At 35.9% G+C, this 72089-nt stretch overlaps 1 long non-coding RNA gene across 2 annotated transcripts; it reads right to left on the minus strand.

The window, feature by feature from the left end:
* Positions 1-15604: 15604 nt before the first annotated feature.
* On the minus strand, positions 15605-35722 carry LOC148655209 (uncharacterized). Of its 2 annotated transcripts, none has more exons than XR_015941216.1 (4): positions 35483-35722; positions 34483-34530; positions 30992-31073; positions 15605-16717 (listed from the first exon to the last, which is right to left on the minus strand). It is a non-coding gene; the product is annotated as an uncharacterized LOC148655209 (long non-coding RNA). The 2 variants fall into 2 exon arrangements; XR_015941217.1 differs by having other exon boundaries at positions 15605-16747.
* Positions 35723-72089: the final 36367 nt, after the last annotated feature.

Consider the following 72089-nt stretch of genomic DNA (forward strand, 5'->3'; position numbering starts at 1 on the left):
TTGCAGAGACCTGTGGTTTTATGTAATTCATGCAAACAGGGTTGCTGATACTCTATTGGAACATATTATCCAAGTCAAAATGTATACTATTTGGGAAAAAAGGAAACAAAAAGAGAAGAAGTCAAACATCTGTGAGGTAATGATAAAAATTTCTTGTTGACGACAGATCTGGCAAGTATTCTAACTATAAAATCGTGACTGTAAGTGGTCCACCAGCCCAGTCTTTATATACTGTTGATCTTTTCTGGACTCATTCCAGAGCGCAGTGTGTACAGTAAAGGACTTATCATTTATTTTCCTAATTTGGAGAGGCAATTTGAATTACTTATAGTTTTCCTCTTAGATGTATTAGCGCATTAAATCACTGAACAAACAGAATGAAAAAACAAATTTTAACGTTCTTTTGTTTCTTACTGATCAGTCCTTGGGGGCAAATATTTTTTTCTCCAAACCAAATTATAGGTTTTTTGTAGATTTTTATTAAGTCGTAAATAATGTATTCTATGTTCTAAGACTTGTTCTACATAGCAAAGATTTTAGTTACCTCTTTGATAGAAATAACATTTAGTAGTGATGGTTAATAATTTTATTGGTGGCTACTGTATCTTCATACTGTATAGTGTTGAGAACTAATATTTTACATGGATGTTCTAATTGTGTATTTGGTGTTTATTAATTAATTTTAACTCACTAAATGATTGTTTAATCATCTAATTGGGTAATTATTTAATTAGTATTTCTGTCATGTTGTATGTTTCTAGCTAATTATTCTTGGGTGATACTGTATGTCATCTTTGTTAAGCCAAATTTATATCTTCTGATGAAGTTTTTGTGTGGAAACATTGAAAAATTTTTATTTCTTTTTTGAACTGTGTAATTAATGACAATAATAATAATAATAATAATAATTACTTACACTTATATAGCGCTTTTCTGGACACTCCACTCAAAGCGCTTTACAGGTAATGGGGACTCCCCTCCGCCACCACCAATGTGCAACATCCACCTGGATGATGCGACGGCAGCCATAGTGCGCCAGAACGCTCACCACACATCAGCTATCAGTGGGGAGGAGAGCAGAGTAATGAAGCCAATTCACAGAGGGGGATTGTTAGGAGGCCATGATTGATAACAGCCGATGGGGAAATTTGGCCAGGATGCCGGGGTTACACCCCTACTCTTTTCGAGAAACACCCTGGGATTTTTAATCCAGTTAATCCATTATTCTTTATTATCCATTATTCTTTACAATCCATTATTCTTTAATTTGATGGTATTAGTACTTCTATTCATTTGTGTACCACACTACAAAAAGCAGAGGAGTAAAAGAATGGATTCATTCCTGGTTTTAATATTTGTAATACACAAGCATATTAAAAGAACTTAATCTCTTCAGTGTAATGCAGAAATGAAGATGGGATTTATAAAACAAGGTTAAACTAGCTGATTACTTCTGGATCTAGAAAGAAACAAAGGCCAAGGGGCACAAAAAAGATTATAATTACGACGTAATGCATCTACATTCAATAGGAGGGCATTTTTTACACAAATAGGGGGGCATCCAGAAGCATTGTTGTTGAAGTTGATTCCACTGGATCTTTCAATCACTGGCTGCATGATGCCCTTGGATTGAGCCCAAATATGCAAAAAAGCAGGATGTGCCAAAACACCAACTTTTGTCTGTAACCCTTCTTATGTTCATCTTCAATATGAAAGGATTAGGAACCTATAACTAAATAATACTGTAACGAATATGCTTCTGCGCATAACAGGAACCTTGGCGGCCCGGGCTGAAGAACGTCTTCTTTCTCTCACCTGGCAAGACCCCTGTTGAGCGATGCCGGAGACCTGGGTTCGCTCCCATAGGGTGAGGGATGAACTGGGGTGGGGAACGGCGAGGGGCACAAGCCCCAGAACCTGAATCCGCTACGATACCTTGTGGTACAGAAGTAAATGGTATATAAAAAACATCTCTGGGAGTTCAAGGTAGCATAATATTTACATATTTACCTTGACCCTGTGAGGATTTAACGGTGACCACTGTCCACCTTTAGACATGATGACTACTCTTTTCATGTTGGATGACTGAGATGCAGCACACCTGTGAATCGAGAAATTTAAGTGTGATGAGTGCAGCTCTCCTTTCCCCTGCTGCGCTCCTGTCCTTGAGAGCCTCTTGGGCTCTGAACTTGGACAGTTCCACTCCTTTGACTATGGGTTTCTGCCACTGCAGAGTTTTATATTATCTACATTTAGAAGGGCACAGAGCTCTGTTAGTCAAGCATGTCAAATCCTTTCACACTGTGTATTTCTGATGAGGTTGGTAAACACAGAGGCTACCTGGGCATGATGCTTTGGTGTTGAGCACTGGCAACTGTTTATTCTTTCTGAAACCTTTAATGAACATCATCAACATGCCCACTTCTAATCCAGTTTGACTCAAATTGTTAAAGATGTGTTACATATTTCAACATTTGATTAAAGTGGGTGATTTCTGGTGTATATATTCACAATATGAACATTTTTCTAGGTTACAGAAGAGAAATGAGTTATTAACTTTCCACATAAATTCTTTGGAAGAATATTTTGATTCTGTATATATCTTATTAGCATAACTATTTTAGTAAATCTTAAGAGTTTAATACGCTTGGCTAGTTATAGCATCTAAAAGTAATACTAGCCAAATCTGAAACAAAAAGAAACCTTAAATATTTCTCAGATAAGTCTTGCTGCACTGTAATGGATTTACAAATTAATTATTTGTATTTAAATCATGTACAGTACATACACACGTACTGTGTGAAAAGTAGATTGATAAAGTGTGTTTGATAAATTTAACAATTTAAGTTCTAAAAGCTGACGTGACTAAAGAACATCTAATTTAGTTACATATTTAATCAAGAGGTTTTTCACTTTACAGCTTAAACATTCATCCTTTCTTGTGGTCAATTAGCTGGCTATTGCTACCAGACCTTCCATATCACTTCCTTGCCAAACTATTTATGAGCTAGCCTCTGTTGAGAACACAAGCATTGTATCCGTTTGTGGTAAGTTTATGCTTTTCTCTGGCTCCTACTAAGTTACCAGCTAATGAAAGATTTTCCTCAGCACTTGTGTAAAATCTGACACAACCCTTTGTGTGAAATCTTTGGTAGCACCAGCACCCTGCGACCAGATGGATCTCATAAAATTTGCAAGGTATAGGGAATACAGTTACATTATTGGAAACCATCAGTGAAACACAATACATTGACATGGAAAGGAAACACTAACATTAAACATTCTCCCATATTTTGTGGATAAGAGTATATCATGTTTTATCCATATTTTCAATCATGCATTACAAAAAAACTTACAGTTGGTGTATCAGATTCACTTCAGAATGATGAAAAAGAAAACCCAAAACAACTACTTTTCTAACACATCCTTTCAAAGGATAAATGGAATGGCATTTTAACACATTTTACAGCTTACAAAAGTTAAAACGCAAAGGAAAAAAGCAAGCTGAGTCTGTAAGTAAAGATTTCTTTAAACATTGTGTGCCACATTCAATGTACAGTAAATGAATTATGCTCTCATAACAAATTTGATTGACGATTAATTTGGTACCAGGACGAAACAAAACACTTTTTTAGGGGATATCTGTTAAAAGAAAATACACATGTAGATGAAGAAAATAGTTGCTGGCTTGAAAATATTGAAAATGAATCTTGAACTCCTGGAGTAGACTTGAGAGAAACATCTACTTTTTACTTCTGCTCTCAGTGCAATTCCCATCATTTACATTACCGAAATACATAAGGTTGCCAGCTGTGGTGTGGTATTTTAGTAGCTGAGGCTTCAGCTGAAAAGCCTTTATGCTGTCATACTGCTGGTTGGTGAGCTACCTCTTCCTTACATTTGCTCATTCAGAGTGCTAGTGGAGAATGATAATAGTGGTAATTTTTTGCTTGAAAAAAAAGTTGAACATTTATCTGCTTGGAAATATTTGAATTCCATGTGATGATCATAATTGTGTTAGCTCATTGACTAATCACCTAATTTTTTGTGATAAATCACATTTCCATATTCTGTATTCACCTCTTCCAACAGGAACTGCGAGCAATTCAAGGCTTTTGCATCTGCGTTCTAGAACACAGAGAAAGGTCTTTAATGTGTTGCACATCTGCACAGAAAAGTCATGGTACATGTCTTCAGGTTAAAGTGTCATTGCTGGTTTTTGAGAATGATGAATGCTGCATAACAGCTATGTCTTTGTAGGATATAAACTTTCAGCTTCCAGTGTCAGACATTCTTTTAATGAATTTGCAATCTGAACTCGCTTTTCTGTTCTTGGAGACTGGCTCAGCCATACTTACTGTTGTAATACATTAACGAACCATGGAGCCTCTTGTCTGGGGTCCCTTACTGGGCACAAAGCCTCATTGTGAGTTCTTTGGCCTTTTTTGCACTACCTGTGAATTGGAACATGACGTTGCCTGTTCTGTTTTAAAATTTCAAAACATTGTACTTCATTATCCCCAATAGATTATTTGCTGAGAAGACCTTACCTTCTCTTTCACATCTGAAGAAAAAAATCATAGAGTACCATTTGAATTAACACTTTTTGTCTAACATGCTCTTTCAGGTTTGTTGTCAATATACCCTTTTCACTATATTTTCATTTTTGCTATATTAAACTATATGCATTTAATTTTTGAAGGTGATAAGATTTTTCTACAATATTTTTTCAATATCTTTTGAGAAATTCTAAAGACATGGGAACATTTACAAAGAGACCAATTATCCCATCTAGTCTGCTTACAAATATTGGTAATCATAAATAAAAAAAAACATCGCAATAGGTAGACAGTAAATAAAGAAATGTTCATTTCATTTATAGAGTTATTCTCTACAGATTTATATTTACAGTATATCTCTATAAATTGGAGTGCAGCAGACCAAGCTAAATGTTGCTGTGATGCTGATTTAAGACTGACCAACAAGAACTGGCAAAAATGGGGAGGTTGGACTATATAAAAACCTCATTGAAAAATTATGTATAGTATGGTGCAGCTTAAGGGAGGAAATAAGACATGTACAAGTACAGTTCTGTGTTTCTATAGCAACAGAAACTAGAGCACAGCTGACCATGATAAAAGAGCCCCTAATGCCCTTGTGTTTATTTTTGCTTCAGTGTTTTAGGAAAGAAATTAGTTGTTACTTTACAGGTATCACTCATGGCAATAGATGACATAGTAACAAACAAACAAACCAATTTAAATATATACAGTAATTTATAATATTGTGAAAACCGTACCAAAACATAAAATAATTGGAGAATAAACTCCAGCACTTTATTTCATTCTTGTAAATGTAAAACTATATACACTGAATGCATGAAGGTGATAAAATGCTTGTAACTTTAACTGTAACTTTAAACACTTTAAACATATAAACTACATTATTACAAGTATCCCACTCTGAAACCCAAATGAGAGAACATAAAGTGATATTTTGGTTGTAATTTTCTAATTTTATCCTAATTTTCCTCCTGCATGCACAGTATAATCCACAAAAGGTTACGTCTTAATATTAGGTAGAGAATTGTTTTAATTCTGCTATTAGTTATTTTACTGAAATTTGAAAAAAGCCTCATTTTAAACTTCTAACACAACTAGAAGTATCGAACACCATTTCAAATATCTGCCAGATAAGAAACTTGAAAGAATTATTAATGTGTTACAGTACCGCTCAGTTTCTCAGTCAGTGTGAAATAAGTCAGAGCATTAGATTTTCGAATCTTGCAATACATCTTCAACAGTTCTTAAAACTTAATTTTTAAAATACTAAATAATACCAAGAGGGTTCAGCTATTGTATGGCTTTAAGAATGCAATAATAGGAATATAGTTATGAGGAAGTGAATCTATGAGGGCAGGGTATGAATTACACTTTCATCTCTTGTAAGCTTGAAGCTTAATCAGTTGTCAACAGCTTTATGAATGCTCCTTTTATAAAGTGCAGAAATAACTGGTTTAAACTGGGTTTAACTGGTTTACCAACATATGACTAATAACCCTTTGTAATTTTAAAATAAAAATGTGAACTTTGGCACAGATTGTAACAGTGATTAGAACTGGCAAAGTGTGAAGGGATACTGTCTGAGGTGCCATCATGTATAAATTCACTCCACAATGATGTTCAGTTATGTGTAAAAGAAAATCTGAATCAGTGAATAATTGTGGGATGTCTGCCTTCCGTATGAAACATCTACATTGTATTTCAGAGGAAAGGGTATGGTAATCCTAACATTAGCCAGAGAGTTCATCGTTTTACGTCATTTACCGTAGAATCCGCTAAATCAATTTCCAGTAAAACCCTAATGGTCAAAATCCTCTTTCTGTTTTTCTTTTCAGGGGGGATGAATATGTTTGCTTTCGTTATCCACATTCTTTTCCATTACTTTTAAAATAATATCAAATATATTTTAATTGGAATGATTTGTGTACTGAATATTTCAGTCTTTAACTGTTAAATTCCCCCAAATAGTCTCTATTTTGTCAATTGTTAAGGATTTAGACTTTTACAAGTTAAAAATAACTTTTCATTTCTGATTTAAAAAATCAAAAGATTGATGTGATCATTTTCATCAATTTCGTAAGAAATATTCACACAGGGAAAATACTTATTTTCCAGCTGATCAAAGATTCCACAGTTCTTTATATTGAAGCAGAACTGTAATTTAAGCAGTGCAATATTCAGTTCTAGCCAATTTAATAAAACATTAGGTGTAAAAGGTCTCACTAACACCTCCAAGTGTTTTCTGTGCCCTGGGGGAACGATTATCTTTTTCTGCATGATGTGGAAGTATTTGGGTGTGACTGGGTATTAGGGGTGAGCCTCAGCAACGATTATTTTGTGAAAAATATTCCTCTGGGTTTTCTTTTGCTGAGCGAAGACTCATCACTCTTTTCATTAATTTCCCTACGGGATTAATAAAGTATTATCTATCTATCACTAGTTTTGCCTGTTCAACAGAGGCGGCTTTGGCTGACTGGTATTCCTACTGCTAAAAGTGTTTGCTCAGCGCTGGCATCCTCTGCATTCCATTCCAAATGTTGAACATATGGAACTCTACATTGTGTGGAGCCAATGGCCTGGGGTGTGAAGGATGGTGGAAACCTTTTAAGGTTGGGGAGTTGTGCTGGATGACATGAGAGCACTGACTTCTCCCTAAATATTGCAATCTGACTATTTTTTGTTGCTCCGCAGAAATGGACTACTACAATTTTCTGCTTAGGTAGGCCATAGGGTACCCCTGTCCGTTGAAATTTGAAATACGGGGACTCAGTTTAGCAAAAACACATTCACAGCACTTAATTTCTTACTTGATTCTTAGTTTGTGTTAGTTCTGTAAGTGGGAAAGCTATGTTAGACTTTAATAAGATTAGGATTTAGGATTCAGAGTGTATCCTAGATCCGATCAGCCATACATGCTTGGCTCCTTTAACGATAAGATGTACTTCACTGATCCTTGTCAGGATCTTCAGATGTGGATCTGAAGATGAGCAAGAAGTTTGGACTAGCTGGAACTATTGGTTTGCACTAATAGCCAACAGTAACCTGTAGTAACAGATGCATTTTGCCAACAATGTATGCCTTGTGTACAGATCAAGTAAGATCACCTTAAGTTTACTTTCCCAAAATGGACATTTCATCTTTTAATATCACATGGTGTTAGTAGTCTGGAATCTTGCATGACCTTCTACTACAAAAGAAAAAACAAGGCATAGTGAAGTTTAACCCGCCTTTCAACTTTTTCTTTGAAAAGCTGACAAAATGGTTAGATTGGAAGCAGAGCTTTGTGAGATTCAAGACTTCTACCAAACTTGACAAGGACAATGAAGATGTGCAGGTCAGTTGCCCAATTTATGCAACTTATGAGTGAGGCAGAGAATATTTTCAGATCTTTCACATTTACTGAGGGTAGTGAGAAAGAGGACTTTAGCGTAGTGCTACAGAACTTTCATGAGTACTTTTGTGCAAAATGAAATGTAATCAACGGATGCTCCTCATTTCATCAAAGAGTGCAATGCCTTGGTGAGACGGCAGAGGGTTTATTAGAGCCCTTTATGAACTGTCAAAGCACTGTGACTTTTGCACAAGCTTAGATGAAAATATCCGTGGTCACTTTGTAGTAGGCATTTTGGATAAAGAGCTCCTTCACGGATTACAGTTAATGGCCGATCTCACATTGGCTCAAATGATACAGACAGTTTGGCAGTAAGAGGAGGTCACATATCAAGTTAGCCTGCAAGAAGACCTTGCATGATATCACACAAAAACAGCAAAATGGTTTGGGGAGTCAAAGGATAATAGAATTACAATGGGAACCAAACGAAACGAAAGGTAATGTGACAAATGTGGAAAAATGCAACACAGGAAGGAGGAAAGGCTTCCTGCAATGAGGCTACTTGCAACAAATATCGTAAAATTGGGCTTTGTGCTAGAGTGTGTCACAGCAAAATGGTGAGTGAAGTCACAGAGCATGCTACATACTTCCTAGGGTCAGTGAGCAACTCGGACTTGAGTGAAGAGCGATGGACATTGCACATTCTCGTTGGTGCCACTCCAGTAAGAGTTAAGATTTTCACAGGGCCTGATGCAAACATGTGTGAAGAGACTTTCAACATTCTCATTCCAAAGAGAATCTGCAGCAGTCTGGCATCTCACTATGCAGCCCTAGGGGTCAACTAGATTGCTTAGGGAAGTTGCAGGTCAGCATGGAGTACAAAAATAATCATTACCCCTTCCCAGTTTATGTTATTCAGGGACGCAACATGAAAAACATATTTGGCAGATCTGCAGGATCTGAAATGGGCCTTGTGAAAAGGATTGAAAATGTCCACAATGCATTTGGAGTACTCGAAAAACAGAACCCCTGAAAATTCAGTTAAAAGAGAAGAGAGAAGGCAGAGCACTATGCAGTACACAAAGTGTGTTGGGTTCCCTGACCGCTGATGTAAAAGGTTAAGGAGGAGCTCCTTAGGATGGAGGAAGATGGCTTTATTGAGTGAGTGACTCAGCCAATGGATTGGTGTGTGCCCTTTCTAAAGAAAATGGGAATGTGCAAATTTGCAAAGACTTAAAATAAATAACAATAAATGTAACTGTCAAGAGAGAAAGATTTATTCTTCCCACCCCAGAGGGGTTCCTATATCCCTGCACCCTGAGATTAGTAAGCTGACCACATTTATTACCTCATTTGTGAGATATTATTTCTGGAGGCTACCGTTTGGAATAACGAGTGCCCCAGAGATCTTCGAAAGAAAAAGGATAGAGACACTGCAAGGTCTGGATGAATTTGTCGTATTCACGGATGACATCCTTGTGTACAGGAATATCTTGGAGGAGCAAAATGTAAGTCTCAAAAAGGCCCTTAAAAGATAAGGTCACTTTATTAGCCATTAGGAATTTGTCTTTTCACATACCCCAGCTTGCTCTCCATGAGACACCCAGACAAGGAGAGAAGCTTGGGGTCAGAGCACCATTTATATGGTGCTTCTGGAGCAGTTGGGGTTAAGGGTCTTGCTCAGGGACCCAATGTCACGATCGTAAGCCCCTCCTCTTAAGGACACTCCAGCCCTTTCTTGTTTGTCTTTGATTTTTTGCACCTGCCTCCAGTTCCAGCCCCCTTCCTACAAAAGCCAGAGGCTTCTACCAATCTGGGCTCAGCTTTGGAAGCCCTGAAGCCCACCTACCAGCGAGTCCAGGAGAGGCTGGATGGCATAGGTTTTGCAACGGTGTCCTGACCATCTGGGTCTGGGGCTTGGAGCGCCTGGCCCCGTTACCCCTTTTTATTCCCCCGACCCTTCGCCGGATCCCGCTACGGCTTTTAACTCCTGTCTTGTTTGTCATGGATGGATTACCCAGCTCTGGACTTTTGCTCACCCATGGATTTTCTTACGGACCCCCTTTGGACTTGTTTGTCTTGGTCATGCCCCCCCCCCGAGCACCAGCGCACTGTCGACATGCCCCCCTGTTCTTCTACCAGCCCTGCTCCTAGTCTTTCCCGTGTTTGTTTAACTCCCCTCCGGATTCTGCTGTCTGCATAGGGTCCTGAAAAATGCTTCATGAAACGCAACGGAGTACGATTCCTCTGCTAGCCACAGGATTTGAACCAGCAACTTTCCAGCCATGGGCACAGATCCTTAGCCACAGTGCCACCGCTCCGCTAGCTAGTCGTATCAGATTATTACTTAAGGTTAATTGAAATATTATTCTTACCCTCAACCACAAACACACAAGTTGCCCTGAAGTTGAAAGGAATTGGCGAGACAGTGGGACTTTAAGCATATTACCTGTATATCAAGCCCTCAGAACCCTTACGCAGAGTGGGCAGTGCAGACTGCAAAGAGGATCCTTAAACAGGATGAACCTCTGCTTGCCCTCCTGTATTATAGGTCAATACCATGTGCCACTACAGGGGCTGAGCTCCTAATGGGGAGAACAATTAGAATAACTCTCCCCACCCTAGAGAAAATTTAACACTGACCTTTGGAGATGGTATAAGATGCTATTTTGTGTAGACTCCTTTTGCAGCAATTACAGTCTTTTTGGTAAAGGCTCTGCCAACGTTGCAAATTGGCTTGGTGCAATTTTTACCCATTCTTCTTGGCAGATTTGCTTAAGCTTTCTTAAATTGCTTGGGGGCAGTGGTTTTCGTGTCTTTTCACAAATCTCAAAAAGATTCAAGGCCACTCAGAGACATTAACTTTCTAATTCTTATGCCACTACAGTACAGTTTTGGCATGGTGTTTTGGATCATTGTTCGGTTTTAAGCAGAATTTATTTTATGATTTGCCAGTATTATGGTCCATCTATGTTTCCATCACTGTTGACAAGCTTCCCAGTCCCTCCTAATGAGAAGCAACATTATAACATAATGCTGCCACCACCATCCTTAAATGTAGGGATAGTGTTGAGTTATGCACTATATTGGGTTTGTATCAGATGTAAAGTTCCATATTTAGACAAAAAAATCTGTTTTTCTAGTCTAGCCAAAAACCCTTTGGTGCTTTGTTGCAAACCCAATGTGGGATTTGAGATCCCAATAATTTGTTTCAGTTCTATACATTTCCTCTTCCTGGAATGACTCATGGAGTCCTTCTCTCATCTAAGACACAGAACTCTGTAACACTTTCAAAGTTGGCCTCACAGAGGCATCCCTATTAAGCTATTAATTGTTACTTCAAAGTGTCATGACAGGAAGTTATTTCTATAAAGCAACAGAACGGGAAAACTGTGCCAGGGTCTGAATACCTTTGCAAGGCACTGCACACCCAATAATACAAGCCTTATAGTAAATAAAGTCAATGGGGTGACAAACATTTTGCAATGAAAGTTTTTTGGTGTCTATCTTGAGGCCGTGCATTCAAAAGGAAGGAAGGAAATGCTCCTCTTGAACATTCAAAGGGAAGAATTGGATTACATTAACTGTGGCTGACCCTGGCTGCCCTGACAGACAGCTTCAGGGATGGATGTTCTGACTCTGTCTGGGTTGGAAAAGTAATGGGCAGTTGTATATCCAGTTTAACATTTTTTATGTTGCTCCTTTCACACAATGTGACCGTTTTTGGGTACTGTAATGAGTATTTAAAAGTATATGCTTTAGGTTTTACAATATTTTTTCTAGAAGAATGATAATTCAAGTCTGCTTTTTGATTACAAAATGCTCACTTCTTTAAGTTCTCTAGTTTATTAAAATGCAATGAAATATATTTCAGTGCAAATAATTTAAAATTGTGATGGTTTTTACTAGTTCAAAATGTGCTGTTTTAAAGAATGGTTTTAAACTACATTGATAGTACAAAAAAGTTCTGTACAAGCCGCTTTTAACAGTTTCTCATTCTATTCTGTCGCCCTTGCCTCAGTAAAGGTAAAGACCTTATAAACTATGTAAAAAAAGACTACGAAATAGACTTCATACTAAGTTGCAAAGATAATATCAATTATCATAAATAAAAATAATACACAGTAAAAATGTTCCAACCCTTAATAAAATATGTAACTTGCAGGTCAGTAAACAACCTGCTAGTTATTGGCTTATGTAACTATAACATAAAAGGTGGCATTGAAAGCAAAAATTCAATAGACAGTTTTTTTAAAGGAAACCTTGTATTTATATTTTGAGTTGTCATTCTTTGAACAAAGAATTACAGATAAGCACTTTCACAAGCTTTGCAGGTCACATCATGCAGACACTTAGAAAGCAGTTTGAATCATACCTAATTTGTTCTCAATGCCTTCTAGGGGGTTTTAGCTGCAAATGAATCGTTTCAAGTACAACAAACTCACATGTGGCACACTAAGAAACTATAAAATTGATGTTAAAAGTAATAAACTGGACAGCTTGACTCATACATGTTTAAAAGGAAATTGGGACATCCTCACAAGTAGCATCACGTAAATACAGTATATGAGGATTCGGAATACATTAACTATGACATCACAATTTTAATATTATTCTTGTTTGTGATTATTCTACTCATGTGAATTTCTTCTTTGCGTCTGTGGTGTGCTTAACCAGTCAAAGATATGTAAGGAATGTTCACTAATATCCTTGACGGTGACTACTCAAAAGATCTGGAACTAGAATACTCCGGGTTACAGTTTCTCAATGTGTTGTTCATCCTGCCGTTTCTGATGGACAGGACATTTTAATGACTCACAAGCTACTCATAAAAGCACAAGAAGGATGGAATTACACCTGAGCTAAAATACTTTTTTGTGAATCAGCTTTATTTCCATGAGTAATTTGAATGAGTGAAATAGAAGCAGAAATTGATAAATAAATTACGGGAATTAAGTTCTGGTCTGTTGAACTTTTAGTTCTTTCCATTCACATTGTCTTTATGTTATTTGCAAACATTTTTTAAATGCTTTCGATAGACTGCAAATGCCTCACAGGGGTGTTTTTTTAAAATCAAATTCATTAAGGACAAGTCACATAACTCCAAGAACAGCAGAAAGCCATTATTTTTAGCTGACCTCTACATTCTGTGTTTCATTAATCAACTTGTGAAATTCAATGCTTTTGTCTTCTTAATATGCTGATTGTTTGTGCCTACGGTCAAACATGTCTTTAAATCATCGAAAAGTAAATGGTCTATGAAGCATGTTAAATATTTCCAAACAAGCTATTAATTAGATACATTAAGTAGAGTACCTGAAGCCTTTAGCTGGAATAACAATAAAGGACTCTGCACCAGCATCGGTGTTATGAAACATTCACAAAAAGAGAATCCAGCAAGCGATCCACTTTTCACTTTTGAATGAAATTCTCCATGAAGCCATATGATGCGTGTACAGGAGAATTCATTTCATTCTGCTTGGTTTGCTGATTACTTTGATTTTAACTATGCATTCTTGTGAAGATGCTACACATAAAACATCAGTGGTTCCACATAAAAGAACTTCTCACCTCTCAGTCATTGCATCATTATTAGAACTTTTTCTTCTTTGAAATTCGAGTAATGAGGGAGGTGAGTCACATTCAAACCTCGGGGTGATACCTGACAAAAAATGTTCTTATATAGCATTAGTTCCTTCTCTGTTTAGTTTCATCCCAGTATATCAATGTGGAATTATACACTTAATCTTTGAAAGGGTTCTCAAAAAGCAGTGCTCTCTATTTTCATGACATTGTGCTTTGTCCTGCTCCATTTCCCAAGGCTATACGATGAAATAAAAATGTGTATTGGCCATTACACATCAGTAAAACCATTTGAAGGTCTTTGCTATGTTCTTACAATAAAGCAGACACTGGAAGAATATAGTACAGCATAATATGCTAATTACTTGTCTTTATATAATTAGTTAAGATTAAAAAAATAAATTCCAGGATTACATTTTTCAGATTAATTCCAAGGGATATTGGGGTTGTGGGATTTTATTTGTATTAATTTCAGTTATGAACTCTTTAATTTATTTTAAACGGCAGTTAGATACCTCTGATGTAACATCAAAAAAATCGATATATTCATTGTTGATAGTTATAAACGGTTGATGATGTGTTTATTTCAAAAGATATATATGTACAGTATATAATGGCATTGTAATGCAATCTTTGCACTTGTGTGTCATCAGCTACAAGAATTGATCATAAACAGGGATGCTGATTCTTGGAATGTGGCTAGTTATAATTGCATGGTGAAAACAAATTTGTAGCAGAATAAAGCAGTGTTTTTGGAAAAAAAAAACACCAGATATGTTTTGTAGATTTTTCTTTCTGTCACTTAATACACTTAGGGGATATTTCTTTGCAGCTTTTGGGCTTCTGACACACAAATTGCCTAACTGTAGTCTGACATCTGGAAAATTGGACATAATTACATGCTTACGTCAAACTGAAGTTCCTGCAGACAGTGGAAATGTACTTTCTCATTCCTGCAGACACTCAAAGGACTGCAAGAAACTGTGTTGTTAAGGTTTGTTGTCAGATACTTTCTGAGCCGGTCTTCGTTTTCAGTTTTAAAACAACTATGAATCAACAAAGTTTGAAAATCTCTGAAAATATATATATATATTTAAAAAAAACAAAGCAAAAACCTAGTTATTCTCCAATTCCAAAGTTACAAAAAAATAAAGTTTAGAAATATTTACAGTACATAAGGGCAACATCTCCTCCAAAAACTGTTTGGATCTAATGAAGTACAGTATGATTTCATTTTAATGCTAAGGATCTTTGGCATTTAGCTAAACAACAAATAAATAATAAAACATCTTCACATCTACTATATAAACGTGTTTGACTTCTCAAATCAAATAAATGTGTCTAGTAATTTTGCTGATGTGCAGTTCTTGTCAGTTTCGCATGAGAATACATACATGTAAAATATTTAAATTACAATGCACCTATTTTCTAACGAAAAAATGACTAGTTCTGTCAACACACTGGAAGGAAGTGGATAAGCAGTCTATGCCAGATGACTTTCCTTTATTTAGTGATCTTAATTTTCCTTGTACAGCTATTTTGACCCCCCAGATTCACAGACTCCATAGTTGGCTGCACATCTGAGTACAACTGTAAGTTAAGATGTGGGATTGCTGCGAATTGCTCTGAGACACTTGTGGTGGAAAAAAATGTGCACACTCAATTCTGCATGTAGGCAAGGAAACCGAGTCATTGGTAGCTTTTCCTTCTTTTTGTGTCATTGTTAACCACAGTAAAGCTACAATATGTCATAACCACACAATAATGAGGACCTACTTACCCTCTGGCTCTTCTAGTCGACTTGATTGCAGAAGTTTGCTCGACCCATTGTCTTAATCAATTAATTGATCATTCTCAGATTCATGATCACAGTTAAGATGCTGGTTTCGTTACAGAAATTCCCTTTAATGTTGTTGTATCAAATAAAAAATATTCTGTTTTTATTGACTGTTGTGAAAGTGTTTTATATATTCTAATTAGAAGTATTTTGATACTCTTAATGAATCTATCTGCTGATAGTTTGTAATTGGGTATGTAGGTATTTGCGTTGCAGGTATATTATTGTAAAGCATTGAACTTCTGTAGCCAAGGGATAATCCTGGAAGAATAAGCAGACCTCAGACTGGAGTATCAAGGAATATCACAGCTTTTATCAGGAGTAGGTTGGACATGCACAGCAAAGAAAGAAATGTATTGCAGCAAAAAAGCATGATCAATAAATCACTTGCATATTAATTTCAAACACGCCACATTCAAGAAAACAGTGATAAAATAAATACATACAGTAGATCATATTAAGGACATCTTTTCTACGTGGAGTTTTGATATAAGAATGCTCAGTTACAGTATACATACCTCTTATTCAGTTCCTTCATTTCAGTGCATGGATTTTTTCTTAAAAAAACAGGTAATTACTGCCACCTGCAGGATTGCAATACTTACCACTAAGCATCATTGCAATGTATCCCACACTAAAACTCAAATTAGCAGGAATATTAAATGTGAAATCATTTTTTTAATCTGCATCCACTTTTTCCCAGTTTCCAACATTCCACTAATTACCAAATTCCCAAGCTTACAAGCTCCGAACAGTGAAATTCACGTTTTACTACTGTATGTTCTTTCTCTTATTGTGAAATTAATGTACTGGTCATCAACTGCAGAGTGAGTCACACACTATATCAAGATGATAAGTTGTGTCAGTACTATAGCAGTACTAACTGCACTGAAAATATATGAGAAACAAGGGAGAGGACTAAAACTGATCCTTAGTTTTAATACAATATGAAGGATCATTTTACTGTTAGTGTTGAGCTACCAAACAGGGACTTAAGAGAGGGCAGTGAGCTGATCATACATTAAGAGGTTAGAGCAGGAAGGTGTGTGAGCATGAAGTCTGCAAAAGAAACAAGAAGAGGATAATTTTTCCTCAAAAGAAAAAAAAGAAGCTGAGTGAAGGGCAGCATACTGTAGTGACGTGGCAGTTATCACTGCTGACTCAGCTTAGGTTGTTAGCTTCTGCATTGGTTTTCCTACAGTATAAGCTTCCAATAACATCTTGAGTAGCTGGGTTTGATTTGGGTGATCTCTGACTGTCCCTTTTTCCTGTTGCAATATGGTGGACTGGTGTCCCATCTTGGCTGAAGTCACCCACGTGCTCTTCATCCTGCCTTCTGTCCTATGTTCCTGGGGCAGGCTCTAGGTTGGTGAAACCGTCACTGGGATGAACGGATTTCTGATTCTAGATGGAAAAAGGAAAAAAACATACAGCCTACCCAGATGTTATTGTACACTGTTGTTTCCTTTTCAACGTCTACTTGCACATGAAAGCTTGTTATTTTTCTCTACAAAATTGGACATGATACATTCTTTTTTAATTATTATTTTTTAATTCAAAGGTATTAAACCTACGTAAATTGTGAAGGAAACTGTATGACACACACAAAAAAACAATCACTAAGGCTGAATTGCACATTTATATAATTTATTTGTTCTTAAACTAAACTCACATATATAGTACAGGTTATACAGTTGTACTGTATGCAAACGTTTGAGCATCCCTGGTCAAATAGCATGTTTCACTGAATCTCTAAGTATAAAGGAAGTTAATACAACCAAACTTAAATATGGAACAAACTTAAACATGGCATATTTCTGCATATTTTAGTGACAATTACTTTTTATTTGCTGAATTGAACAGACTGGATACCCTTCAAGTTGATTCATTAATACTTTTTTTAATGTCTCAAAACATGATGGACTCATTAGGCCTTAAATTAAGCCAGGTGAAGACTTGGTTCTCTGACCCTTCTAACCTCTCAGGATGTTTTACCACTCTCAACAACCATGGGCTCCCCTAAGCAGCTGACTGAGGGCTTAAAAATAAAGATAATTGATTCTTACAAAGCAAGGGAAGGCTATAAAAATCTAAAAATAGATATCTAAACACTTCCAGCATGGAATTTCCACTGTCAGAAACATCATTAAAAACGGAAGTTACGGGAAACTGTTGAAGTCAAGGCAAGATCTGGAATACCCAGAAAAACGTCTGATAGAGTTGCTTGTAAACTGGTCAGATATGCAAAGCAGAACCCACATATCACTGCAAAGGACCCGCAGAAAGGTTTAGCTGACACCAGAGCCGTGGTTCACAGGAACACAGTACAATGTTGCTTACATAAAAATGATTTGCATGGATGAGCTGTCAGAAGGAACTTCCTTTCTTACGATCTCATCACAGAAGGTTAAATCTGAAGTACAGTATGCATAACAATACTTAGATAAGACAGAAACATTTTAGAATAAAGTGCTGTGGACAGATGAAACAAAAATTGAACGTTTAGGCCAGAACTACAAAATATAAGCATTTGAAGAAAAGAACACCTTGCCAACCGTTAAGCATGGGGGTGGATCTGTTATGCTTTGGGGTTGTGTGGCAGCCAGTGGCACAGGAGATATTGTGCAGGTGGAAGGAAGAATGGATTCAACTAAATATCAACAAATCCTAGAAGGTAATGTCCCATAGTCAGTAAAGAAGCGTTATGAGCACAGCCAGCACCTTCACCATTTAAACTCTCTGCTCACTCCAAACCTACGCTCTGTATTAGAAATCTTTCCGCCTCCTGAACTCTTGGTACTTACGACCCTCTACACCTTGCTCTCTTGGACCTCGCCTATTGCACCCCTATCCAACTGGTACCTTTCTACCATTCTTTCGTCTCGCCCTTCTCAGATTGTTAGCCTAGAATTCCTCTCTGGACTCGACTACTCTTGTGCCTCGCCCTTCTTGGACTTGTTCACCTCAGACTCTGTCAGAGACCTGCACAGGGTTTGTAAAACTCATCGTAACAAGAAGTCGAAGTTGAAAAGAGGTTGTATATTTCAGCAAGACAATGATCCAACACATACCTCACAATTAACCTTGAAGTACTTACAGGAATGAAAGATTAAGGTTTTGGAATGGCCTTGACCGTCCCCATTCCTGAATATTATTGAAAATCTTTGGGGAGATTCATGAAGTGCCGGCAGGAAGACCTAAGAATATGATAGAAGAGTTCTGCAAGGAAGAGTGGGAAAAAATTCCTGAAGCAAGAACAGAAAGACTTTTAGTTGGCTACAAGAAATGTTTGGAAGCTGTGATTTCTGTCAAAGGAGGTGCTAGAAAGTACTGACTCACTGGGTGCCCAAATGTCTGCAAATGACACATTCACTGTTTTATTTTTTTCAGTCTCTTAAATGCAGCAGATAAATAGTAATTCTGAAATTCTTCAAATAGCAAATGTACAGAAATATGTCATGTTTAAATTTGTATCTCATGAAGAGATTGTGTTAATTTCTTTTAAGAGATTCTATGAAACTTGCAATTTGACCTGGGGTGTCCAAACCTTTGCATACAACTGTATGTACAATTAGATTACATATCGATTATTCATGTTTTTATGATTACAATCATCTATGCAACAGCACATTGGATACAAAAGCTGTACCACAAAAAATAGTTTCATAGAGAAATAAGCAGCTGCCATAAATTAAGGGAAATAAGAATATGTTTAGAATGGATAACTGAACTCCATAAAAAATGAGAATCATTCGTTGTAAATAAACTCCAATGGAAACACATGTCCAAAAACATTCAGCTCTTTGGAAGTGAAATAGAACCCTTCTGAACTATACATGTGACTCACACACATCAACTATCAGTGGGGAAGTCACATCATAGATGAGGATTATTGCTAGGCTATGCTTGGTGAAGTCCAAATGGGAAATTTGGCCAGGATGCTGGGGTAACACTCCTACTCTCTTCGAGAACCAACCTGGAATTTGTATGATCACAGAGAGCAGGGACCTCAGTTTTAGGATGGCATCTTTTTACAGTATAATGTCCCCCATCACTATACTGGTGAGCACCCCCTACTGGCCCCTCTAATACCTCTTCCACCGGCAACCTTAGTTTTTTCCAGGAGGTCTCCCATCCAGGTGCTGACCAGGCTCACACCTGCTTAGCCATTATCCATTATCATGATTAAGATTAGATAAGTCTTCAAATAATGCAGGCAAATACTCATTGATCTCAACAAAGTAGGAACTAGCCATAAAAACCCAGACAAAGCTGAATCTACCACTTTCCACTATAGTATCATATTTCCACCTGGTTCCTCTGTCAAGAATCTGAAACGTTGTCGTAAAATGGACATTTCAGCACTACAATGATCCAAAGAGTACATCAAAATTGACAAAGATGTCAAGACAAAGACAAAATGCACACAAAATGTTCTCATTTGGCTATGTCCAGACCACAATCCAGTCAAACATTTTTGGTTCGAACACTAAAGATCACAAACTGAAATCAAAGAGTGTGGAGCACTAGGACAATTCTGCCTGGGTGAATGATCAAAGATCTTCACAAAGAAGTATCAGAACCTTATTGCACACTATAGGTGGTGACTTTTCAGTATGATGCATGCCAGAAAAGGGTTTACAAAATACTGACTACAGGGGTGTTAATAAATAACATTAATTTTTATTTATAATCAATAAGACTTTTCTCTGAGTAATACCATTAAGATAAAATTTTTTTTTTAACAAGGCACATTATCCAGTGCCAGTGTGCCAGTGCTGGCATAAAACTTCACCCTTTCTTGCTGGATGAGCTTTTCTCATTCTCCCTGTGTCTCTCTCCTTTACTACTCTATCTCTCCATTAAAGTATCTTTCCATTCACTTCCAAGTATGATGAGAAAAGGTCAGTTCAAGTGCTGTTAGTGCTCTATATACAGTATTTTCTTACTGCCATCTTTGTTAGCTTATACATTTTCTTGAGCATCGTATGGGTAAACTCCTTATGTTGATTAACAAATTCATAATGCAAGAAATTGTATAGGGCTAATAAAGAAACATTATTATTATTATTATTATTAACAATTTTTGTCATTAACAAAACTTGCCAATAGAGGGTTTACCATGAAGCCTAGAGGCTATAAATGTTTTGTGACCCAAATTGAAGGAAATCTAGATACTGTATGTATATCTGCTATCTATGTTTTGCAGCAGATTACAGATGCTATCGCGTAGGATTCTGTTCCACACCTCTCATAGACCACAGCCAAGCATATGTCTGTTCTCTGGTCTCTGAACCCTTGATGCCACATATCATCCCAGGTCATCACAACAGATGTCAAATGGGGCTAGATGTAGGGACTCCACAGTATAACTGTAATGTTCTCATTTCTCAAGACAGCTCTGATTAGCAGTATGAAGCTGTGCATTGTGAAGTTTTGTTTTTCCAAATCGCATGGTGTTGTTGATGGATTGTGTTTGGCTGCAACATCTTACCAGTTTATAAATTGCTGGTTATGAAAACTTAGATTTAGTTCAATGTGCACGATATTGATGGCATAAAGGCATTGCTTCGTAGATACGCAGGACAAATTGGTAATTTTATGTATTTGTCTCTTGAGATTTTCATCAGGCTTGACATTCAAAAGGTTAAATCACCTTATCATCTGTGCCAATTCCACCCTCTCACAAATAAGGGGTTGATGTATAGATTTATACAGTACAACAATGTTACTAGAGTTTATCACTGCAAGTCATGAATAAACAATTAATCAAAGTGACACCACAGACATTTATGCAATCTTATATTGCAACATATATTTTGTTTCTAAAACCAGACCTGCATCGAGTGATACATTTCTTATGATGTTCAATATATATTTGAGAAACTTACTGTGGCTATACATAAATATGTGCTTCAAATATAAAATTGAGTCCTATTTTATGGATTAATGATTATGAATAATTTTGTTGTTTAAAAGTTGACAATACATTTGGGGATTTTTGATACATTATTAAAAATGTCTTACTACTCTACATAAGGGGAAGTTAGTCGTGTGCTTCAATATCCTCTAGAGGGCAGCAGCTCTTATTTTGGGTTTGTTACAATTGAGCAAATTCTCTTAGAGAGTACTGCTCTTAGAACTAAATAGAGTTTGTTTCAGTGTGTGTAGTAGGTTCACACAGAGCCGTGAGATAGTCCTGTTAGGGCATAGCTTTCAGTTTGTTGCTATTGACCAAATATCAGATCTAGTTACCCTGTCTAAATGATTATCCCCTTGCATTAATATATAGCCACAATATACAGCATGTTTACTACAAACAGAGGGGTAATATTAAATATGTCAAATATGGCAATTAATGTGAACTTTTCTCCTCCCTTTTTTGAAAGAAAGAGTATGTACAGTATATCAAATCATTTATCTTCCTGTAAGTGCTAAACTACAATACTGCTATGCTTGAGACTTAAGACTACAAGACAGCAGGTTCCTTGATAAAATGCATTATGTTCATTCATTTGCAGTGGATAACTACAGGCTATGTATTTAGACAACTTTAGGTTGTGGAGGTACTCCTAAAGGAGTACTATAGACAGTTTTTTATATCTTTAGTATATTATGAAATTTATAAACATTGATGCTTTTTTAAAAAAACAGCCAATTATTCAATTGAAACAAGATGAAGTACTGTAGGTATTCAAAGCCAATGAGACATTATTACCCCTAATATTTTTAGGTTTTAATCCTAACACACTCCAAGAATTTGTTTGTTTTATGTAAAATCATTGTTTTATTTTGATTTCATATTTCTTCTTTAATGTAATAATGGGCAGTGAAAAAAAGTCCCCTCGTGAGTCACTCCTAGTACTGTAAATGTTATGCTGAATAAGAAATGTATTTATTTTTTATGGCAGATTTTGGTTTTAGGCATTTTAGATATTACGTTTTTAATGAAATGTTTTATTGTTATTCTTTTAAACCTTAAAATCAATTTAAAATAGATTGATTATCTTAATAATAGGTGATACCTAAAAACTTGAATGAACCTGAATGCAAAAAAGGAAATGACATTTTGAGACCATTTACCATTCTGCTAGGGTGAAACAACCAGTTTATACAGAAGAGGAAGTTTTTCATTCATATTTTTAGCTAGCTTAGGCTTTGAACATTAAGAACTAAAATTTGATACTTTTGATACTTTATACTCTTTTCTTACTAGAAGCATATCGCATATCTAAAAATGTTGAACATCAATTCTTTTGAATTGAGACCCTTGAATATTGTGCCAGTTAATCAACTGCAGGAAGGTATAATATAAGTGCTCACTGTACATATCAGTAACATAAAATTAACTTTTTTGGGAAGAAAAAAGAAACATGACTTGCTAAAGAATGTGTGGGTGTCTTGCCATCAAAGAGTGGCAAGGATCAAGATAAAGCCACTCATTACACTGTACCAATCTGTATTTTCTAATGCTTTAGATGCTTCTTTTTATGAGTGTATCAAACTAATGAAATCTTTAGTGACAGTGTTACACGCAATATATGACTTACTCTATATTTTAATATGTGTAATTATTCTCGCAATCGTAATAGTTTTCTTCTAAATATTTAGAGAATACACATTTGAAATATAGATTAGCAATGACAAAAGGGAACAGCAATGCAGCATCATTGCCTTATGCAACAGCAATACCAGTTTACAGAAAAGAATATACAGCACTCTAAAATACAGTCTGCTTTGACAAAAGCAATACAAGGAACATTAATTAAAATGACAATTTAAACATTCTATAGTTAGGGTCTAAATGAAGGTATCCAGAGATTTATTATAAAAAAGGAATCTGGTCTGTGCATGGCAGGCATCGCCCCGTAGCCTGTCAATTGTTCACTTATGAAAAAGGCAGGTATAATAATTGGGCTCTCACTAATGACTTAGTATGATTCAATATTGCAACAGATAGGCTTACATGTGGCAAAGTTAATTGCTTATTATGTGCAGTGTTGTAGCTCAGAGACAGAGTATTTCATGTTGCTCTACATCTGTACTTAATTCTCTCATTGGAAAAGCTGCTATAACTGTTTCTATCACGCTTTTGCATCTCCTTGGATCACAGGGGACATTTAGTCAAAATATCCACCGAAGCACTAAACACATTTAAAAAAAATATGATTCTTATTAACATATTCCTCTTTATTATCTCTCACGGAAGCAATGTAGATGGCAGTGTAGCTGATCAGCGACACTGGTTTGTCTGGAAAATTATACTTAACAATGATTTTAAAAGTGTTTGCAGATACATTTTAGTTGGCAGCTATAATGGAAAACCACATGCTAATAAAGCAGGTGTTGTTTCCTGCCTCGAAGGAGACAGCAATGTTGAACACATAAATGAATTACAGGTAGTGGACTCATTAGTGAGTGTGGAATTATCCTCAGCTGCATACCGTATAAAGGTTTACTAAGAGAAAAAGTCGTGACTGTACAGGAGGAAATGGTTTGTTGAGTTTTAACAAAGGTGAGTGGTAGAGGTTTGAATTTTTTATTTTTTAACTAAAGGAGAGTGTCTGTTACTTCTCAATGGCTAAAAGCAAAACAAAGTACTGTATGCTGATCCTAACTGAACATTGATGAAGGAATCAAGAAGAAATAATAAACTACACAGACCATTATGAATTGAATGGGCTAAATAGTCTGATTTATTCAAACAAACCAGTAAAAAGAGGCTGAGACTTGCACATCTGTGTACTTTTTCGCTGACACCACCATCCATTAGTTGTTTTGCACATAATTAATTTGATATCTGTGATGAATGTAACTGCCTTCAGACTTAATGGTGTCAGCTTTGTAATAATGTAAGAAATCTCACATTCTAAAACTTTAGGAGGACATACAGAACATTTGGTACATCCCAAATGCTCTAATTGCGCACCAAATAAAAAAGTTTGCACAAAAACAAAAGGTGCACTTACACACATTTTCCTCTTTCTTCACATTTAGAATGTATTTCAAGTCAAAACAAAGTTTTTCTCATCCAAAAACATTAGGCTCAAAAACTATTTACTGTACATGTAAGGAGTGTGAATATGCTTATCAGAGCTACTGTATATGGCCAGATAAACTGACTTCAAAGTCAGTATTTTGAAGTATGCCTTCAAAGTATTTTAAATAATAAATTATATACTGTACATAAGTGCAAAAAATATTGTTGCAGACTCAGACCTATTTAACATGTAATAGTGTCAAATAGTTATATTATAATAATATTATAATTGGCCGATAGTATATTTCAACACATTTTAGGAACAAAATATGATTATTACTGTGGTTTGAAAGTCATTTTCCTCTGTGTCAAAAAAGAGAAGCATTTATTTGTTTTATCCTTTGGATTAAGTCCTGACTATTTGAAGACATTCAAGGTCCTTTAGCACTGATTGCAAGAGTTAGGGTGTTAATTGTGATGTCCTGACTAAATTCCATCTCAGACTTTAAGAATCTGGCCTGCCTATAGTTTCCCCTTCATTTAATTATTGACACAACTTTGAACTTTTCCATCTGATCTGCTGTGAAGTGGGACAGCTAGTGCATAATGGTAAACATTGGAGACCTACTTTATCTACCCCAGGAGGAGTGATGGAAGAAATGGGTACCATCACATATGTAAAAGTGAAAATCCCTTGGAAGATTTGGGATGTAAGCTACTAGATAATAAATAACAATGCAACTATAATGCTATTATTCCTGTACCAGCTACAGCAGCCTTATATGTACTATACCATGTGTAATGTACATCAATCTCAAATTTCATATCATAGCTCATTGAATGACCAGCCTGTATTTTAATTATTTGCCTGTTGACTCACACAGAAGTCCTAAATACTGAACATCAGACATGAATTTATAGTCATGTAAAATTTATAGTAATAGTAAAGATTTTGCTCTCTCTTGGGGACCAGGGTTATGAAGGAAATCTAAATTCTCTATCCACTTCAGAGACAGCCATTAACACATGGATACTGAAACAAACACCACCTGTTTGATATTACGTGTTCGCTCTGCATAACAACTGCTCCAAATTCGGGAGTGACACCATCAGTTATGCTCAGTTTGCTAAAGTGTGTATCAAACATTTGGGCTAAAAACCAGATAACAGCCCTGCAGTTGTCCCTGACATTGACTCCTCAGGAGAGAACCCAGAAAGCACAAATACTGTCTTCAGTCCTGACTGAAAAATATTTATAGACATAAGACTCAGAGAGCTTGCTCTTTCTCATCTGCAGCAGCTGAAGGGAATACAGGATTCATGGGAAAGATGTCATTGTTTTTGGACAGGGCTGTCCCATTCTGGTCCTGGAAATCTGGTGTCTCGTCAGGTTTTCATTCCAACTTTACTCTTAATGAGCTAAATCTAAGTCTTGGCTTATTCAAGGCCACTCAACATCGTTTTTCCATTTCTTGAAGTGCTGTTTTAAGGAGACATAGAAAACGTGTAGATACACTAGTCTTTCTGTGTTCATGTTAATCAATTCTGCATCTTCAAGTTCTTCCTACATTTGATTGAGCAGTCTCAATCTCTGATGCTAATTTTATGCCAAATGGCATAAATTGTAACAATGTCTGACAAAGGTGCCATTAAATGTACAATTCTGAGCTTTCTTTATGTAGTCGTACATGCCAGTAGCCACACTGGGCATCCAGTATGCTAAATACTTTGTCTTAAAAATTGTCAGTAGAATTGTCCCCATTGGGGAGTGTTCTCTCTCAATTACAGCACTCAGATCCCAGAGTCTATGAATATCTGTACCTTCTCACACTCTTTGTGACCATTGTGTGATCATGTTGTGTCTGTTCTACCTGTTCTATCACTTCAGGTCTTTCCAACCACTTCAGTTTCTTCTGGACTTTTGCTCTGAGTGCTACATGAACATGGATGTCATGGAACAAAAGACTGGCAGTTGGTAATGGAATTTAAAATACTGTGGTGTGTAGTGATGTGTAAGTGGGATTAGGAAAGACAAAATAGAGCCTGGAGTTCTTCTTTACCATGTAACTATTTGAACTCCTAACCTGTAATCATTTATTATGACCCAGATGCCACTGTATGCACTCTGATTTTAGCATTCATTATGCAATCAGATTAATGAGTGTGATTAAATTCAATATGTTTATGGATGCAAAACAATAAACTGAATGAGTTAAAGAAAATAAAACAAAATGGATGTAAGAATTACTTAGAAAAAATTACCTTTAGTTCAACCTGGTGTACTGATGGATATACAGTAGCTTATGTTTGCAAAACCTGCAATTGTCCTTGCACAGATAACAATAGACCAATATTAAATAACTTTAAAGGACATAAAATGAAAGGCTGAGACTGATACTGGTGAGAGGGAGATTTATGTAAAAACATGCTACTGTAGGTAAAAGAAAGCTTAAAAATGCTCCTATGCTGTAATTGTTAATTATACATTACAATTGATCTGTTTTAATAATCCTCTAGAAAAAGTTGACCCTCCCAAGATATGTGGATTTCTCAATAAGGATGCAATAAACTCATGGCAATTCATGCAGGAAGTCAAATGAGGAAGTAAATGTATACCGAGCATCAGTATTGGCAAAGTATAGCCCAGAAAGCACACAAAATTAATGTGTATTTACCCTGATCAGTTGAAAAACAAAACACATTTAATACAACCAGATCATTATTTTTTAAGGCAATCGGATATTCTACCTGAAACAAGCAAAATGTTCCCGCACCCATAATAAGCAAGTTGTGAAAAGTTGACACATGTACACGTTCCTGATGACCATTGTCATATAAAGAAAGCTAGGGTGTCAAATGAAAGACTGATGCAACTTGCACATTGATGACACTAAAAAGCCCTCTGTACCTGGCCAAGCACAGATTCATCAATAATCTTGAACCCACCAAACCCAGGTTTCCCACTGCCTAAGAGCTCAAAGTCATGTCCCTTGCATATTCAAAATGTCAAATATGCACCATATACACAAAACGTATAAGAAAGAAACATAAGCAAGGTTACAGAAATCTTACAGCAAGTCACAATCTTTTTGATAACTATTTTAATTATTCCTGCACTAGACTCTTATTTAAAACTATTTAAAATTTTAATTCAAGTGCATTTTGATTCTTAAAGTCGTTATTATTGTAAACTAAATGGTGAGCACTTTTACACTCAAAACTGGATGATGCAAATTTTTATTTTAACAAGCAAGTGTTAAAATTACAAACAAGTGTACAGTAATACCACAGAGATTGAAACTGGACACTAAAGAGGACAGAGGCTTTTTCAACACACATATAAAAATAAAACATGAAGTCAACAAATATTTCTGTTTTATTTGGGAGGATAATTTCTATTATGGGAAAATACCTCTTAAATGTAATGTTACAAATGTAAAATATTTAATAATTTTAATATTTGAAAGGCAATGCAAATGTTTGTAAGCTTATATACTGTATGAAACTGCACAGTTTATTAGAATATTAGCATTCAGATGTAAATATGATGTGATAGGACATGACATTTTTCATATGCCTGAATAGCTCTTTATAGAGAAGACTCACAGTCCATTTAACAGTCCATGGTACATATAGTATTGAAAAACAAAGAAATCAAAACATTAAAGTTCTGGAGTCTAGTGAAAAAAAAGGAAGAAATGACAACAGTAGAATCATCACTCTTGAAAGGCTTTATTATCTGCCCCCCATAGATCTATAGTCATCAAAATTAAATATCCCATTGCTACTTAAATTTTACTTTTCTGGTTTGTTTAAATATCCTGTGCACATCTGCAAAATACCGTCCTCTATTCATAATGCCAAATTATTTACATATTTAAATGGTGTAGTAGCTTTACTACTGAGAGGCAGCAGTGTACTATTACCATCGTTTCTGTTTGTATTATGCCAGTGTGCAAGTGATTGAGTACGGGTGATATCTTTCAGTTGTGGCAAGATCATTAGGTCTCAAAAAAGATGTACAAAAATCATTTGTGGTTACGTCTATCTTTATTTATTAAATTGTTATGGAAGAATTTATGACTGACAGCATTTTACTAAAGGTGTCTTTCATTTTCTGTTTTTCATATTTGGTTTTCATTAAAAGTCTCAGTGAATTAGGACATCTGAAGTCTTTCATGATTTAAGATGTTTATTGTAAGTAGATTACACAAGTTGATATTACAGGGAGCCGAATCTAAGCATACAAGGCTCTTCTTTATGTACAGGGGTGTGAGATTCTGGCACATGTTGTCAAGAAGTGTTACTGGAACTCAAACGCCAGCCTCTTGTCAGAAAGAACTGGGTGGGGGGAATTCTTTAATTCAACTGATGACTGAAAAACTAGATGAGCTATAGGGGCATCACAATACCCTTTTCACTTGTAATCAGTCTTATTTCCTCAAGTAGTTTTGCACAGGTAAGAAAACACATTTATTTTTTTACAAAGTTGAATTTCCCTTTACATTTTTGCATGAATTGAATAACCCTGCATTAACTGAATAACCACTATGTGCATACAATACGCAAACAATGAGAAATGATTCAAAATTATCAACACGTTATTAACTCTTCAGCGTAACTTACATCTGGACTAGTAGAAAACTCTGTTTCTCGGCTGAATGCGTCCTTTGCAGATACTTTTTGGGGTAAGGGCTTCCTGACTACTGGTTCTAGGAACAGCAAGCCCAGACCGCAAAAAGATCCAAAAAGGACAAGGATTCTTCCACACCGAATTATTTTCTTTGGTAAGACTGAAAAACAGAAAATCTGATTGTGTGGGAAAATAAATTTACAGAGCATTACCAATAAAGCTTACAGGTTTATGAGCTGGTCTCACTATGACTGAGCAAGTAAATTAGTCTCAGGTCAGTGCTCAATGAACTGTCAAAATATTGTCAACTTAAAACTTACATGTTGCATAACTAAATGTTGGGTGAAAATAAGGAATAATCTTGAAAAAATTAACATCACCTTTCTTTGAAAAGGCGTGTGGAGAAATAATTGGTACAAATGTGTCCATACTGTTATTAAGCACTCCTTTAAAATGTAAAGGGAAGTAGAGTAAAATGTTTTTAGATTTGATTGAAAGTAGTTTCTTTCAAAGATTCAAAAGCATCAGTCATAAATGAGCATTCCATGCGTTAATGAATATTGGCACATTCACATTTTTAGTAAGTGGCCTGGCAGTTACTTTAATATGACCAACTAAATAGCATTAAAGATTTAATCAAATTGGTCAAATACTGGGTCAACTAGTTGTGAGAGTTTGAGGATAAAACACACACAACAAACAGACATGACAGAATATATAAGTATTAATACAATTCTAATGGTAAGGCTAGAAGTACAGTTTAGAATGACATTTCTGTTCAGGAATCTTTACAACACTCAGTCCACAAAGCACTGTATGAAATAATGAATTGGAAGGACTTACTGGACATTATAACAATGTATACTCTGGCTTTATTCAACTGCTTATTACAAGAAATTAAATTATTACAAGAGTACCGGTACTGAAATCACACTCTGCTCATGTAAAAGTTTATCATTTGTGTGAGAACATGTATTTGTAGATATGTTTTACTGGCATTTTACTTAATTTGTACCTTTTATATATGTGAAGCATGTAGCATTAGAGCAATTGGAAAATTTGGGACAAATTCTGATTTGGGTAAGATTGAGATGAAGAATGCATGGCAAATCAGTTATCATGGCTGCAATAACTGAGATCAAATGTAATGTTCATGCAATTACAGACACTCTTTATAGGAAAGTCTACAGTGTGGAATAAAATTCAAGAAAATACACATTTCATGTAATGGAGTGAAAGCCACAGTCACCAGAAACAGAACACAAAATCATAGCTATCCATATAAAAGTGGATGAGTTAGAAAGTGAAAACCTAAAACAGATTTTACCAAAAGATTAAAAAGATACCAAAGAAGTAGGTATTATGGACATGGTTGCAGCTACAAATCAATTACACATGTCTAAAATATTATATAATAAAATGAGCTCAAATGAGGCATAGACAGCAGTGTTAAAGACAGAAGAAACAATTCCATTAACTTTCTAGTTTTAAGAAGAAAACAAAAAAGAAACATAAATATGAGTGACAGAATGTTGGGGAGTGCCTGTGATAAAAGACTTAGATGAATGTCTGGTGCACAAAAAAAGATAAAGTAAAAAAAAGCTGTGGTATCTGAATAATATCATTGCACTCTGTTTATAATCCAGTACACCCAAGATGATTGCTTTTCAGATCAAGTTTGGATTTATAAGTTGTATGCTTCTAATACAATGGACAGCCTTTTTCACAAAAATGCCGCCATATTTAACTTAAACGACTTAAGAAGGAAGCTCATCTGGTTTAAGCTTAAACATTTTATAGTTATATATAGTTACCATTCAAAATGGACAGGTGAACAAAAATGGACAGGTGAACAAAAATTCACATACAATGTTCTGTGACAGAATGTCAGAATGTGTGCTGACAATGGCTGAGGGATATGTAACACAAAATGCCAATAAACACTGCACATTCTTTTAAAACGAGTTTAGTTTTCATATAATTTAACTATGCATATATCAAAACATTTTCTTCCTTTCCTTCCTCCTGAGATGTTACACCAATCAAAAAGCAGAAAATGTATTACCTTCAGATCTTAATGTATCTCCAAAAGCTGAAGAGCACTGGTAGGGCAATGTTGGGACAGTAGTCACGATATGATTTCAGTTCTGTAGAAAAAGAGTCACTAACAATTAAAATTGATCAAAATAAATTGATTCACATATTATAGATTCCCAATGTTTATAAATTTGTTTATAAAAACAAATTAAATTAAAATCCACTTTCACTGATTTTTATTGACGATTTTTGAGCACTTGTTTTTTAAAGTAATATTTATCTTCAGTTTTACAGTTCTGTCTCAAACACAGCGTCACTTCTCAGTTTCAGTCAAACATACTTAACGTAAATCATCAGGATTTAAGCAACAGGCGCCGACTGTTTGTAATACACTGGTCCCTTAAAACAGTGAATTATAATTTTGTCAAATTTGTGAATCTATCACCCCGTTACTTTTCGTCATTCACATGCTGTGATGAAACACATCTGCAGCAGAGTTTTCACACAAAGATCAGTGGCACAGGTAACTGTTCAGGCATGACATTTTACAAATTCCTTCAATTGTATGTGCAAAATGCAGTCTCGAATTAAAAAAGAGAAAACGTAAATTCATAACAAAAAGATCTTGCACATCTTATACATAGCCCCCATCCACACTGGTGCTACAATTATACAATAATGGGTGTAGTCAACTGCTGCATCAGGCTGTAAAGTCCAAACAAGTTGTTGCAAACCACTACAGATATTACAGAAACACTACAGGTGCATACTGAGATGCTTTAGTGGCAATCATAACATTACGGACCAGGCATGTTTAGGACGCCCATGTTTAGTGATGCCTACACAAGACAGATGGATGAAGGTCATACATCACACATATTCAGAGAGCAGCTCCACTGCCAACTGTACTGCCAAGCAACCAATGTGATGGCCTCTATGTGATGCAGTCATCTATGCAAAATGGTAGTTTTTGTCTTTGTGATGTTGAATTTACCTGCACTGCATATGATGTTTGAGGCACACACACTAGTTAAGGAATGTTTCTACCATTTTAGATATATTTTACTGTACCTTAGCAATACAGTACATCAATTTGCCATTTCAATCAGATTTTTAAGAGAAAGTATAGTTATGTGACAGTGTTTTTACAATCCAAGTAACATAATAACAGCAAATCACCTAAACTCTGTACAATATCATTTAATCTGAAATATTTTTAGTAGAGTCAATAATCTTTAAAAATACTTTATAAATTTAACTTAGAACTTGGCTGGTATGGAATTCAGGTTATTGGCTTGATCAACTAGTGACCAACTAGAAAATTGTTGAAAGTACTGATTTGCATTACAATTGGGGGGGTTTGGTACTGTAACAATGTGAAATTTCAGATACTGAACTAACACCTGGATTTTTAAAAACATTACATTACATTACTTTATATTAACAGGTAAATCAAAGTGTACAGCTTTAAAGTTAGAATTACAGTAGCCATCCATTAAAAATTGTCAAATAGAAAAATGATGTAAAATGTAAGAAATATACTAGTCCCGACAGAGGGAGACACTTCATCTCTTCTTTAGCTAAAATTCAGATAAAGGAAATATTGATCAAAAAAGTGGAGTTGCTGTTTACTGTTAAAATTAGATGTCTATAAAATATTGTAATAATACTTCATAGCAAAATTGTTAAACAAAGCAACAACCGTTAAACCAATTCAAATTACCAGACATCTTGGCAGATCTTGCTAGATTAAAGCAAAATTAATTTAAATAGGTATTTATATTGGTGGATACGGTAAAAATAGACAGCCTGTATAGGATTACAACAAGTTGTAATCACTCCCAGGCCTCCATCTATCTCTCTCAAAATAATTTCTAAGTACATTATACTGTATATGTTTATTAAAAATATTTTCCATTTAATCAAAATGTCTTGCAACTTGCAAAAAGCTCAAATTCTTGGACAGCCTTGCAAAAGGCTGTAATGCTCATGAAATGGTGCCTGTGAAGTATCTGATATTTAAAAACCTTAATCCAATCTAAAGCCAAATTCAATTTAGTGACAGTTACTATTAAAATACATTTACAAAATATGGGTTGTTGATATAGCATTGCTTTTTTGTTACTCTAAATGTAAACGATTTCCATCAAAAACTAAATCAACCACTAAAAAAAGTTAAACTTTAAGGCAATGTAATGTACTGTAGCATGATTTGTGACCTCAATAGCACAGGCACTTTTAATTCATTTACTTATAAAGTTAGATTTGGTAAAATTCGTATATATTTAAATTTTTTGAACTATAGCAATTAGAATTGGTGTAATTAAATAATATAAAAGCTCAGACCTTTTCTTTATCCAATATACAATATTAATCACATTAATACAATTAAAGTGTCTTTTTAATCTGCTTTCGATGTCACTTATAGTAAAATGTACTTAGCATGAACTCTCAAAGATATAAACAATACACAGATTTTGGGCCTGCATACTGTATATGCTGTGCACATTATACATCCTATCCAAGTTTTGAAAAAAAGCAAGTTTCCCTGACTGTAGGACACTGTGTATGGTGTATTTTCTACATTCATATTTTGCCTTTTCTGTTAAATTCACTTTAGAAATAAAATGGTTGTACTGTATGTACTGTATATACGGTATACACTGTACTGTATGTACACATCTGGAAAACTACAGTCTAAAATAGAATTTAATACCTTGGTGACAATTCAATTGATTCTATTTTAACCTGGTATTATGATTTCCTTTAGCATATTGTGTTAAATTGCCAATATTTTGAAATTATGCCAGTAATAATCAATTTTCAAAAATACAATACTTATGAAGGGACATTATTACCCCTGAAATTATATTAATTTATTCTTATGTCTTGAAAAGCGCAAGAAACACTAACTAACAAGTTTTCTAGACGAAGTCTGATCTTTCAGATGTCCGCTTTCAGACCATTTACCTCACCGCCCAACTGCGTCATTTGTATAGTTGTGACATAATCCCCTTTCTGCACAAGACGTTCTAAAATTTAAATAAATTAATTTATTTTCACGTACAATAATTTACCTAACATGATGTCATTGTGTATTCTGGTATTGTACAAAAGTACAATTAAAAACCGTACAATTAAAAAAAAAAAACAAACTTGTTCATTTTTAAGGTCTGGCATCCATTTCTGAAGACGACCTCGTGTTAAGGACCCTAAGCATAACTCAATTTTACAATTTAGTTCAGATATAAAATAATCATATGGATTAAGCATATATATATATATAAAGATTAATAACAATTTAATAACGTCCTTTTCTAAGCAGTAGCCAAATAAGAACTATCTGACAATCGATGCATAGATTGTAGTTTCCATTATCTCGTGTATTTAATATTGTTGCCATGAGCTTTTGAACAATAACTTTTCCCTTGAATTTACGACTGACCTAGGGAACACAGCCTTCTGCAACAACAGATTCGATGTTGATTAAGAAAAAAAATATGATTGGTGAGAGCTGACCGTGGTGCTGAAACTCCTCTTCGGAGGCTGGGGTAAACGCCCTTACATCTGAAATAATGATTGGGAAAGAAAAAAAATCTTATTTCCGTACACACTCATTTGCATTTATAGTGTTTAAAAATGTTTTAAAATATTTTTGTTCATAGCTGAATTGAAAGTTACGTATATAATTAATTATTTATTTTAATGACTGCACCCTGTCTTGACTACTTAATTTGGCTTCAATCAAAGACCGTGATATAGATTCTGATATAATAGTTTTATGATCTTCATACAACCCCTCCATCCCCACCATTATAACCACCATCCAACACCCTATCCCTTTACCATATTCTTCCCATATATAATACATACACATCTTTTATATGTACTGTGCAGTCACGTGTAAACGATTATAAATGGATTCTAGGAAGTTAAAATAAGCTTAAAATAGCAATGATCGACATCAGTGCGATTTTAATGCTTTGTAAAGCATTATAACGTATATCAATCTTGGAAATGCTATTGGAAAAAACATCTGTATTATAGCTCATCACATTCCTTTTATGCTCTCATTATTATTTAATGAAAGCCCACCTTTTTGAACATCACATTACATCACTTAAGCTTAAAACTCAGCATTAACATTTTACTTTTTTTCTAACAGTGATATCTAATTTGGATGTATATGAAGCAAAAATAGAATACACCTTAAAACACGTGCATTACCTATGCATTACCTATATATATCATTCAATAAATTACAGTCCATTCATTAATGTTGTTACCTTTCTGTGTGTGTAAATATTCTGAGTTCCACTACTATCTTAAAGACAATCTTTATGAATAATAAAAAATGTATCACTGTCCATTGACGCTTTATCTCCAAAAAAAGGCAGAAATTCTGAATAGTTTTGCTACCGTACGTACCTTATAGAAAGAGAACAAAAGTTTTACATCAGCTAACACTGTGGATTGCTAAAACAAGAGCTCAAGAAAGAAAATTAAAGCTTCATCTCACCCCGAAACCATTGATCCAAGATACTGAAGTATATAACACAATCCCTGGGAATTCGAGAAAACGCAACATCCGTTTATAACTTCTTTTTTTTCCCCCAGTAACTCAATGGTACGGTTACCGTTTTTACTATATTCTCAATTAATTTATTTTTTGGGGTGCATTTAAAACACATCCATTTTGTTCTTTCCTCGTTTCTGAAAATACTGCAAAATCTAATGGAAGCACTCAATTCCTCCAGTCTGCTATTGACCTGCATTGACGTCATTGCGTCATTAGGTTTCCCGTGGAAACACTGGGGGTCCAAAAATAGTAACACATTAATTCAACCCGAGCGAGGTTGGTGAGAGTGACTATTTGTAACAATCCATAATCCCTCATTTGATTTTTTTTTACAATATACAGCTTTCAAGGACGAGTTGATCACGACTCAGTAGGTTATTTTAAGAAACGAACAGATTGAGAAAGAAGAGAGTCCTTGATTTGTTTTATTTCTGCCTGTAATCAACAATTGTTGTAAGAAGAGAAACAGCGCCACTGGGATAAAAATAGAAAGTGCCTAACAGTCAGCTGTCAAAAGGTGATCCTGCAATGGAGGGAGAAAACCACACTGCGTGGAATTCCTAACAAGAAATGTACACTGGAAACAATACACCGTTTAAACATCGCGAAGGTTTATGCATATCTGCAAGGAAAAGTACTGTTTACTGTGTAAACGTAAAATAAAATCAGAAAGGGGACAAAATGCATTAAAATATATTAAGCACAACAAGAAGATTTTAAATAAAGAGAAATCGTTTTTTCCAACTAACCAATGAAAATGTTAGATTGTTTTAATATTAATTAGTAACCTTCAACTTTCGGGGAACTTCAGGTCCTTTCAGAGTACACATAATTACAAAGCTTATCACCAGACATCATGGAATAGTTTTTGATGGCTCACACCTATTTTACAAACGTCACACATTCACACACACACTCACACATATATATATATCAAAATATTGCACAACATTGAGGCTGACTCATACAGTAACTAGTTGTGTGGTTGCTTGAGGTGCACCTCTCTATATATTAAAGGACACAGTATTTATGACGCCAGACTTAAACAATTAAAATACATTTACGAATACATTTGTCACAAATCTTTTATTCTTGTACCTGTATTCACAATCGGTGAATCTGTATATCATGTGTTAGCATGAATATGTCTATATATATACTGTATATGAAACAGGTGCTAGTTATCCTTCCATTATCAGAAATATTCTTACCCTGGTTAAAGATCACAGAGCTTCCACCAGTCCACTGCAGGGCACAATAAAGGAACATTTTAGAGACAATGAAATTGACCTAAGCAATAACACTTTGAGAAATGGAAATACACTGGGGGACTCAGATAAAAAAAAAGTATATTGCTCACAGATAGTATAGTACATCAGGCTAGAATTGAACCCAGGACCCAAACATTCTGAGGCAGCAACCCATAACCAAAATGTCACAGCAAATGCACTTTAATAATGACAAAATAAATTTGCTGTTTTAGAAAAAAAACTAGATCACATCCCCTGAACCACCAGCACCCCTCTTAGAGCAATTCTTTATTTATGCTAAATACACCTGGGTTTTGGGCCAAGAACAGATTAAAATAAAAAGATTGGTAGTTGGTAAAGTGAAATTAGAAACCTTTATTTAAATTGAGCATGTCCATCAGTTCAGAAGCAGACATCATATACCAATTACAGGTCAGCACCACTAACCATTCATCAGATATCCTGTATAATAAATTAAAAAATAAATGACTCAACTAGGAAAAGAGATCGCTTAGTGCAGGCAGAACCCTATAGAGTCCAGTGACCAAGACAGGAAAAAGTGTTCATGGATCAGCAATGACTGAATACTCCATGAAGGGGGCCAAGAGCCAAGATAAAAGTTTATTTGGTCAGATAATACTAAATTGGAACTTTTAATACAATGTACTAACATGTAATCTGAATGTAACCCAGTGCATCACTCAGTAAACTCATAGATGGGTTCATTAAGTCTAGCGCTGCCCAAGGCTCAAACCTGGGCTTCCTGCTATCCAGTATTTACACATTCCCACTTGGCCAGTAATAAAAATTAACCATTCTAAACCTTAAACTGAAGTAGATGCTTCTGCATTCTCTAATTGCATCTCTTATATAAAAACCTAGATGATTCAAAATTTCTTTCATTTGAACTGTCACAAGACTGAAGTCATGCTACTTCTCACCTCCCATCGCCTATGTAAAGCCAATGCAGTAACCCGATCTGTGGACAGCACTGTGCTTGAATTTTAATCATAATGGAATAATTTAGGGGTGATATTTATACTTGGTCTGACTTTTGACTCTCATGAGCAGAATATTGTAAAAACATTATTCTTCCATCTCACAAATATTGCCAATCTATATACCATATGCTGCCTTTGACTGTGCCAGAAAAATTATCAAGTCAATATATTTGTCTTTTTCAGAATGGATTTCTGCAATGCCCCAATTCACTGCAGTATCTAAATCCACAGTGAACAAACTCCAATATGTCCAGAATTCGACTGCCACTCTGTACAAGCCATTTCTCCTATTTTGGAGTCTTTGCACTGGTTTTCTATCATGTTTCGAGCTGCTTCATGCTCATCTTAAAGGCTCAGTACCTACAGTATCTAACTTATTATGTGTCTGCTCCCCATTCATCAACCTTCGTTCATTTGATTCTCATCTCGTTTATCCCCCGAGTTCATTTACATTCACCCCAAAGCTCAGGAACTCTATACTTGAGTGCATTTAGCTCTAAGCACAAAACCTGCTCAATACCTTAAGCTGGGGCATAAATTCACTTTTCAGCAGGGTTATGATCCAAAAGACGAGGCCACAGTTTTTGGAGACTTTTAGAGAATGACCCCAAAAGACTTGCAGCTGTTATCGCCACCAAAGGTGTTTCCTCCAAATACCGAGTTCAAGGAACTAAAGACATATGCAATCCACATTTTTCATTTTTTTTTGCTTAGATTTGGTTCTCATCTTATACAGTTCATCTTCACTTGGAGTATTCAGATTTTGAATAAAATATGAAGTTTAAAATGATGTGTGTTTCAAACAGAAGTTGAGGAGGAGGTCAAATTCTAATCTTGCTCTTTCCCTTCCTTACACTTATAAGATCTCTGGCTGGAGAAGGTGCTGTGCTAATTTTTTCTATCACCCCTCCCTCCTTCAACCCAGATTCAGCTTTGTAGCTGTTTCTCTCTGGCTTGTCCATCCTATGTGAGGACAGTTGCTGATTGGGATAGCTTTACCTGAATTTAAAAAAAAAACATGTTAGAATTCTAATAGTTGCTCCATTGGATGCATTAGCTTGAGCACTCTATCTCAAGAAAGTGCAGCTGGGAGAGATACAGCTGTGGTACTGTAGGAGCGATTACAAAGCAAATTTGTGTAATGGGAAATGTTCAAGTGGGAGCTGTTCAAGTGAAAAATTAACTGCTTCAAATCCAAGAATGAGCAGCAGTGCCAGCATGATGGCAGTAATGAGCTCCTGCCATAGAGAGAGTGAACCACAGGCTGAGTTGTGAGAATCAGCAAAAGTCAAGTGACACTACTAAACTATTATTAGTAGAGAACTGTACTGAACCCCTTGTATACTTCAGGAGCACCTGAAGTACCAGATGACAGCTACAACTTTAGGTGGAGAAGGGAAACACTCTGTCTGTGCCGTATTATCAGAGAACCAATATCCATGGCTACTCCAGCTGCAGATGAGAAATGCACAACGTCTGGGACAATATCTTGCTGCAATTAACAGGTGCTATGTAGGGGACATATTTAAGTGGGCATGATTCAGGCAGAGCATTCACTTCCAGGCTACATTGAGTTCAAGCAGCAGTTACTAAGTATATTCCTTTTTAAGAAGGACTGGAGAAGACATTCTTTGTTAATTTGGTTTTTCTTTTGAACACTAAATAAAATGGGAAACAAAATAATAAAAACAAAACTAGGACATATCTGTAGTTCTAGTGGGTTAAATGAAATTCAACATGTGGGAGTCTGTTGTGTGTGGAGCAAGACGTAGATAGTTAGTTGTTACTGTGCAGGAAAAAAGACAATAGTGAGTGGTGAATGGGTGAATGTATGTGTCCATGTCTGTTATGTAGGGAGTCAGAGCGAGGTGCGTGATCAGTGTGTGATGACTCTCCTGTAGGGGGATGTGTTTAGCAGGCTGACATGTGTGGACAATTGGACCAGACGAAAGGACTGACGAGCTAGGATCAGAACAGAACCCCAGAGAAACTGCATTGAACCTCTATGCAAAAGGCTACATAAATACTGTTGTGCTGCTTTGAAATAGTTCCCTTTTGAGTTATTAAAATGAATATACAGTAGGCAGAAATGCAGTGCACATCCAGAAAGAACACAGAGATGTTTTATTTTATCCCACTTCATGAGGGGATCCAGAAAACCTGGAATTGCAGTATCGATATGGACATGAGGGACTTTTGTGTTTCTACAATAAAATCCATTCAGTAATAAAACACAATTCTATTTCTTCTGTAATGCCATTTCTCCAGTTTTATTACTTAATCTGTTTAAAATTGCTTTAGAATTTCTAAAATACTCACGAGGATCTATTCTGGGAAGGCTCTTGTTGTAGCTAATCAATATTGTCAATCTGCTGTACACGTTGTTTTCTCAGGAAATAACATCAGAGCATGTTGGCTTTGCTGGAGTACTTTCTCTATACACCCACAATTCAGGATGACTGAACATGTGAACAATAGAAAGTCTCCAAACAAAAGGAGATTATCTGACCCAGCTATATTTTTTGTCTTCTAGTAACTAATTGATCCAAGGATATAATTCAGCCATTTCTTGAAAGAAGAGAGGTCATCAGCTTCAACAACATGGCCTATTCTAGACTCCCACAACCCTTTATGTAAAGAATGCCTCCTGTTCTTATTTTAAATGCACTTCAATGTATTTTCTATTCGTCTATTCTGGCTCATGTTTCACTGTCAATTTTGAAGAAATAATCAGGTTGTTTTTTACAACTAGACTTTTGAAATTGTCTCTTTAGAGAACTAAAATGTTTCAGTTCTTTTAGCCCGTGTAGAATTTTCCTTTAAAAGTAGCATAACATATACCAGAAATGTATTGGGTCACTCTGAACTGATTCCAGAGAAACATGCTTTTTTAATGTGATAATCAAAATTGTAGACAATTAACTACACTCATTAAACATTAATTTTAATTTTCACATCTATTTTAAAATATAAACCATAAGGCTAAAAATAAATATACAAACTATTTTGGTTTAATTTGGAATTAATTTAATCAAAATGAAATCCAAATGTTTCATATTAAAATGAATCCTCTACATGGAGTAAACTATACAGTAAAATAGTGGAATTGGTTAATATATGGGCAGATGAAGAGATTCAGACAAAACTTGAGCTTGAGTTTTTGTTCTTTTTCTTTCATTCTCTCTTTCATTTCATTTTATATTTCTTTTTCTGAAGTTCATTGTTATTCTCTTAAAAAGTGTAGAAATTAATGTCTCTGTTGTGACTACTCTGTAATATTTAATAAAAACAATTGAGAAAAAGAAAACTTGAGCACTAGAGCCTCTCAAGATGCTTGCATGAGTACAGGCTGAGCTCTATGATCCAGATATGATATCTACGTCATGGGTATGAGCGTAGGTCATGTCGATCCTTGACCATGACCAGGATTCCTCAGGTGGAAAACTGCTGGGAGTAGGGTGGCATTAGTTGGCCAGGGCTTGATGGGTAAACAACAACCTCTGTAGCCTCCTACAGTAGGTGCTTGTATATTTGTAATAGGTCTGTGAGGGACTCCCTCCTCCAGTAGGTGCTGAACCTTTGAAATGGGGCTGCAAAGCCTGTGAAGTGTTAAAAGATAAATGACTCAAAGGTAGGCAGGTCAGGGGAGTCTGTCTACACTTGGCCTTTCTTCCCATCGTGAGGATGTGGGGCATGTAGCCATTAGCTGAGATGTGAAAGCACACAATTGGCCATTCCAAAAGAGGCTGGACATGACCAAAACCAACAGGTGATTCAAATCGAATTAAAAAAAAAAACTAGAGGAGTGTGTTAGAAACAAACATGTTTATAATTCAATGAAACTTTTATTGTCAGTTGCGAGACATCAGGTAAATGTAAGCTGATACCGCTGACATTTGCTTCTTTGTCAAGAAAAATGTCATGCCACCCAACTTTTCTGCAGTCACACCTCCTAGAATTCTCCTAGAAATCCTTCAGAAAGAGTTATGCAGACAAAGGGACAATGAGGGGATACACCATGGGCAATAAAGGTGGCCCCTGCGTGCGAGCAAGTCAAAAGATGCAATTTAAAATAACAACACTTTAAGAGGTTGTAATATACCACTGTTGTTTCAGTGTGCATTGTGTTGTTATGGATATTTGTTTTTAGATATTTTACATTTATTCATCTGGATGATTCAAAGCATTCTACTGTCATATCCAGTCAAGATGTAAAGGGTGCATATAAAAGTAGCACAAAACGACAATAACACCACACAAATCAGTAATCACAGTGCTAAATAAGTGTTAGGAGTCTGTACAGTGCTAAGAGGTTTCAGAGATCCTTGACCGAGAGGAATTAGTAACATAATAGGGGTGCTACCCCGGCTTTCTGACCAAATTTCCCATTTGTCCTTACCAATCAAGGCATCCTAATAATCACCATCTATGAATTGGCTTCATTACTCTGTTCTCTTCCCCACTAATTGCTGATGTGTGGTGAGCGTTCTGGCGCACTGTGGCTTTCATATCATCCGGGTGGATGCTGCACATTGGTGGTGGTGGATGGCGGTCCTCATTACCTGTAATGTGCTTTGAATGGAGTGTCCAGAAAAGCGCTATATAAGTGTAAGCAATTATTATAATAATAGCATAGTGAGCAAGAGAGGTTTTGTCGTGGGCCTTTGGAGTAAGGTATGTCCGAAGAGACGGGTTTTCAGTTTCTTCTATTAAAATCAACGTTTCTGATAGCATGCAGAGAACAGTTGTTTCTGGGACTAGTGGCCCCTCAGCATTGATCACAATGTGTCAATTGCAATGTGCAAAAATCAGTGTACTAACTTAGGATGTGCTTGTAGTTAGTACGCAGCTCCTTACATTAGGTTAATATGACTTGGAATGAACTTGGCTGCTGACATTAGTCTCCTCCTCCACACTTAAAATATTCTCAATTGCAATGAACCTAAAGTAATAGTCCCTCCCCTCCAGAGGATACTAAAGTAAAACAGCTATGTAAGAACAACCCTTGCTATAGACTAAACAATGTAGAACCTTGATCTGAATAGACTGCACACTGATGGTTCTTACAGGGTAGCAGGGATATTTTGAGGAACACTGGGCATAATGTATTATTTTATGTAGTTAAATGCAAGGGTATGTAAAATAAAGATCCTTTGGAATGGCAGTCGAGGCTCCGGTAGTGTAACCTTTGATAAATCAGGGTAAGTATCAAAACTGCATTACATGAGTGCATGAGTTTTACCTGCACAGTATTTCTAGAACATAAATGTAGATTATTAGTAAAAATTAAATTACCAATGTGTCTCTTAAACATGTACAGTGCTTCAGTATGTCTGTGTATCATTTATAATTAAAGCCACTGTGATATGCAAATTCGATCACAATATGTAGTGTAGCTGTACTTGTTTCCTGACACATTGGAATTCAAGGAGTTCACAACGAAAGTCCGTGAGGGATGACAACAGCCAAGTTTGTCAGTAATTCGCAATCGCTCCTGATGTAATTTCCTCTCCTGAAACACATGAAATACTGTATGTGATCCCCTTATCTCCCTGTCTTTTTGCATCCCACCTCCACCCATCCCATCTCCACCTTTGCAGCTGCCCCTCGGTCACTCCTCACTCTGCAGGGGGGTCCCAGCCTCCTCGTCCTCTGGCCAGGAGGTTAGCCCTCAACCAAGTGGGTTAAGCCAAATTTTGACTAAACACTCCATAATCCTTTCAGTACACTTAATTCCTAGGTGTTGTAATTGCTTACACTTATATAGCGCTTTTTCTGGACACTCCACTCAAAGCGCTTTACAGGTAATGGGGACTCCCCTCCACCACCACCAATGTGCAGCATCCACCTGGATGATGCGACGGCAGCCATAGTGCGCCAGAACGCTCACCACACATCAGCTATCGGTGGGGAGGAGAGCAGAGTAATGAAACCAATTCACAGAGGGGGATTGTTAGGAGGCCATGATTGATAACAGCCGATGGGGAAATTTGGCCAGGATGCCGGGGTTACACCCCTACTCTTTTCGAGAAACACCCTGGGATTTTTAATGACCACAGAGAGTCAGGACCTCGGTTTTACGTCTCATCCGAAGGACGGCGCCTGTTTACAGTATAGTGTCCCCGTCACTACACTGGGGCATTAGGACCCACATGAGCCGCAGGGTGAGCGCCCCCTGCTGGCCCCACTAACGCCTCTTCCAGCAGCAACCTTAGTTTTTCCCAGGAGGTCTCCCATCCAGGTACTGACCAGGCTCACACCTGCTTAGCTTCTGTGGGTTGCCAGTGATATGGCTGCTGGCCATATCACAGTACCACTTCACTTTATTCCTAGTGAAGTGGTACTGTATATTGCATACAGGTACTGAAGCTAGTTGCATGCCTTCATCTGGATTATTTGAGCATATATACATTTATTAAAAACTAACATTACATTTATCATGAATGTTTATTTACAAATATGACAAAGTAATATAAAATATACTAATGTTGTCACACATATTATCACATTAATACAAATTTTAATATTACAAATCAGATTCTCCTTTCAGTTTCTCCTTGGTAGAAGAACAGTTTAATCCTTAGCACCATACTAGAACAGGATCAGCTATTCTCCAGCTTTGTTCCTCAGGTTTTTTTGTTGCAATTGAGTGTACAGCTGGGGATGATCCCAAGATAGTAACCGTACTAGCTAGTTCTCATCTCAGTCCACAGCTCCATACTAAATCGGCAAGTTTGTTGCAATTGACCCAGTGGAACTGGTGCAGTCCCCTTGAAAGCCTTGTTGGCTAGCACTAAAGTTCCGAATTCAGTGCAAGTCATGACCAGAAGCCAGTGTAGATAATCAATGAGAGAGGAAACATGAGTGTGTTTTGGGAGATTGGAGACTAGTTGGGCTGGAGCATTCTTTCTAAGCTTATGGTACACATAGGGAGTCTTGCTATAAGGGAGTTCTGGCAATTCAGCCATATGATAACTAGTGAGTTGTGTCGAGAGATGAAAAAATAGCTGAGCTGAGTACAGTAGGTGGTTAGGCACGGTCAGATCTTCTGGTTGTTGCACAAGATGAACCTGAAAGAGTGAGTCACAGACAAGAACACCAAACTTCTTGGCAGTCTTGGAGGAGTTTACATTAGTTACGCCCAGAGAGTTTACAATTAAGTGAAGGTTTGGCCAGGACTTATATACTATATTAGCTCCGTTTTAGAGAAATTGAGCTGGAGATGGTGGTCAGTCATCCAGGAGCAGTATTGCAGGAGGATAAGGGAGCTAGATGTCAAACATGCTGGTCTATAACTACTTAAAATAGAACCACTAAATAAAATAACAATTTAAAAGTCTGAGTGTCAATATAAAAGGTAAGAAAGTAAAAAGCAAAAAAATAAATAAAATATTTTATTATGTTTGAACCAAAATTGAATTGATGGTGCTCAAAAACCCTATCATCATAATACTGTATATTTTGTGCAATAAAATAAAAATGTTCATATTGAGGTATCTTGGGGTTCTGCAGGGCTGTACAACAGGGCTCCTCCTGGCTTGTCTTCTAAAGTAAGGTATAGACTGTGCACTACTGTTTTTTAAAAAGAAGGTTCACTTGTCTATTTCCAAAAATATTTAAGAAAAAAAAACAATAAGACTCCCAGCACTTCAATAAGGCTTGAGAAAAGAGGAAATGAAGAATACTGTACATTTACTAAAGAAAAAGAAAATACTCTTTTTTGGAGTTCTAACTATACTTTTTTACAACCCTCAAATTTGTTAGATGATATTCCACATTCAAATTTCTTAATCAACACCAGAGTAAGAAAGGCACTCACTGACAATAATTCTTCCTTCACTCTAAATTTCTCATATACTGTAAAAGTTTGCTTTCCATTCTGCTTCTTATAGTAAGTGGCAGTAAAATCACAGTCTTCAGCACACCCACTAAGTCTCTATAAAAGCGACAAACCGATCTATTTTGCTGCATCCTTATATACAGTGTGCACTGGCCTTTATTAGCTGCACCTGTGTTCAATAAACTTGCAGAATCTTGCAATTGGGTCTAATTATCCTGTGGCCATCTGGAGAAGCTCCTACTGGTAGGATCCTTAGAGTACACAAATATACTAAGTAAGTTATAGGGCGTAAGGCCTCTGTCATATATTTGGCTCTTAATTGCCATCCTTTACAACTTTACCTCATATGCTGATATGGTATACTAATAATTTTCACGTATTCTAGGTAATTGTAGCATTAACCATTAAACAGGTTTGATATAGTGTATAGGCTTTTGTATCATAACCCTGGCAATCTTATTAATAATTGTGTTATTACCTGTATCATTTGGTGCTTTAAAATAGTTGTTTCAACAATGTTTAATGTAGTCTCTTTTTCAGCTGGATTTTACTGACTGGTATTTTCTAAACTATTTATAGCACTCTCTCTAGGAACATTACACATTACAATTATTATATGACCAAGGATATGTGTGCTGGCTCATTGGATAAGGATGTCTATGTTACTGCTAGTGCTACTATTGTTTTAATCAAATACAGATAATATTCCACCTTAATTTTTACATGATGGAAAAACCACTTTTGTACACACTGCAGATTTGTATCAGTTTTCCAGCTGAGCAGCAAAAGCATTTTGTGTGCTTGACTACTTTTCAGGCAGATAACATTTTCACTGGATTTTCCTCCTAGAATGGACTTTCAAAACTGAGGTTTGAGAGGTATAATGACAAATAAAGCCAACAGTATACACTAAATACTGTACAGTATTTAGAACTCTTGTTCACAAATCTTCTCACATTTATGTCATATTCATTCCACCTCCATCCCGTCTCCACCTTTGCAGCTACCCCTTGGTTAACTCCTACTGTAAATCTGAATGGGGGCTGGGCATCCATGTCTTACAATCAGGAGGATACCCCTTAACTAAGGAGGTTGAGCCATAACTTATTACTGTACACTTAAATACTCAAACATTCATAAAGTATCTGATACGTGGATGTCATTATTCCTTGTGGACTAAACTTTAATCTGTAACTTTTAGCCTTTCTTACTTCAACCTTTCCATAACCAGCTTTGGGCATTGATATTGCCTGCCCATATACAGTCTGTGAAACCTTTGAACAATTTACAATGGTCAGTTAATAAAGAAAGAAGCAAAGCAAAATAGGTGAATGATTTTCTTTTGAAAGCAAAACAAGGAAAACTAGGTCTGAAGACAGTGTGCAGTAACATATGGTAAACCCTGAAGCTTCAAATTACAGTACAGCTATAAAACATTTAACACAAAAAGTGAACCTTAATCTATTTCTAGAAATAACAACCAAAGATTGCCCTCATGCTCCATTAAAGCACAAAGAGGGAAAAACTCTCATCTTTTAACCTTGAGAAAAAGCCACATTCAGCGGTTTTTCATTGGCTGGATAGGAAACATATTTAGCACTAACCAGCTTCTCTGTCTTTTTAGTTAGTAATTCAGAGTCATGGAGTCTTTACTATATCCCATTAGAAATTATTTTAGAACTTGTGGGTTAAGGGTTGTCCATTTGTTTTAGAATTATTTGACAATTATTACAAGTGTTGCACCAGTGATCGCCTATTCACTACAAACACATCTATTATGATGAAAAGAATGTCATTATGTCTTAAGAAATTAGCAATATAAGTATGCAACTACAGTATATACTGTAGTTAATGTAATGAAAAGGAACTGTGAAGGAAATACATGTGAATGCTCTATGAAAATTAAAAACTAAGCTATGCTGTTCACTAAGCATTAGAATGTTCTAATTCTTCTATTTAACTTTTCTCTATCACTCATTTATTTTCACTTACTACAGTTTTCATACAATTAGAACTGTCTAGACAGATATGGCAGTGTCATTCTGTGGGTTTGTGGAACCCACATCTCCAAATCTTAATAAAACCTGAAACCAAAGGTTGTAAAAAATATACATTTTGTTACAACAATATAGCAGCCAACAACAAGTACATTGTTCAAGATATTATACAGTTACAAAAAACATCAATTTATTGCTTTTTCTCTGCCAAAGATGTTTCATTAAAAAACACAACCAGATAATTAAAAAGAAAGCTGCCTATTGAGATACCTAAAAAACAACACATTTTCAAGATATGTAACACCTGTAAAGATGTAACCTACCAAAAACAGATAAATGATGAAACTCAACAAAATGTATACAGAAGGAAGAACTATATATTTATATTTACACTGCAGTTAATAAAGCTGATGCATATTCTGTTAAAGCAGGCATTGCATCATAGGTAACAGAATTTTTGTAACGAATCTGAGAAGAAGACATTCAGAATTAATTATACAGCTGAACCAGCAGGGAGCATTAATCAGTCAAATGAAGGATGAATTTAGTGCAGACTGAGTATGAATGCTTGTGTCATGAAAGGTAGGCAGACTTTACTTAGTGCTGGAAACACTGCTACTGTGTATTTGCAAAAAATGTCAGTTGAACAAATGTACATAAAAGAAAACCCTCTAGTCTTGTCATGTTTTGTTCAAATACACCTCAATCACAATTCACATTATAGACACATTAGATTTTAAAACATGAAAGAAAAACAAGTAATAAACACAAGGAATAAAGCATTTTTGGTTCAGTGTAACATACTGTACAGTTCTGTTTTGAAATGACTGACATAGTCTATTACAGCACCGTTTTCTCAATGTATATTTCACTTTCATTTTGAAAATCCTTCAGCCGGAAAAAAAACAACAGAACAAATCAAATGCAACTACTGCGCTAGTTCAAATAAAATAAGTCATCAATATTAAAAAATAAACTGGAATGAGAGAACAAAAAATAGTCTTAAAACAAGACATTTTATAAGCAACATGAAAAGCTAATTTGAACAGTCCTGGAATACCATAAATTCCATAACAGTGCTTAAATTTTATAGTAGTTCAGGTGGGTAGCTGCGTCAGCATACACACAGTAGGCTGCAAAGGAGCAAGTAATACTGTAGGTTTGTTCCATGCTGAGAAGAGCTGAAGAGGGCTCCACGGTCGAAACGTTGTTTTCTTTCTTCTCTTTTCAGCATGGAATAAACCTATTACTTGTTCCTTTAATTTGATAGTTTATGATAACATGTATAATATTAAACTGAGATATTATAGAAGGCCTTCTTCACACCTGAAGAAGGCCCCACAGCCGAAATGCTATGTTTTCTTTCTTCTCTTTTCAGCATGGAATAAACCTATTTATTCTATTTATAGGCTCGCAACCCATGATTTGCAATAGCTACTACAGAGGATCCTTTTAAAAGAAAAATGTGATATGGATTCTTATATAGGGCTCAAACTTTCATCACTTCAATGTGACATCCTGTCTTTGAATTCAGCAGAACAGTTCCAGCTTTCACATTAAGTTACTCCATTTATGTACAATGGGTTGTGAACACGCTTTCCCTGCTACGCTCAGATAACCTGTTTGTTGAGGTAATAATGTTCGATTTTCAGAAATTAAGGAATTGCATTTATAATAGCTAGCATGTTGAGATCCATGAAAAGTTTTGGAAATGAAAAAAAGTCCTCACACCCGAAAAGGTGGGAACCTACTGTACCTAACGCTCTGGTTAGAAATGACAGGAATGGTATTTTTACATATAGTACAGTCTGTCAGCAATAGCGACACTCACTTTTCTTTTATTAAACAGATGATAGTTGACAGCAAATTCACGTGCGAGATGGGTCAAATGGTCACTTATATTCAAATGTTAATTGTCCAATTCAAACAACTGAAATCAAATACACATAAGAAGGATTACAAATGGGACGGGGACGTTCAATTTATCAAGCTTGCTTGATAATTCAAATGTACTGACATCCAGCAATTTGCACAAAAATAATTGTAGAGGAAATGCTTATAAATAAGCCAGAATTAAGTGTTGCTGTGCTTTCCTAAATGAGGCCCCATCTCTCTTTCTCATCTCTGTGGTGCAGTCACAGAGAAGCTATCCATGCAGTTCTGATGCAGAAGTGTTTTCTCTCTGACAAGGAGCAGCTCCGAAATGGGGATGCGCCCAGTCATCCCTGGCTATCATGATCAATGGCCATTCCTGGCGCCTATCTGTCTGTGAGATTCTTGGGAACATCTGGATTGCAGACCTAGATGTCAGAGGTCATTGTTACTCATCTCTCACCTTGAGCAACCAATCAGGAACTTGCAGGGTGTGGTAACCCCACGTGGGTCTCAAATGCCTGCTAAACTTTCGACCAATTATCACCTGTCTTGGTTCTGGTTTAAAAGACACTGCACAGCTCAGAACGCTGCTTCTCCGGCCACGGACCCTTAGACAATCACGTGACAGCCAGTGTTGTCTGTATAGGGACTGGAACCTTGTTTCAGCAAAGCGTCGGCCTGGGGAATGCCCGTACGTAGGAATTCAAGTTGCTAGCGGCAAACATGGATGCTTCACTTGATCACCCAAGTATACATTTGGACTCTTGTCGGCAATCTGAATAAGTTTTTATTCAGCAGTAGTGCTATGCCAGAAGCAACCCAAGTTTCTTCTCCCTGAAGAGTGACTTGCTCGTACCCGCGGTCACCCTCCGTGCATAAAGACTCTTTTCTAGTCAGCTGGACTACTAGAGGGTCCCTAGGAGGAGACGACTGCACTGCGCACCGCAGTTAGATTCCTCCCTCCTTCCGATTCGGAGTTGCGCCAGGATTGGTCGGCATCAAGCCAGAACCGGCCGTAGGACAACTATCAAACGCCACAGCGATTGGACGCAGCCAACAGCTGGCATTTGGTATCTGTGCCGGGATATACGAATCCATATCTGGATAAGTAACCCAATGTTCTACATTGCATCTCGAAAATTCAATTGTTTCTTCAACACAAGTTGATATAAATTTAATTCATATACAGTAAGTAATGCATTTACTTTTGGGTATCTAATGTAGAAGTGGTATTAGTGAGACTGATTAACGATATAGTATAGCCGAATGGTATACTAAAGTATATTCTTTGTTTTGTATCTCTTTGTGTTTTGCATCATTCATGATTATATACCGTGCATTTTGATAACCCTCACAGTAAGATCTGCCATCTGTATCCAGGCAGAAGGTTATATGTTTTTTATGCACAATTTTTGTATGAATAAATGTATCTTGTGTATTGAATCTGTCTGTGCATTGCTGATCAATTGATTTTCTAATAGCCATAAAAGAATCACCTCGTGGTTACTGCTACAATTAATAAATTGTCCTAGTGAATTCACAAAACTCCTACATAATGAAGAGCTACATTCTATACAATATGTATATTTTGTGCAAAGAAACTTCAATGAGTAAAAAGTGAGTAGACGTGATTGGAGATGGAGTGCGAATCATCTTAAAGACAGTGAAGAGGCAGTGAATTTTCTTGTGTCATGCTCACAAGTAAATAGAAAAAAATGTGATGACAGAGGGGCAAACATTGAAATGTGAAAACAATGATTAAAAAAAACACTAGTGGATGCTAATTACATTGATAAATAAAATACAACCTACTATCGATGATACAGAAGAGAAAAAAAAACATGATAAAACAACAACTGTTTACTTAAACCTGAAGAAACTGAAAATAAAAAAAAAAACATAATAAAGAACCAAAATATATACGTATTCCTCAACTGTATAATGTTAAATATAAGGTTATTTATGTGCGGTGCGGTGGCTCTGTGGCTAAGGATCTGCACCTGTGGCTGGAAGGTTGCAAGTTTGTATCCCGCAGCCGGCAGAGGAATCCTACTCCGTTGGGCCCTGAGCAAGGCCCTTAACCCCAGCTGCTCCAGGGGCACCGAATAAATGGGTGACCCTGTGCTCTGACCCCAAGCTTCTCTCCCTGTCTATATGCCTCATGGAGAGCAAGCTGGGGTATGTGAAAAGACAATTCCTAATACAAAACATTGTTTATGGCCAATAAAGTGATCTTATCTAATTTCACTCATTTACAAATAGTATATCACTAATTATTTATACACAACATTTCACACATGTACATGTATTCTTTTGGGCTTGACAATGTTAAAAAAGATGGTATTTTGAGGTGGAATGTTTTAATAATTTCCTCTGTCTACAAAGTCAAATTCCATTTATTTTTTCATACATAAAGTATTGACATTTACTTGTACTGTACAACTGACAATTACTTTTTGTATCTACAGTGCCCTCATTAATTTCTACTTTAAAGTCAAGCAGTAAGTAATTATGAACTTGAGATTAATATGAATTGAATGAAGATTAAAATAATAAGAACAATATACTGAATATTTAATTTTGGGGAATTCTGTACATATGTACAGTACAACAAAATTACACTGTGTAATTAACCCAGTGATTTTAAGTGACCACAGACATACTTTAAGTGATGGAACAAGTGTGGAGAAGGCTCCACGGCCGAAACGTTGTGTTTTCTTTCTTCTCTTTTCAGCATGGAATAAACCTATTACTTGTTCCTTTACAGCCTACGCATGCTGACGCAGCTACCCACCCGAACTACTTTAAGTAATGTTCAGTGTGTAAATGTCAGTATTTGGTTGCATATTTGGAAATTCACTGCATCTCATCGCACTCACAATACTTTTTGAATAATCATCTGAGATGCCTTGTTGCAGCTCTTTTGAGTTCTTGGGATGTTCTGACTTCATATTGTTGTTTTGTATGAAAAATGCTGTAGATTTTCCTCTTTTGTTCTCCTGATGAACTTCATAGTTGCATTGGCCATATGTATTCAGTCAGTGTCTAGCTGCATGATGAAACATGACGGGTATTTTCTTCTATATATAATTAAAATATACAAACTAATATTTTGACAGGGAGTCTCAATAAAAGAAAATGAGTGTGTGTTGAGCTATCCGAGTCTCGGGTATAGGGCAAAATATTAAGATAATATCCATTAAAACCTATCAGAATGAGAGGCATTATGAAGCAGAAATAAACTGAATTTATAGAAAACAATAAACAATAAATGACGATGAAATTATAGAAAATCACATCCTACATTTTGGAAAAGATCATATTTATATATAGTACATATTATAATCTGTGGTGAGTCTTTCACTTTTGTTGTATTTCTTAAATACTCCTCTAGTCTCCATAATTCTTTCACTGGTAAGGCACTGGCTTAACCCTCCCATGACATTTATTGAATAAGAATCCATCATTATCTTAGCCTTGAAGTTCATTTATTAAGTTACTGTATCAGAAACACTGAAATTTGTATCCTGCTATCATGTGTACCAGGAAAATGCAGTTTTGGATGAAGCTTTGAAAAAGAATAAACGCACACGAAATGCCTTTTGATTTCTCAATTAAAACAGCATTTTTTGTGAAATACTCAGAAGAATGAAGGAACAATCTCCAAAAAGAAAAAAAAAAGATCCTTAGAGTATCCCCATCTGGAGTAAGGCTTCTACAGTAAAATGTATTACGCATAGAAGCATTCATAATGTCCTCAGTGGCTCACTTAAAAAAAAGTACATTTAAGGTATTGTCAGTATAAAAAAAGCCTCTTAGTTATTTAATATTATGCTACAGGCTTTTTCTGATTGCTATGTCATGCAAAATAAATTTATTTGCCATTTTATGTAGATTCAAAATGAGAAATGATTGCAAATATACTACAGGCATGAAATCTTCAAATTATGATGAAACAGTGAACTGGAAAATTCTGCACTTAAACTACTGACGCCATCTAATGGGTATCCTAAGGCACTGCACCATCAGAACTGCGGCTGAAAATGAAGTCTTTAAAATCATCCATTTCCTTTTCCTCGCTTCATTTCTCTTTCATGTGTGTCTGCAGATTCTTTATGCCCTTAGGATAGGTGTGTATTATCACTAGTGGGATCTTTGTATTATACTGTAACTATAAAGGTAATTTCAGTTGTAACAAACTACTCAAACAGCAATTCAATTTTTGACTTGATTTGGAAAGGCAATGACTGTGTACAGAGGCTACTCAACTTCTGGTCTTTCCAATTTGCTCCACTCTAGAATTTTAATGCAACAGTCTCTTTAATTTGAATAAATACCCTGTTGATTATCAGTCAAATCATTAAGGTATTCATTAAAAAGAAGTACATTTTAGCACATTTTTGAAATTGTTGTTTAGAGTTGTCTGGAAGAGGCATTTTGTGAAGCCGTGATATACAGTATGATACTGTAGGCATGAAAGGCACCATGAATCAACATTGTTGTTTCACTGTGGCATTATTATTATTATTATTATTATTATTATTATTATTATTATTATTATTATTGTTATCAGAGTGTGTTTTAAATATGGTATGTACATGCTTGACTTGAATTTTTTAATTACAAATAAATAGCCGTTTTTAGATAATATTTAGTCTTATGTCTTATGCAGCATAGCATAACAGCTTGTTGATAATCTAAATGACAATCCAAAAGTAATTCTACATGAAATTATTCAAGAAAGTTTTGAGGTTATATTTTTATATGCAATAGACTTTGATATTAGAAATGTGCTATCTATCAAGTCCTAACAAATGAAATGAATTTTTTTTTTACTAATCAATCGTTTCCATTGAGAAATGCATAAGATACATTGAAGCGTGAAATAAGGCTCCCAAGGAAAGTATTTTTTTTTTCTTCTCATACAGCATATAATCATACACTCCATAAAAAACAAGAAACGACTTAAAAGAGCAGTGAATTTGGAGCAAACGACATCATCCTGTAATGTAACGTGATGCTGAGGAATAAACACCAGAGGGCAGAAAAGAGGTCATCAACGGCAAGCCTGATCTTTTCCGTTTTTTCTCCCCATTTGCTCATTTGTCTCACTATAAAAAATAAACCAAGCACAATATAGAAACATTAATTTCATTTATTGATGGAAAGCCTTGACTTCAAAGACAGATCTTGGTTATAATACATGACTAAGCAGCACAAGGCTTCTTAAGAAAATCAGAATTATCAGAGCTTGTTAAAATTACAATGCAAAAAAGTTACAATTCCCATCTTATGAATAAGATGCTAATTTATACAGACATTCTTTAAATTATAGACCTACAGGGTGAGACCAACAGGGTTTTTCTATAACCTGGGCTTTTCCATTTTGGCAGTTTCTGGTTTTGTTGCACTACAGCCCCTGCAGAGTAGAAAAGCAGCCTTTAAGCTTTTTTCCAGAGCAAACCTCACGACTCAGTGATCAGAAATGGATGCCCAGCAAAAGACCTTTAAGAAACCATTAGAAAATTGAATTGAATGCTTACAACACTGGACTATAACTGGAAGTTTTTTTTAAGAAAAATTCTGTGTTCTATTTTCTCTACACCTGCAGTATTATATGGTAATGCATGAGAATGTGCATATCCTAGAGAGTACAAGAGAAGAAGATGCTTGTGCCAAATAATAATAGGATTACTTTCAAGCAATATTAATAAATTGACTTTAAAATTGGTATATTTATGTTTATATAACTTATTGCATACAAATTAATTGAAATTAATATTTCTGCATTTATGTCTTTTGCTTAGCTGTTAGAAAAGGCTGTGACTGCATGTGTATATTATTTTGCTCTATTGAAAACTAAACTAACTCAGACCTAACTGTGATAAATAGTCTTGGTCTTGCACTTATTTTTCAGATTTGTATACTGTAAATGCATTTTACTTTGGAAAATAACCATCCTGTTTCAGCACAATAAGCGCTGCAATAAACAAACAGTAGTTCCTAAGATACAACACAGAATATTAAATAGCCCATTTACTGTTTATACCAGTGATACAGTATCTTTAAATTACACAGATAAAATTTGAAGTATTATTTAAACTTCTATTAGTTGAAATTTAAATATGGGTATGTGCTTAGCAAATGTGTTATCATTGCATCTTAATTTAATTTCTTCTGAGAAAGCCTCTTGCCAAGATAATCAATGTCAAAATGACCTTGCAGTGTTTTAATAAAAAAGGCAGGAAGAGAAACAGATCTGACATTGTCTCACTCAGTCCCCAGTGGTGCAGCTGGCTCTCTGTGCATTTAGGAGCTGTCCCTTTACAGCTCCTCAACTCTGATTCAGCACCTTTCACTCGCAGCAGTAAACATGCATTGCAAATTCTATACGAAGTGCTAAAACAATTTGAACAATTTTACATTTTTACAAATATAGAACTAAACTGTTCAAGCTTGTCTTTGAATGCCTGCAAATTAGTCAATTTAATGTGGAACCAAATTAATAAATCTTTAATCTTTTAAAACAGAGTCCATAGATGATAAGATTGAAGTGGCTAGAGGGCTTTTGTTTGCTTGTATTTTTTTCTATTGATTCTTTTGAAGATTCTGTTCAGATTTCCAGGAGCAAACGACTGTCAAGGTCTTTGGATCTCCTGCATTAGCTGTGTTGCCACCTGGGATCTTACTCTTGCTTTCCTTTGTGAAAGCATTGAGTCTGAAACATTCAGAAGGACACATGCAGCAGCATCAACGCCATGCACAGCAGTACCAGGGTCACAGTGTAATCTCCAGGGTGCACTCTTATCTCATAATACTGTATGTCTCCTGCATGGTATGAAAACACCCATCCCTATTTACTGACTGCTAATCATTATACTAAAGTTGATATGTGGTTTTGATTCACTTTCTGCATAATGGGAAATTGTGTATTTACCTTACATGACTTTTGATTGCTTTGCCAATTGTTGTAATGCACAGTGGTTTGCACAAGTTTTCACCACCCACCAATAATGTTATATTTAATTTAATTACAACTAATACATGCACACTGTTTAAAGTGACCTTTTCTATAGTTCAAAACTGCACGGGTTAAACTGTACACTCTTAGATGAGGAGGAGGTTAAATGTCAGAAAAACACGCCAATAACATATACAAAGCGTAATTTACTGATTGCAGAAGTATTGAGCCCCCTAGGTCAGGATTAGGTGGAAGTACTAATGGCAGTAATTACAGAGGTCAGTGTTTTTGGAAATAGTACAGTAGGTCTCAGATTTTCAGTAAGATGGTGCAATTCTTGCCCGTTCCTTCGGTCAAAATTGTTCTGTTCTGACAAGTTTGTTTGAAATTATTGACGGACTACAATCTGTAAATCTTGCCATAAATTTTCTATTGGATTCATGTCAGGACGTTGATTGTGCCACTCAAGAACATTATTTTATTTTTGGACAAACTGCTCAAGTGTGACTTTTCCTTTGCGCTTCGGGTCATTGTTCTACTGAAATATGAATTTCCTGCAGAGTTTTAGATTATTTTCTGACTCAAGTAGGTTCATTTCTAGGATTTGCCTGTACCTTGTTCCTTCAAACCAGAAACGATCTCCAATCCCTCCCGATGAGAGGCATTCCCTTATTATAATGCTCTCATCACTATGCTTGATGCTTAGTATTGACTGTGTTTGGCATGTATCAGACATAACACTCTGAATTAAGAACAAAAGTTCAATTTCAATTTTAATTAAGCAATTTAATTTGAACACAGACTCACTTCTCAGATACTTTACTTTGCACATACTTGAAGGACAATGGCTTCAGAATGTTATTCAAAACCAGTTCCCTACTTGCCTAGCTGCTTGATTTGGTAGGATGAGCTGATCTAGCATCTGGGTGGTATGATGCATCTTCCACTTCTTAATACAAGACATTACTGTAATGAGAGGCATGTAGGGGATCATCACATCTGACTTTGTCTTGTACCATTCTCCTGATCTGTCCCTCTCTACCACCTTATCCCCAAACTGTTTCTTAAGCTCCTTGGTGTTGACGGCTGCTTTGCAGGTTAATCACAGTCTTTATGCTCCTTAGGGAAATCTACAGGTTAAGCTTACATACGGACAAATATCTTCAATGTACACCACTTTGATCATACACAGGGTTAAACCATTTCATTCATGTTATGACCTTTCAAACAATTCATTTACTCCTCATTTTCTACTTCCATATCACATGTTTTTTTACCTGATCATTTTGGAGCAATTCCTACAGACTATGCATATAAAGTCTGAACTGAAAGCATTGTGATGTGTGCTCAGGTGGAGATGAAATTTGAAGATTTTGTGGGGTGTCGCATATTTCTGCAAACCACTGTATACTGTATGTATACTTTATGTATTGTATGTTATAGCCTCTTAAAACTGTTAAAACTCAACTGACGAGTGAAATGGAACGCTGAACAAACCTGAAGGGGGCAGTGGTCCTTGCTGGAAGAAGGATCCTAGTGGCAAAACTCGGTGAAAGAGATGAAAGAGTGGTGCAGCAGGAGACAGAGCTCTGTAGCAGTCAGAGATGCAGGGGGTTCACAGAGGTGACTGAAGTACAGGGGAGAAATCCAAGTGGAATGGGTCGAGCAAGCAAGAAGTCCAAATGCTAGAAAGTGTCTACAAAATCACACACCTGGTCAAAGAGACAATCAGAGAGTCGAGCCAGGAAGAAACAGTAGAGTAATAACAAACGAAATAAGCACCGGGTTATGGGAACTAGTGCAAAGACTGAGTAATAATTATGGTGAAATGAGAATAAATACCTTGCTTGTAACAAGCTAAGTGCTGTTTAATTATGGGCAGGTGGTATTGACAACCTGCCTGAGCGCGTTGCCACAGGAACGGGCAGATTGGGCGATTGATGAGGTGATTGAACACCAGCTGTGGTGTTGCAGAAGCTGGAAACAGCACTTACCCATGTCTGAGCATTACGATGAGATTTGCCTTCAGAAACTATGGGGCAAATTTTGTTTTGTATCAAAACACTTAAAACACTTAAATAATTTGCCAGTACTTAAAGCAATGTTAATAGGAATTATGTAAAGGAGGAGCAGTATTTTCTTTTTGGCCCCTCTTTTGGCATACTTCCTTGAGGAATCTTGCCATCTTTGCCAACAGTGTAATGAGTTCCTTGAACCACTAAGCTACTAGCAACAAATGCGCAATATGAACTAAAATACACCTTTTCATTTGCAACCTTTCTTACTCTCCTATGTTCCTTAATGCATATTGAAAGCAGATCATCAGAAAACCGTTCTAATACGCTTCAGTAGCACATTGGGAAATGTGCATAATGATAAAATAAGTTTTAATGTCTGTTCAAATGTTTCCTATTAAAAGAGGTGCTTGCACTTAAGGTTGTGATTAAATTCTCTATCACACAGTGAAATAATCCATCTTGCAAGCAAGCATTTACTCTAAGGAAATAAATCAGTTCTGTGTTGATCAACCTTTGTGAAACTTTTTCACTTCTGTTACACTATCCCCTTCTTAATCATGTAATCCTATACATTAGCTGTGTTTGTAATAATGTAAAGAAATATTGATGATGGAAAACGTGGGTTGAGTTTACAGATGGTTGGATTGCATTGATTTGGATATTACATTAATCCACACAAGCTAAAATTTACTTATAATAAATGATTTTCAAATGGAAGTTTGATTAAGAATGTTTTCTGGTATCATTCATTATCATTATCATTCTGGTATCATTCATTATTTTGTGTTTAATTTTGTGTTTGTTTAAAATTATCTTAAAAATAAATACAGGTGACATACTGTATCTATGTGGTAAAGTTTTCCATTAAATGTCGCATAGAAATGTGTAATTGTATCCATTTCACAGAATATTGTGAATAATATCACTTAACACTTAGCATAAATTTATGCTTTCAGTATAATGGCACACATTTGTTTTAATTTCACCATAGAATACTGTAATTATTATAGCATCCAAACAAACTGACTACTGTACATATACTGTACTGTATGCTGCCTTACTGTCCTTCCACAATGACACTTAAAATCATTTGAACTCAAAACAGAATAAAATTGTTAATACAATGAAGATATGTGTAGAGAAATTCTGAAAAGCCTTGGCACAAATGATTCTAAATCTTATGAACAGGCACTTGAGCCTCATTTGCAGAAGGTGAGAAAACATGCAGCCTAAGGTATGCTGAAATGCACATTTCTAAAACATGAAGTTGAAAACCTGGCAGCCATAACCATTCTTGGAAGTGAAAACTTTGATTTTTCCTGGGCACTAAATCCTGCATATAGGAGATTGCATTTTGTGATGGGTTTATGTGGTGTTTTATCTGCACATCATGTGTAATTTACTTCCTGCAGTTTGAGCAAAAGGTCTGGGCCTAGAAAGTGACTTATCACCTAAGTAATCTCTTTTTTAATGACAGTTTTGTTCTTTATTTGTTTACCTCACTTAAGACCAGAGTAATGAAAGCAAATTATCTTTCTTATAATAAGGAAGCTGTGGTTAATTTTATTTCTTTCCATATAATAAACAGACTCTATGGAATGGTGATCACTTTATTTCAGCTCTCACATTTCTCAATGAAAATAGTTACATGGCTGATAAATACCAATCATTTTTGCAAGGTCTGTCCCTGCAAGAGGTCACACCCACTTTGTGTTTGTAGTGCTGCAGAGGCACACAGTTCAAGAGGCACATAGATAAAGAATATCCACGTCTTAGATTTACTGCTAGCAAGCTCCAATATAAATGATGCATGCCAATGATCACTCATCATTTTATTAAAGATTTCTGGGAATATTAGAGATTATCAGCATCAATGGCAAATATTTGTTTTTCCAAAGCAAATATCTTTCTTCTTCATAGGCAGGATACCAGAATTTGCAAAGCCAGACAAACCTGGAAAGAATATGACAGCATTTCCCCTTGCCACAATAGCAAATAACAGCAGTAAAGAAATTATGAAGAACATTAAGACAGTAAGCAAATGTTGTGAAACATCTCTTAAAACATTCAGAATTCTTTTCCTTTATCAGCAAAAAAATGGATGCCTGCTTTGAATACTTTTTAAGTAATCTAGCAGAATAAACTTCATACTTTGCTGCTGAGTCCTGCAAACTAGAATGTTAAACAAACAAAACTTAAAGTGAAAGCATTACTGAGAGAGGGAAATAATACTGAGGCCAAAATAAAATGTTCTTTATTATTAAGCCACACTATTGAAGAAGATAAATGAAAGAGATTTTGCTACTGTAATTTTGCAAAAATGCTGAATTTTATTTCAAAAAGGCCAGATGGGATGAATGTCTAACTCCTGTTTGCAACTGTTCTAATGTTCTTAAACTGTTGTTCCCTTTAACTCTCTGACTGAATAGAAAATTTCACATTTGTTTCGAATGGGTTTAACTAGCAAACTTGTTCTGTTCGATTGTTCTGTTTTCCATTTTCTTCTCATGGAATGAATGTGTCCTGTACTACTGTGTAGATGGTATAGTAAATGGCTCACAAAACAAGCCATTCTCTACTACATTTAATGTCTAGTATGGTCATGACAAACAAAACATGTCCGAATTGGTGTGAAGCGAGAGAAAATGAAAAAGTATAGACACAGGAGCAAAAACCAAACAGCAACTAAGAAATACTAAGATTCAATGAGAATGTCTTTACAGAAAACAAGTGGCATTCTTGGAATTCTGAACAACTGTGCACGCTTCTATCTATCGATCTATCGATCTATCTATCTTTGTCGTCCAATTTCCCTTCCTTCCTCTCTTCTCATAATCCTGCTCTCTCCATTTTCCCTCTTCCCTCTTTTTCTCTTTGTTTCTGGTCAAGTGTGCAACCAACCGCCCATTCAGCCCCTCCTACATATTCCTCGTTTTGTCTCTCCCCTTTCCCCAATCCTTCTTTTTATTGTCCCCCCAAAGGACTCCCTCTGGTTACTGGAACCCACTCCTCACTGTGGATACAAGTACACAGTGTCATTCTGCGCTGGGTCCAGGCCTTCTCCCTGTTGCCAGCTCCCAGTCATGCCCCTGACTGCTGCAGTGATTGGTTTTCCTCCTCATTTACCCCCTTGTTTGGTATACAACTGGTACAGTCTAGCTCCTCGACTCTTCTGCCTCCCAGAATGTCCATTTGTGAGAGTAGCAAATATTATTTTTTTCTTTTGGGGGTTCTGTTTAGAATATTTCCTCATCCATTCTGATGTAACAAATTTCAGCAAGCAGTCTTTTCCTACTTTAAGTCAAATAAGTTGAAGCCTGCATCATAGCGCTTCCTGTTCATTTCATGATAGTTCCACATTCCATGTAGTTGTAAGATTGAAACTCAATCTTACAGTAGATCCATGTTTGAAATCTGTATTTGCGTATGGGAGTTCGTTCAGGGGAGTTGGGACAGTGCTGATCTTCAACTAATGCTGTCACTTCCTTAGCCAGGTGAGGTAGCACCAGAGTGTTAAGTGTTATCATATTTATTGTAAATTTGTTGTTATTAGAATTTCACAGAACTTCAAAAATCATAAAAATGAATATTTAATATGAAATACTCCATTTTCTGGGTGACACAGTGGTGCAGAAGCTAGCATTGCTTCCTTACAGTGCTGTGGACTTGGTTTCAACTCCTGGTGTACTCTCTACCTATAGTACATACTGGTAGGTTTGTTTGGCTTCTGGGAAAACTGGCACTAGTGTGTGTTTTTGTGTGCTCTGTGTTGGACTGGTGTCCTGTCCAGGGTATGTCCCACCTTGTGCCTGTTGCTTACCAGGATTGCTCTGGTTCTCCCTCTCCAAGGTTCAAAAGGAGAGGAAGACTTTTGTGCTTATTTGGTTGTGAGTAACATATTGATCTTAGACTCTTATACATACAGTATACTGTATTTTATGAAAGATGCTTGAGAGTTTCAACTTCTGTACTGTATATTGGTTGGGCTTTTGCTTCCAATGTTGGACAAATTAAATTTTTAAACATATTTGTTCTTAATAAACGTTCTCATTCTGTGTTCCCACAGAATGTTGTCTAACAGTGTTCTGATGTCTCAGTATTATAAAACGTAACATAATTGGAGACAGATTCTACCACAGATCTGGCCATTTGTCTAAAATGCATATAAGATATCAACCATTCTGTGAAATTAACAAACTATCAGTGGTTACTATGGAAAATGTGAAAGAGAAGAATTAGATAACAGACCTGTCTCGGGCTACACCAGACAGTCATATGTCTTAATATAAAGAATTTTCTCCTAATTTTAGTCTAAAATGTACTTCCTCCTAATATCCATGGTGTAGTTGGTGTTAAATATTTAAAGTTTATGATATACTGCAAAGTGGTAATCATTTACTAGACCATTTACTATGCTGTTATCTGACAGCTTGCCATAGTAAAATATGTTTAGGCTTTCCCTATAGCTCTTTGTCCAAAATCTCAGTGAATACTGATCATCCCAGATAAAAGCCCTACCACTGATGAATATTATATTTAAAATTAAAATTCATAATTGTAAAAACAGCCTACTGTTTTCAGGCTTCGTTGGCTTTGAAAAGTGCTTGGCAGTGCTTAAGGCTAAGTTAGGAATAAATAATTAAAATGACATGTTTGATATTTGTTTTATTGTCGATCCTGAAGAAGTCCTTTGTGCTGACATTGCAATGCCTTTGCAATGTCTTTCTTAAACCCTAAATGTAGTACTTTGCACTTGTGTATATTAAAGATAATTTACCTTGTGTGTCAAAAATGTTGTATTTTTGTATTTCATTTATAATTTCTACATGGTTTGCGTCAAGATCAAGATCATTGATAAATTAATTTGGCAGTGGGGCTTAAACAGATTCCCGTGGTTCTCCACTAATTATATCCCCTAAGGTTTCACTTACTATCAATTTTCTCTGTTTCTGAATGTGTACAGTTTCTCAAAAGAAACATTCCAACAGCTTTCAATCTGTGGATGAATCTTTTATGTGGCGCTAAATTGAAGGTTTTTTGGCCATCTGAATGTATGTTGTGCTCTGTTGGAATCCTTTAGAGATGGTGCCTGTTAAAAATAAATAAATTAAACAACTCGCTACAAAAATGTTTCAAATTTCAGATTGATTGTCCCCTAGAGTCCATTTACTATACAGACAATCTTCCAGTTTTACTGTTTTTAATGTCTGTATAGCATTACTTCTCTTAGAAGTAGAACCTATTGTTTCGTAGTTTCTCATTCCCTTTTTTTAATGAACGACTCATAAAGTTAGTAATAAAACATAATTAAGAACAATAATAGTTATAATAATGCATGTTTTATTACTAAATATATTATTTTGTGACTCAAGAAATACATCAAAGACTCCCTACAGACTGAGTACAGCAATCGAGAAGCATGGGGATTGGGTATAAAAATACTATACACTTCTTGAAAGCTTCATCACTTGACAAGAGTACAAACTACAATAAGCTACTTTAGTGCTAACGTGATTGTTGGATAGGCTCTATGATCCTATGATCTATGATCCAGGCTGGTTCATAGCACTGGCTGACAGTAACTGACAATCACCACACTGTGGTGCACTAATGGCTGAGCACGGAGCACAGGGTTTGAATTATTTAGTTGAAGAGCACTGGGTTTTCAGTGAAACTATCTTCACCTGACCCATGTGTCTTCTGAGGTATTTACAGACTTTTGGTGACACAGCAGTGAGAGATGTATCTCTCCTCTGGCGAGCACTTAGCCACCTGCACATTGTTGTGTAGTTCGCAATGTATCAGACAATGAATTATTTGTATAGTGAGTACTGTAGATAGATCTAAGGAACCTGTCTGTACTCCTGCATTTCTTTTGTGTGCGTTCCTGTTCTCTGACATGAGGAACATAACAGGCACCAATATGGTGGGTATACAATGAAAAATACATTGAAATTTTAGTTTAAATAAAAAATAATCCAGAAAACAATAAAGCAAATACATACAGTACAATAGCACAGGATCTTTATATTCTACATTCTTACATTCCTACAGCAATTCTACAATGCATATTATATTCACACCATCCGCTGTCACAATAAAGGCCAACACATCATTCATGATCCCAAACATCCCAGCCACAAACTTGCACCCTGGCAAACGGTACTACACTATTAAAGCAAGGACCACTAGACTCAAGAACTGCTTCTATCCCACTGCAGTACGCACTCTCAACTGCAGTGCCTCAGACTAAATACATATCTGCGGTACTCAGTTTTTGCATGGTCTTTTTACTTACTGCTACATACTTATTGTCTCACAACATATTTATTGTTCCTGTTATTAATTATGTTTGTAATGTACTGTCTACATTGTGAGGTGTTCTCTGTTCTACTGTGATTGTTCTAAGAGATCAGCCCAATTAAGAATTTTAATGTATGTGTACATATGGCAATGAACTACTCTCCACGGTTCAAACTCTCTTATCATTTCTTTCTTATATTCTCATATTTTATTTAGCACTGAATGATATTTAGAAGAATGCTAAAGTAATATATTTGAAGTAAAAAAATGTATAGGCATTTTGAATCAAATATCATGGTTGACATTAAATTAACAGTAAAATAAAATAAGCTTATGATTTACATCTTTTTTTTGCTTAAATGTGATGTAAACTAAATAACTATTTAGTACAAACGATGTTGTTCTAAATATTGCATATTTTCTGAAATGCAGGGTGAGTGTAAATGATGCATAGCAATTCCAAATGGAAGTTTTTAAGATTGGACATAGAATTTTAAATTGATTACTTCTGATGTATTACTTTGTAAAGCATATTAAACATAGATGACTTTGTGTTTTTCTGCTAATGCCTCAAGACAAGGCGCACTACCTTACTTTTGCACTACTACCCCACGCTTACATTCTTCATGGCATTTTTTTGGAAACATTCTTTCTTCTTTGTCAGTTAAAAGAAACAAAATGAAAAGGAACATATTGAATAAATTTAGCAGACAGAATATATTTACACATTTTTAGCAAAGAATATACTCTCTCTTTACAAGAACAAAGCATCTTTTTTTCTTCTTTATATTACTATCCAGAGTGCTATGGTGGCCTTTTGTGTAGCAAGGAATTGTCACGAAAGAGTTCTTTCCGGACCCTATGCAGACGACACAATCCGGGGTAGAGTGAGGAAAACATGGGGAAAAAACATGCAGGAGTCGTGAATGAAAACAGGGGGCATGTCCATAGTGCACAGGTGTTCATGGGGGTGAGTCGGGGGCAAACAATCCAAAACAGAGTCCAAAGAGAAATCCAAGACGAGGCAAAAGTCCAAAGCCGGGCGGTCCATCTGAGACTAAAACAAACGGGATTAAAAACCGGAGCGGGATCTGATGGAGGGTCAGGGGGAACAAGGAGGGAACGGGACCAGACGCTACCGATCCCGGACTTGCCTGGTACAGGAATCAATGCAGAGCCCCAAACAGAGTGCGCATCTGGCTCTTATAGGGAGGCAGGAATCGGAAGCAGGTGCACAAAATCAACTCAAAGTGAAAGAGCCGGAGCGCCCTTTAGGGGGAGGGACTACAATCATGACAGGAATAGTTAAAGACAGATGTTTATTAAATACAGTAGCTATTCATCAGATTTGTGGCCTATATAGCTTTTCAATGTTCTGAAATACAGCAAAGCTGTTTTTTTAGCCTCTCAAAAACCTCACTCTGGAAAAAAAAGCTAAAATTATCTAATACATTGATTATGACATTAATATAAGAGGTGTCAGTAGTATAGCATTAAATATTATAATAAGAAAGTGCTTAATACCCACCCTATTATAGTGAAATGGTGAATTCACCGCTACACCACTGGGAATTTCCTCCTTCCCTTTTGTGTGTTATTATTTTTAACAATTTAGCCTGGAGATCCCAGCTGTGATGCAATAGTGCATATCTAGTGGCGCTCCGCTTCAACTCAAGAGACTAGTGGGAATTTTTGCACAGGGTGTCAAATTAGTTTTCCAAGGTCACACAGCACAGGGGGAGCTAGTTATTAAGAAAGCAATTTTGCTTAACTCAAGCCTTGTTCTCTGAATAGGATAAAACAGTTTTCTTCTCTTTTGAATCTTAAACAAATTTGGCATCTACTTTCCCTGCTCCTAATGAGAAAATGTTAGATATAATCTGTTCCAGTAATTGACACACACTGTGCATCTTACATTTTGTCTCTAGACCCGGTAAGTACATGCTGGTTTTCTGACATATGCATTATTAAGCCCCAGTTTTGTGTTTTATTGTTCATTATAAATACAACACTAAATAGAAAGATTAAAAAGCCTTGTTTTCAGAAAATAAAAGGAAGGCTGATGTGATTGCAGGAAATATTGAATAAATCTACTGGTTAACCATCCATTGATATTGCTTTGTCATGGTTCTCATAAATTCCATGTGTGTTATTTCTTGCTATTAACATTATTTTCTGTAAAATATTGAGTTAATTTGAATAAAAGGTGAAAAGGCTGCTTATAGTGCTAACTTATTAATTATGTAAAAATGCCATACCACTAGTAAAAGCACTGAGGGTATTTTTATTGCATAGAAGGAACCAAATAAAAGTAAAAGAAAAGACTTGAGTCTGAGAGATAAGAAGTTGACCTGTTGTTGGAAAAAACGCCATAACCTTTTTTTCTTATTTTGAGTCTGATTTTTTTTTTGTGACTCAGGCTTTTAATCCCATATATTCAATATCATTCTGATTTGCCACAAGACAGAACAAGTGCAACAAATGCATTTTTAATCTGATGTTCAAAAATCAACATACAGTAGCAAACACAGAGCTTGTGTCTCCTGAAAGCGGAAGGTCCTTATACCCAACCATTTACAAGAAAATACAATTCTGTCCTGGGCAGAGGATTTGAATATTACATGAATCATTCCATCATTCTAATTTGATACAGTAAATACTGAATATTTTTCCAAAGAAAGAAAAAAATATAATTTCTAGACAGCAAACATTTGGCTGATATTTCTGTTTTGCTTTAGCAATCTTATTTTTTAAGGTATTTGGAAAGAGTTTTCTATCTATGAAATTATCTTATGTTTTTAAAAGAAATGTTTTAATTTACCTTGATATTTGTTCTGATTGTCCTAATAATGTTTAATTAGTATTATTTCAATATTTAAGATATTTGTTTTGGTAATGCTTCTAGAAGCTCTTCTGGCCTCTGATAAGCTGTATATTCTAATATTTTTTGAGTGTGTGATTGGTATGAACCAGAAGTTATCATGAAACTGGTTCATTTAATGCAAACATTTTCATTATTTATGGAGCTAGATGCAGTCTTATTCCTGCGTGTTTTAGCCGTCAATGAAAATACACACATATTATACAATAAAGTACATTCAAATCAGCCATATTCCTTAGTGCCCAAATTTCTACACTCTCCTAAATGTTATCCATTTGAAATAAAAAATTGGTATGTCAACCATTTTACACCTGAATGAACAAGGGCATCTTTTTTACATTACTGTAGATTCTTGGAAAACATCAAAAAGATCCTTCAACTGTACTCACTTACAAATTGTCAATACATTATACATGACTTATTTTTCATAGCCTGTTAAAGGGCTGCACTATGTTATCAGTTTCTTTAATATGCAGGCATAATTGCACCAGGGGGAGAAAAGATACTTCATTTTCAATTAGCTATTCCCTTCCATTAAATGAACATATAAAAAGAAGAGATGATACCATTCATGAAATTAACAGCCTGTGAATTAAAAAAATGCTGTGTCTGCAGAAATATGTAAGAATTGACCTTTAAGAAATCAGATTGCCTCTAAGTCATAATATCAGAAAATTGTATTTGGTTATTTTTTAAAATGATTTTCAGGTTAAGTCTATAGATGGGTGCAAATGGGTTTTACTATCTACTGCTGTGCTTCATTGCAGACAAAAGAGAACATACAAAAACTGAGATTTACAAAAATGTGAATTGAATTTAGAAATTCGTTGAGACATTAAAAATATCTGTAACTGTGCTTACGGAGTTCATTGACAGATGAACTGCAGTAGGAGGGAACTTTATATATAGTGTTACTGAGGCAAAACATTCTCTTCATGCATGTGATCTACCATGTCTTCTACTGAACCACCTGTTATTGCAACATGCACTGTTGCCAGAATAATATACCAAAAATAATCCAAAAATTAAACTTTTGGTACTCTTCAGTTTTCAATCTTTTTTTCCTCAAAAAACAACTTATCCTCAGCATCATCAGAGACACAAGAAAGCAAATTCAGACATTTGTTTTCAGCAACAGCTTCAGTTTTGTGCCAGCTCCCCAAGACTTTGGTCACCCCAAAGGTTCAGAGTAACATTGACAGGTGAAGTCCATTGTTCCAAGATGGCAAGGAAGATAATCTACAAATGGAGAAAATTCTAGACTAATGTACCTACCTACTATCTACCAAATTCTCTCCAGGATCTGAGCTTATGATGCTACTAGAAGTCTCAAAGAGCCCTAAAGTTACATTCAGTGATCTACAGCCTTCTTTTTCTATAGTAAATGTCAGAGTTCATGAGTCTATTATGAGGAGAAGATTGAATAGGGATGATTTTCATGGAAGGATAGCCAGGAAGAAACCTCTGCTCTCTAAGAAGAACTGTGTTACATGACTGAAGTTTGTAAAACAGCACTTGAGTAGAAAATAAGACTTCTGGAACAATGTCCTCAGGACATATGAGTCAAAAGTGGAGTTGTTAGGTCATAATGCAAAACGTCATGCTTTGCAGCATCTGCCTTTGACCAGAAGAACCTCATACCAAACATCAAGCATGGTGGCGGGAGAGGGTGATGGTTTGGGCCTGCTTTGCTGTCTCAGGACCTGGAGGCCTTGCTATGATTGAATCTACCATGAATTCCACACAATACCCAAGTATTGTAAAGGAAAATGTGAGACCATTCGTCCGACAGCTAAAGCTGAAGTGAAAGTGGATCATGCAACAAGACAATGATCCAAAACACATGAGTATTTGAAAAATTGATTTGTTTTTTTTTTAAACAAATCAATTTTTCAAATAAATGTTGACTAAGTAGAATTTTTGCATTGAATTTTGAATTTTGATAAATGAGGTAAGTTTTATCTACTATTGGGACTTGGTGAGGACTGTATAATGGTGTCAGTCTCATCATTATACAAACTGTCGTTTGTATACGACGAGACTGACTTCCTGATTTAATTTCTCAAAATGCATTGTTTTTTTTTATTGGCAGGGGATATTTGTTACACTATACTGAAGTCAAAATAGCCTTACCCGAGTCAAATATAGCCTTCCCAACATATATCACAGGAGGAAAACCAGCAACAGAACAATTCACCCCATGTCTATTTTCCAAACAAGGAATTTAACGAGAGACAATTTTACTATGAACTTTAACGAACACTGCTTTAACTGGGACTTTTCCCCAGATCCATCAATCATCTCACACCACTCACCACCTAACCTGCACAGCCTGCTTGTCCACAGTTAGCTGTGGCAGAAGCTGCTACAGCACAGGCAAATACAATTTTTTTGCAGACATACACACGCACCTTCTGGACACTTCCAGATGACACAGAAAGCACCATTATTTTCCAGCAATCTCATTTATTGCATACTTGTAGAAAGTATCGCACTATTTACATTGGAGAAACGGGAAGAGGAGTATCTGGCAGCGTCAGGGAATGTCAGAGCAGTAGGGGGGCACAGACCTCTCTAGGGCTGATAGTCCACTATTTTAACTCTCCAAATTAGGATCATGTTTCTATGTCAGTCTGTGTCCTTTCACACAACACCTGTGCTAGAAAGACATTGGAAGACAAAACCATCAATAAACTGGGTCTGTTCACACACCATCCAGCACTCAATGATCAACTAATCTCTTTTTAATCTTCCCATTCATTTACAGATTGCCGGTTTTCACACATCCCTCTGTAATCTGTCCCTCACATTTCCATCTAATTAGCCCCCCTTTTCCACACCTTACCCATTTTCACCTCTCCTCCATTTGCTTGCCTCGTCCCACTTCCTATCATCTCTGCATTCTCCATTTCTCCTGTACAGACCTGAAAGAGGCTTGACGAGAAAGCACATGTTTTAATCTTCCTTTCTACTTTTCAGGATGGAATTAACCTCTACGTGTTCCTTGGCTGCTCACACACTGATGCCACTCCCCACTCTAACTTCTGCTAAAAAAAACTATGTTGCAATCGTAAGAGCTGAAGAATGGCTCTGTAAAACTGACATTATAATTGTGAACTTTTCACAACCCAAATCCATTACACATAAGATAAATGAATGATTATTAACATCATAATTCCAGTCCAGCTGTTTCTATGGCAACAAGGAATGTGACAGTACACAGTATCTATACTGAGGATACATTTTAAAGCACCTAACTGCTTCCTTTGTGAATATTGAACACTGCCATAAAATGGTTCTTACATACAGTATAATTTTGCAGGCTTTCAGACATGAAAATACATCAGTGTGTATTATCCATATGTGACCCGTCAAAAATTCATGAAATGATTTTTGATGGTTTTCAACTGAGAAAGTGAGGGTGTTGATAAAATAATTTCAATGCTAATTTCTCTGGAAGCGGTAATAAGACATGCACTAAAGCAAATACATTGTCAGAAGCCTTGCAGGAATGTTTGTTGGTGAATCAGAATCTAATGAGAAGAAATTCAAAACGATGTGTTCTGATTTTCTTTAATAAATATTCTACAATGAGAAATACAAACACATTTAGAGAAACAATCTAGTTCTTTAAATCAAATGCACCCATACTTTTAAAAATGGTTAAAAAGTTTTAAAATGTTTAGCCCTGAACTCAAAATTGTTGCATTTAAAACAGGTATCAGGTGTGCTAAGGAGAATATCTCGAACCTTATACTGTATATGAAAAGCAAGGTTTTTGCTGGACAACTTTTTTTTGCACTGCAGTCGTTTTAAATAGATGCATTGTATTGAAAGATAAAACAGATTTTAAATAGCTATTAATCGTATAGGTTGTGGCTTTGAGCAAGGCATTTAACCTGAATTATTCCAGTAAAATTTCCAGCTGTAGAAAAGAGTACATTTGTATGTTGCTTTGGATAAAAGTGTCAGCCAAATATAAATATAATAATGTACTGTATAGTACATAGACAGACAAATCCACTGTACAAAAAATTATAACCATTAGAATGCAACTGTATTTTAGTCATTAAATTATGAAACCAAGGTTCTCTCTGACATTGCTGATGCATTAAAAATGTTAATGTTTCATGTATAGACCCTCATTGTGTAACCACAATAGATTAAACTGATGTACACTGAATGCAAACAAGCTACTTTTAGATCATGCGATCATGTCCCGGTACTTTAATGACAAGCATCTTTAATGAATGTCATATTAAAGTACTGACCATACAACAATCTCAGCATAACATTATGTGATGTTACTTAAACAAGACATCATTAAGTTGTGACAATCTAATTTACCAGGCTATAAAAACTTGAATGGTTTATACATGTTGTAGATAGTAGCATTACCTATGGAATTCTATCTGATATGC

Source organism: Lepisosteus platostomus, chromosome 9 (genome assembly GCF_059453375.1).
Source record: "Lepisosteus platostomus isolate fLepPlt1 chromosome 9, fLepPlt1.hap1, whole genome shotgun sequence".
NCBI classification, from domain to species: Eukaryota; Metazoa; Chordata; class Actinopteri; order Semionotiformes; family Lepisosteidae; genus Lepisosteus; species Lepisosteus platostomus.